General features: G+C 36.3%; 1 protein-coding gene and 1 pseudogene across 1 annotated transcript; both read left to right on the top strand.

Annotated features, from left to right (window-relative positions):
- The first annotated feature begins 4,908 nt into the window (after window positions 1-4,908).
- LOC111012062 (disease resistance protein Roq1-like) lies at window positions 4,909-23,852 on the top strand (annotated as a pseudogene).
- Window positions 23,853-65,546: 41,694 nt separating this feature from the next.
- Window positions 65,547-68,111, top strand: LOC111012087 (toll/interleukin-1 receptor-like protein). The gene is made up of 2 exons (XM_022286111.2): window positions 65,547-66,205; window positions 66,633-68,111. The coding sequence occupies exons 1-2, from the start codon at window positions 65,559-65,561 to the stop codon at window positions 66,697-66,699; spliced, it is 714 nt and encodes a 237-aa protein (XP_022141803.2). The 5' UTR covers window positions 65,547-65,558; the 3' UTR covers window positions 66,700-68,111.
- The last annotated feature ends 3,978 nt before the right edge of the window (window positions 68,112-72,089 follow it).

A 72,089-nucleotide genomic window follows, 5' to 3' on the forward strand; every position in this document is an offset into this window, starting at 1 on the left:
AGGTGTCTTAGGACATTGGTCCTTACACAGATGAATTCCATGCCTGAAGGGCAATAAGCCTTTCTTAGAATTCTGCATCGAATATTGAACAAACATCTTGTCGATATAAGTTGCTTGAGACAGGGCTAGCGTTTTGTTCTTGTTATCCCTTAGAATTTGGATGCCAAGAACATACCGAGCTTCTCCCAAATCCTTCATTTGGAACTCAGTAGCTAACCATTTCTTTATGTCAGTGAGGTATCCTACATCATTCCCAATGAGTAGGATATCATCCACATACAACACTAAGAAGGCTATAGTGTTGTTGACAATCTTCTTGTATACACAAGGCTCATCAACATTTTGGTCAAAACCATAAGTTTTGATCGTAGTATCAAACCTTATGTTCCAAGATCGAGATGCTTGTTTCAATCCATATATGGACCGTTTAAGCTTGCAAACCTTTTGCTCTTGACCTTGAGCTATGAATCCCTCGGGTTGAGACATATAAATACTTTCTTCAAAATTGTCATTCAGAAAGGCAGTCTTGATGACATTTTCCAAATCTCATAGTCATAATATGTGGTAATAGACAAAAGTATTCTTATGGACTTGAGCATAGCTACAAGGGAGAAGGTTTCTTTATAGTCGACCCATTCCCTTTGTGTGTAGCCTTTTGCCACAAGCCTCGCCTTGTAGGTCTGTACCTTCCCTTCGGCATCTCGTTTTCTCTTGTAGATCCATTTGCACCCTATGGGTCTTACCCTCTGAGGTTGGTCTACAAGTTCTCATACGGAATTGAAGTACATAGACTCCATTTCCAGGTCCATGGCTTTGACCCATTTGTCATTGTTGACATCTTCCATTGCCTGTTTGTAGGTCAATGGATTCTCGATGCCATCATCAAGTATGACAACTTCGGTTTTATTTAAACCCACATAACGGCCAGGTTGTGATATAATCCTCCCACTACGTCGAGGCACCATCAATTCTTGAGGTGGATGTGACTGACGTGATGTGCTGGCTTCATCAACAACTCTTGTTGAAGTACCAGCTTGATCAACAACTCTTGTTGACTTATTTGTAGCCTCTTCGAAAATCTCGTTTATCACTACCTTATTTTGTGGTTTATGATCTCGAACGTGGTCTTCTTCCAAGAAGGTGGTATTTGTCAATACAAACACTCTATTTTCTTGTGGATCGAAGAAAAGACCACCTCTCGTCTCTTTAAGGTAACCTACGAATAGGAATACTTTTGAACGAGGTTCCAGTTTCTTTGGGTTAGTCATGAGCACGTGTGCTGGGCATCCCAAAATGTGGAAGTGACGTAAACTAGCTTTACGACCCTTCCATAGCTCAAAGGGTGTTTCAGAAACACTATTCGATGGAACTACGTTCAAAACGTAAACTGCAGTCTCCACTGCGTAAGCCCAAAACAAGTTAGGCAACTGAGCATAGCTCATCATTGATCGAACCATGCCCAACAGAGTTCTGTTTCTCCTTTCTGATACACCGTTTTGTTGAGGTGTTCTGGGGGCTGAGAGTTGGGACGTAATTCTATGTTCTATCATATAGTCCTAGAATCTCAAGTCCATATACTCTCCACCCCGATCAGATCAAAGTGTTTCAACGGTTTTACCTAATTGATTTTCAACTTTAGTCTTGTATTCCTTGAACTTTTCAAAGGCTTCAGACTTATGTTTCATTAGATATAAATAACCATACTTTGAATAATTATCTATAAAATAGATGAAGTATTTATACCCTCATTGAGCTTTAACATTCATCAGACCACAAAGTTCTGAATGTATAAGTTCTAAGAGCTCTATGGCTCCCTAACCTTTTCCAATAAAAGGTCTTTTAGTCATCTTGCCTTCAAGACAAGATTCACATGGTGGTAAAGAATCGTCTTCTAACTCACTTAGAATGTCATTCTTAACAAACCTCTCAATCCTATTGAGATTAATGTGACCTAATCTTAAGTGCAAAAGATAGGTATTTTCTTTGTGAGAAACTTTTTGCCTTTTATTTTGAGTTTTAGCATTTTAAAACAACTCGGTATTTAAAACTGTTTTAGTTATGGTTGGTTTTAGCACATAGAAATTGTTTTCAAGCAAAACAGAACAAATATTGACACCATTTCTTGAAATGAACGCTTCATTTAAATTAAAAGAAATGGAATATAAATGTTCTAACAAACAAGAAACTGAAATTAAGTTCCTTTTAATTTTAGGAACTACGTACACATTATCTAATAATATATACATATTCTTGTTTGTAAACAACTTGAGCTCCCCTACTGCCACAGTTGAGACGACCTCCCCCGTTCCGACCTTGAGAGTCATCTCTTCGGCGTGAAGCTGTCTCCAGGAACTAATTCCCTGAATAATAAACGTGATTAGTGGCTCCTGAATCCAATATCCAAGCGGAGTCATCGTTCTCCACTAAACATGTTTCCAAAACAAGCAAATCATATTTACCTTCGTTGGCTTTCTTCTTTTCGACCAAGTATTTCGAGCAGTTGCACTTCCAATGCCCGTCCATGTTGGAGTGGAAACACTTTCCTTTCTCTGCAACCTTAGCCTTGCCTTTCTTGGCAGTGGGAGCAGTAGGGTCAGGTCTAAGCCCCTTACCGGTGGCCTTCTTCTTCTTGAAAGTCTTACTTCTAGAAGAAGATGACACAAACTTGGCTCAAGAGGTCGGACCTCAATGGAACTTTTTCAAGGTGACAATGTTTGCCTCCCCTTCACGTCCCTTATTTTTCATAAGAGACTGGTAAGTCTGTGGCTCATTGAAGAGCGTGGTAAGAGTGTATTCCAGCTTATTCATAATCGCATTGCTGCGGAATTGCAAGAAACTCTACGAAAGAGATTCCAGAATAAAGCTGACCTGAGTCTGCTCGTCTATAACGGCCTCGTTCGACTCCGCCACATTGAAATGGACCATCAGGTTGAGAACGTGTTCTCACACTGATGAGCCCTCCTTCATGCGGGAGTTGTAGATGAATTTTAGGGCTTCATGTCGAGCCTGTGAGGACGGTTGTCCAAACACGCTCTGCAGCGAGTCCATGATCTCCTTAGGGATGACCGTGTCCTCGTGCTTCTTAGCAAGCACATCAGATATGCTCGCCAAGATGTAGACCTTAGCCTTGTCATTGACCTCGATCCATCTGTCATAGACGTTGCGCACGGCCACAGTGGCGTTAGGCGCAGAAGCATGAGGACAATCCTCTTACAAGACGAACCTAAGATCATCTATCACGAGTATAGTGTTTAGGTTCGATTTCCATTGTTTGTAATTCTCGCTGTTAAGTTTTTCTGCGGCTAGTGCAATAATAGAAGTAGACATGCTGAGAGTAAAAACAATCCTATATTACTTTCATGCATTATCCTTTAAACCTAATTATATTTTGGCAAAAGTAATTAAGCACCCTAACCAAATTGTTTTGCAACGACGCTTCAATGATTTAGAGCAACAGCTACCGTAGGGCAGACAACTACTCCTTCACTAAATTAAGTTGTTCTCAACTAAATTTTACACCAGAATAACTCTTATTCCTATAAACTTTAATCATTGTTTATTTGGTCAGGAAATTGCTAACTAACTTAACAACTCCTCGTAAGCGTGACCCACTACTTTCAAACCTCAGAGGTCCGCCCCAATAATCTCGTCATAGGGAAGGAAAATATTGGAGCAAAACCTAAGAGACCCTTATCCATTTCTAGAGTTTTCCTTGGTTTTGATTCCATACAATGAACCCTCCGTAGGGATGGTCGCACAAGGACGACACGCAAGTCATGTATGAAATCTCACGGTGCAAACCAATGGCCGAGACCGCAGGATGTGTTGTCACACGTCCTTCTCCTACTTACTATGAATACTATCTCCATTCACGTCAATATTGAACCATGCAAACACCTTCTGAAGGGAGGCCGCGCCCAAGGTGACACGAGGCCGAGCATAGAACTCACAGTGTGAATATAAAGGAGAACGTGAGAAAGAGAGAAAAAAATGTTATATATACCTTGTATATCAAACATATACGTGGTATATTACATATTCTCTTTTGCTCCCACTTAGTATTCTAAGACTAGGGTATATTACTTAGATAAATCCCGGCTAAATGAAATTAACTAAGTGAATTTTTAGTCGGCCCAATATAACTATTTATATTGGTAGTTGTACATTAATGTCTTAGTTTATTAAAGATTTTAATAAACTAACGATATTATTGCATGTATATAAAATATTGACTAATTCATAGGTCGATTCCCAAGTAGAGATGTTCCCTTACAGTCAGCTTAAGTACCTCAACCTTAGACAGAACCTTGCTTAGATAGGGTTCCTTATAGGAAATATTTTATATTTAGTCTTTTATCAATTCATTTGAAACCTATTTAAAACAAAATAAAAGACTACCCTCTAATCATATTAGAAGATATAACATAAGGTCCTATGTTAGCATGCAACTCTTTATTATAGATTTTAATTTCTATTTACTAAATTTTATAACTCTTATAAAATTGAAGAAATTAAAACTATAAACATGCATTGACGACATACATTAATATAACGATTATATTAACTAAAGTAATGTCATGCTCAATGAACCTTTATTTTCAACTAATTAAGAGAACACTTATGTAAATCATGAAAATAAAACATGCATTCATACATTATAACATTTATAACTATATGATGCATGATTATACATACATACTATATATCAAACATACATATTATGCATGTAACCTATGGTGGGATTTTAAAACTATATGGCATACAATATGCACTATACATTTAATTAAAATACACATTCATAATGCATAAAATAATTAAATAGCAAAGTTGGATCGGATTTCGGCACCCTAAGAAAAATAAGAAAACGCCCGCAATCGCCCTTGAACCGCGAACCGGAGCAACGAAATCATGTCCAAAAACACCCGGGACAGCACCTCGGCGCCTAAGGGCAGCGCCACGGCGCTAAGGCACGGCGCCATGGTGCTGCACAGTGCCGCGGCACTACAATGCAGTGCCGTGGCACTGTTCGCTGTCCCCGCAGCACCATGGCGCTACTGCATGGCGCCATGGTGCTGTCTGCGTGGTCTGCTTCATCTTTTTCGCTGTTTTCTGCAACTTTTCGCCCGATCCGACATCACGAACAGCTTTCGAGCAACCTGAATTTACAGACTCGATACAGAAACTCAATGCCCAAAACACCGGGCTCTTACATGATCAAATCAAGAAGGAAATTGCTATTTACGTGCCAAAAACCAGAAAATTTCCAACCCGCAAACCCATATTTCGAAAATAAGGAAACACCTACCAAGAACACCGATTTTGTTCCCAAAAAATCATAACATCAACACCGCTCTGATACCAATTGATGGCATGTGAATCCCGCAGCGGAAGCGATGATCATCGTTCATCAATTTTGAGAAACAAAACCAAATATGCAAAAATAAAATACAGGGGAAAACTTACGTTTGAAGAACTGTTCCTCAACGATTTCCCGAACACCACCAATAAACCTCTAGAGAGATCTCTTCTAGAGAAATTGCCTTGGGGTCACACTATGTTTCATATATCTCATGCCTTCTCTGTTTTTTTGTGTTTCAACAATAACCCCGCATTCCCCTAAAATTAAGCAAGGGAGTGATTTATTAATTTCATTTAATATTAATGAACAACCCGGTTATGGTCCGACCAATAACCGGAAGTCCCTCTCAGACCAATGAGAGGGTAAAGCCCCTTGTTCAAGTCCCGGGGTCAGCATTTAAGTGAACACTCATCTACTCCCCTAAGATTGGGGAGGAGTGAATTCCATCTTGTGAAGTTATGTTCCCAACTCCCCACTCGGTCTCGTCCCTAAAATAGTAGGAATGTTAATTCGGTGACTTGGGCCACTCTTACCCATACAGATGAAAGGACGAGCCCTCACGGGCAGGAGTCCATAACTCACTCAGGATTGATAATGAGTTGTCTGGTCATCCTAAGAAATAGCAATCTGTTAGTTAACGGTGTTACATCTAAAGATTCGCTATTTTGCGGTCCGGTCTTATACAGACTCATTATATAGGATACCCCCACTCGCATGTCTCCACACGAACGACCTGGATCAAGTCATCTGTAACATTTACAAAGTGGGCCGTATCCATAGTGTTGCCAGGATAAGGTACCCAGCCTTATCCATATACTATAGACCCTTTCAGTTATTCACGGGACATTATCCACTCGTATATCAGGAGTATATCAAATATATACATCGTATATCAGGGATATATCAAATATATACCTAGTATATATACTGTCTCGGTTATATGATAATAACCCTGGATGTTTAGTTTATTGGATTTTGGACAATGCAATGCTATGAATTCAACAACATATTTATTGAATAAAACCTTATTGAATATAAATTTGTTTCTACATAAATACAAACTACGAGTTTAGGGCAACACACCCAGCAAATTCCCACTTGAACTAAACTCGAGTGGGGTGTACATTATCATAAGGCAAAGGGAAAATACAGTAAACTAGGGCATACACTATACCCATTACATTTCTCCCCCTTGCCCTAAACTAATCGTAAAAAACTCGTAGACCTAAACTTTCTAGATGGCCCTCAAACACTTTAGCCGTAAGCACCTTCGTAAAAGGATCAGTGCTCCGAAGCGATCTTTGTGACGATCACATCTCCTCGTTTCACTATCTCCCGTATAAGGTGGTACTTCCTTTCGATGTATCTGCCTCTCTTGTGGCTTTGAGGTTCTTTAGAATTTGCCACAGCACCACTGTTATCACAATAAAATGTGTGGGCAAGTTCATGTTTGGAACGACTTCCAAATCTGTCAAGAACTTTCTAAGCTAAACTGCCTCTTTTGCTGCTTCACAAGCTGCAACATACTCAGCCTCCATGGTGGAGTCAATAATGCATCCTTGTTTGATGCTTCGCCAAACTACCGCTCCTCCATTAAGAGTCAATACTGACACCGACGTGGATTTCCTTGAATCCTTGTCTGTTTGGAAGTCATAATCAGTGCATCCTGTAAGGATCAAATCCTTAGCGCCATACACGAGCTTGTAGTCCCTCGTTCTCCTTAGATATTTGAGGATGCCCTTAACAGCAGTCCAATGATTCCTACGTTGGATTGATCCCTACAGACCATTCCTACTACATAGCAAATGTCATGCCTAGTGCACAACATAGCGTACATCAGACTGCCCACTGTTGAAGCATAGGGTATACGTCTCATATCCTTAACTTTTTGAGATGTCTTAGAACATTGTTCCTTAGACAGATGAATTCCATGCCTGAAGGACAATAAGCCTTGTTGAGCGCCCCAGGTGGGATGAAACTTAAGTACGCACTACGCTTCAATTTTCGAGCTTCCAATAATGAGGCAGAGTATGAAGCACTCCTTACCGGCCTGCAGATGGCGAGGAGCCTGGGAGTTTGCCATCTACTTATTTATAGTGATTCGCAGCTCATTGTGAACAAAATCACTAAGGAGTATCAAGCAAAAGATCCCAAAATGGAGAAATATTTGAGCAAAGTCAAGACGCTGCTTGCCGAGCTAACAAGTATTCAAGAACACCAATGCAGATGCACTAGCAAAGTTGGCCCCTACATATGAAATAGACCTCGCCAGGTTAGTACCAGTTGACATCCTTAATTCACCTTCGATATTGTAGCTCGACCTAATGGACGTTGTGTTGGGTTTCATGCCCTAAACTCGTGGTTTGTAAACATAAAACAAATATTTATTCAATAAAGTTGTTATTGGTGTTTCATTTAGAATTGCATTAACCCAAATCCAATAAACTAACATCCGAGGTTATGTCATGTAAGTGGAACAGTATATAACAGATATACAGTATATAATTAATATACATCGTATATATTTGATATACATTATATATTCGATATAGAGGTGGATAATGTTCCAGTAATAACCTAAAGGGTCTATAGTATATGGGTAACGTTGGGTACCTTATTCTGGTAACACTATGGATACGACCACTGTGTAATAGTTACAAATGTCTTGATCCAGGTCATTCGTGTGGAGGTATCCTATACAACGAGTTTGTACAAGACCAGACCGCGAAATAATTAATTTTTAACTATAACACCATTAGCTAATAGATTAATATTTCAATGGGATGACCAAGTAACTTGATCTCAATCCTGAGTGAGGTATGGACTCTTGCCTGTTAGGGCTCGAGTGGTCCGAGTCGCCAACTCAATATTCCTAAAATTTTGGGAACGAGACTGAGTGGGGAGTTGGGAACATAACTTCACAAGATGAAATTCACTTCTCACCCTTTCACTAGCTCGAGAGGGACCTCCGGTTATTGGTCGGACCATAAATCGGTTGTTCATTAGAGGATCAGCGGTACTTAAGGTCCAAGATGTAACACAAAGATAAAACGGTAATTTGACCCAGTTGTGGTTACGAACACTCATAAAGGATTGACTTATTAATAATGGTCAAAATCCATGGACGCAAAATATTCTACAGTGAAAAGAGTGTAGTTGTGGGTCTTTAATAGAGTGACTACAGTTAACGAATGTTAATTAATATGGTTAATGAGTTTAACCAATTAATCTCATATCATTGAAACTTTCGATCTGTAGGTCATTAGGTTTCCTTGCTAACTCGTAAAGGATAGTTAAGAACATTTAGTCTTGAAAAGAATTTGAATGGTTCAAATTTGTCAAAGGGAATTAAAGTTAATTGTATGAGATGCAATTAACATAATGTATGTTGATACATTGTAATATAAAGTTAATTTGGAATTGGATTCAAAATTATGAGAGAGATAGATATTAGAATTTGATTATAATATGGTTGATTAATTTAAATTTAAATTAATTAAATATGATTTAATTAAATAATGGGATACGTTAATTTGGTTAAATTAAATTAGATTAAATTAAATTAAATTAAATTAAATAAAAATAAAATAAATGGAGGAAAAACCTGTAGGGAAGTGGGAGGTTTTTCCTTCATTTTTTTTTGTGGAGCTGGGAGAGGCTTTCCTACTAATGGTGGGGGAGGTGGTGAGTGGGGAAGTGGTGACTTCCCCTTCACTCTTCCTTCCTTATAAAAGGGAGGATCTCCCTCCAGTGGCGGATATAGGATTCTGTGTCATGGGGACACAAATACATATAACTTAAGCGACGTGTGCTGCAAATTTTACCCTTCGATAAATTTCCATTTGAAAAATTTTTGGAAAAAAATTCTTATGCGTGTCAAATGAGTTACAAAATATGGAAGCATTTAAACAAAAACAAATATAGAGTTTCATTTTTAACTTAAATTTATAAGTTCTAGAAGAGTTATTAAATAGTAGATTTTGTGCATTAATCAAAATTACTTGAGAAACTTGATTTTTACTAAGTTAGTGAGTTTTTTGTTTCGTAATTTGTTTTGCTTAAAATTTTTCCTTTTGTTTTTTTAGTATAACTAATGTGGAAATCGATTGAACCTCCAACCTCTCGGCAATGAGCAACATGTCTTTTACAGTTGAATTATATTTATGTTAGAAATTTTTTAAAAATTACTATAACTAATGTAGAAATTGAATACAAAATAAAAATTATAACACTTTAGGATTGTGATATTAAATTTATTAAAACTTCACGGATGAAAGCCAGCAAACCAAGGTGACTTTTAATTAAAATGGTGTACTATTATTACCTATATTAAAAATCTGGGGGGACGGCATGTGTCCCCCTTGTCCCTTCGTGGATCCATCGGTGCTACCCTTGTTTTTTATGGTTGAATGAGTTTCCCAAAACTCTAAACGAGAAACCACTCTTTCAATCTCTAGATATCCCTCTCAGTTTTAAGACGGCTCCCAAAAACTGAGTTCTTAATATCCAGAGGATAGCAAGGAAGACTTTTTGGTGGCATTGGTGTCTACATTGAAGAAGTGTCTTCGAAGGTATGTTTCACTACTTCCTTTTAATAATGCTTATGTCTTTTCTTTATTGTATTTCCAGAGCAAGATCGAAGCACATGCATTCACGCGCTTTCTCTGCGAGATTCGATCCTTTTACGTTGAAGCTCATCAACCTACTTGGATGGATCTCATAGTGGAATCTCTAAAAGACAAGGTACCTCAAAACCAAGCTAGGGCGAGGAAGCTTGGTCATAAGGCAGTTCACTACATTTTGAGAGATGGAAAGCTCTAGAAGCGAGGGTTTTCCCTACCTCTTCTCAGATGCCTCAACTTACAAGAAGCTGATTATGTTATGCGAGAGGTCCATGTAGGCGTGTGTGGTAATTACTCTAGGGACCAGTCTATGGCAGTAAAAATTGTCCGACAAGGGTACTCCTAACTCAGCTCGACATCAAACCCAAGAGACTTAGTGAGGAAGATCAATAGGTTGTCTCTATACCGATTTAGAAAGAGTTCTTCAAAGGTAAGAAAAATTCATTTCCCAATATTTACTTTTCTGTGTTTTTAATTCAAATGGAAAATCTAAGAACACGTTTTACCGCTTCGCTCGGGATTCACATCCTTTCAATTGGTATCAGAGCACGACTTAAATTCTGATTTTTTTCCTTTTGAAATTACATAGATTTATAATGGGTTTCTGCATTTTGAATGTATGAGTTTTGCTTAATTGGATGTTTTCGAATTTTGGCATCGTAGTTGCAATTTTACTTGTTTTGATCATGTAAGGGCCAATTGTTTTGGGCATTTAATGTTGCTATCAAGTCTGTAAGTTCTTGTCGATCGATTGTCATTCGTGGGAGCATATTTGGGTGACTTTTCTACGATTTTTTGAAGAAGAAGTTGCAGACTCGAGGTGGAGTGTTGAGATGCGGAGGAGCAGCTGGAAAAATCTCGTTGGGACGTCACAACGTTGAGGCTGTCCCCAGCGTACGCGCATGCATCAGGCACTGTAGTGTTGGGACGCTGTCACAAGCGTCTCAACATTGTCCTGTTGTTCCTGAAGGTCTTGGGTTTGAGGCTCCTTCACTGAATCAAACCCAAGACTTTCGGTGATTTAGAATAATAGCCACCGAAGGGTAGTCAGTTACTCCTTCATTGAATTGAGACAATCTCAACTAAACACTACACCAGAATAACTCTTATTCTTATAATGATTTAGTTACCATTTATTTATTCCAGAAATAATTGATTACCTTAATAATTTCTTATAAGTGTGGCAACTTTCATTTTAGATCCTAAAATTCCGCCCGAACACGCCCATTGAAAGGTAGGACAATATTAATGCAAAAATTGAAGAATCATATCCATCTCTGGAGTTTGCCTTGACAACGATTTCATGCAAACATCTTCCGAAGGGAGGATGCTCCTAGGGCACCACAAGGCCGAGCATGAAACCTACCGTTGCAAACTAATGAAGAAGACCATAGGATATATTGTCATACGTCCTTCTCCCACTTACTTTAAATACTTTCTACATTCACGATGATATTGTCCCATGCAATTACCTTCCGAAGGGAGGATGCTCCCAACGCACCACGAGGTCGAGCATGGATCTCTAATAAGTTTTTCTACTTAACATCGTTCTATTGATTTTCTATCTTTTCCATCCCAGTATGAACTTTACGGAGAACGTGAGAGAAAATGACATGTCATATATATCTTGTATATCAAAAATATACCTAGTATATTACATATTCTCTTTTTCTCCCACTAAGTATTTTATAACCTAGGGTTTATTATTTAGGACAATTTGGCTAAGTTAATTTTCTTAAATCTATTGGCCCAATATAACTTTTATACTGGTTAGTTTTACCATACTGTTTTAGCACATTATCGCATGCTTAACAAATTAAATACATTATCGCATGCTTTATAAAATATTGACTAATTCAAACCCCAAGTTGGTTCTCAGGTAGAAGTGTTCCCTTACGATCAGCTTAAATACCTTAACCAAGACAAAACCTTCTTAAGACCTTCCCTTATGGGCAATATTTTATATTAAGTTTTTTCTTTTAAAGAAAAACTATAATCTTATTAGGAAAAAAAACTTAACGTAAAGTTTAATTAATTAATTTTAAAACCTCTTTTAAAACTAATTAATTAACCTTATGCATGCAATACTAACTTTTACTAAACATATATATAACAATTATGTACACATAATTAAAACTTGTCCGCTTGCATCAAATGACATTTAATAAATATAATAATTATATTTACTAAAGAAATGTCAGGCCGGCTTATTTTTCAATGTAATTCACAGGACATTTACATTAATTATAAATGAAATATGTCATGTTTCATATAATATGACACTTATATTAATAAAATGCATGATCATACTTTAACCTATGATCGGATTTTAATCTATATGGCATGCTTTATGCAACATATATATTTAAATAAACATACATTTAAAAATGCATAATAGTTAAATAGCAAAAACTGGACCGAATTTTGGCATCCTATGAAACAATTAAATTAATTTATATTAATTTAATTTTAAAAAATTACAGGAAAAAAAAGGTCTCTGGAACCTTGAACCCAAGACTTTCAGGGGCAGCACCAAGACACCATTGAGACGCTTATGACAATGTCTCAACGCTATGATGCCTGATGGACGCGTATGTACTGGGGACAGTATCGAGATGCTAGTGACAACGTTTCAACACTCTGCCTCGTGTCTGCAACTTATTTTTCTAAAAGCTGAAGAAAAGTCACCCAAATCTGTTCTCACGAACGACAATCGATTGACACGGAATTACAGACTTGATAGCAACATTAAATACCCAAAATAACGGGCCCTTACATGATCAGATCAAGTAAAATTGCAACTACGATGCCAAAATTCGAAAACATCCAATTAAGCAAAATCTATACATTCAAAATGCAGAAACTGACCATAAAATGTGTAATTTCAAGAGGAAATAATCAGAACGTAAACTGTGCTCAGGTACAAATTGAAGGGATGTGGATCTCGAGTGAAAGCGACCGATAACATGTGATTTTGGATTTTCCTTTTGAAATTAAAAACATAGAAAAGTAAAAACACGGGAATGAGTTTTTCTTACCTTCGAAAAACTAATTTTAAGTCAATATAGACACCACCAATTGATCTTCCTTGCTAAGTCTTTTGGTGGGGATCGGTTTGTGGGAACCAATAACAGGGAATTGAGAAAATGATAGAATTTGAGAGAGTTCTGTAACTTTCTTTTGCAGGTGAAGTAGTAGAGCATGTTCTAAATTTTAACGAAGAGTGACGTGGGGTAATTCCCCATGTTACCACCTCACCACTGCCGTGCAATTTTGCTGGGGATTTGGTTTTAATGTAATTAATAAATTAATTAATAATTTAATTAAATTTAATTATTAATTATTAATCTATTAATTTAATAAATTTAATTAAATAATTATTAATCTAATTAATAATTATTTCATTAAATCAAAATATTAATTAAATAAATAATTAACAATTAATTATTTAACCTTTAATTAAATATCATATATTTAATTAAAACTATATATTTGAATCGTATTCAAATGCATCTCTCTGGTATAATCTACAGTTTTGATATAAATCCAGTTCATATTATTATTTGAATCATTATATACATCATATACATTCTCTGATATGTAATTTGAACATTTTAATTTTTCATGAATCTTGATCCTCATTTTATTCGTTGTGAGCTAGGAATGAGACTTAATGGACCTACAGATTAGAAGCTTAAACGATACGAGCTTAATGGATTGAACTCACTAACCAAATTAACCAACATTCATTAACTGCAGATCATCTCACTAAAGATTCGCAGCTGCACTCTCTCAGTACAGAATATTTCGTGTCCACAAAAATTTACCATTGACAGCAAGTCAATCCTTCACGAGTGTTCGTAACGTCAGTAGGGTTAAATTACCGTTTTACCTTTGAGTTACATCTTGAATCTTAAATACCACTGCTCCTCCAATGAACAACCTGTTTTTGGTCCAACCATTAAATAGAAGTCTATCTCGGGCTAGTGAGAGGGTTGGGCCCCTTGTTCAAGTCTCAGAGTTAGCATTTGAGGGAACATTCATCTACTTACCCTAAAGTCGAGAATGAGTGAATTCCATCTTGCGTAGTTATGTTCCCAACTGGGTCGGTATCGTCCCCAAAATGGTAGGATTATTCAGTCGGCTATCCAGACCACTCTCACCCATACAAATCAAAGGACGATCTCTTATAGCCAGTAGTCGATAACTCACTAGGATTAAGATCGAGTTACGTGGTCATCCTATGAAATATTTATTGTTAGTTTACAGTGTTATAACTAAAGATTAATAATTTCGTAGTCTGATCTTATAGAAACTCATTGTATATGATACCCCCACTCACATGCCTCCACATAAATGACCTGGATAAAGTCGTTTGTAACTATTACAAAGCAGGTCGTATCCATAGTGTTACCAGGATAAGATACCTAACTTTATCTTTATAGACCATTTAGGTTGTTATTGGAACATTATCTACTTGTACATCTAATATATCGACTTATTGGTTGAAGAATAATCCAACATAATGCGGTCATAGTGAATATTGAGCAAATTGTCATTGATGCATACTTCATGGAAAACTCTACAGCCATTGGAGGAAAATCTACTAGTTTATAGTCTAATTCAACATACTTCCTTAAAATGTACTTAATCTCCTATGCTTCTAGTTTGCTTCTAATCCCAATATCCCTCAATACATCAGTCTCGACTCGGATCAAACCATCATTTAAGCTCCTTGGAGCGCACTTTAAATAGTATTTCTTGTTAATATGTCAGCACCTTGTCGTGGGGATGACATATATTTTGTAATTAGATGTCCAAGTTTAACTTTTTCTTAGCAAAGTGGTAGTATATTTCTCTTTGTTTCGTTCTTCAATGAAAGACAGGGTTCTTGGTCATTTGTAAAGTGCTTTTGTTATCACTAAGGAGTTAGGAGGATTGATCATGGTAATCCCAATGTCTTTAAGAAGAAACATAATCCATGTGAGGCTTGCATTGGTTGCGACCATGACAAAATAATCCATTTCAGAGCTTCATCTTCCCATCGTGGTTCGTTTATTTGAGTTATGAGATATACAATTTGAGCCTAAAGAGAAGCATGAACCCGAGATACTATTTCTAATGTCGCAACATCCAGCCCAATCTGCATAACTTAATGCATATAGATTTAGAGAGCAGGTATTGTGAAAAATTATTCTATACCTTAGTGTATCTTGATGTATTAATGGGATCAATGTTGTCATAGTTGCTTGGTGCTTCAGAGGTTGTGGCACATATGAGTGGTAAGATGAGCTGGTTACAACATTTTGGTCTTGATGAGGATATCATTAGCATATTTCTCATGAGATAGAGTGATCATTGAAGGTGTGGTTATAACTTCTATCTCAATGACATAGTGTGGTGATCCAAGATCTTTTAAAGCAAATTTAAGGTAACCATGAAGGAAGGCATTATTGACGTCAACTTATCTCAAATTCCATCTAAAAGTGATAACACGTGCAATAATTAGTCATAATTGTAGGTGGCTTAACTACTGGACTAAAGGTCTTATCATATAGTCCATCCCTTCTACGGTGGAATATTCTTTAGTAACTAAGTCATCATATGCACTGACCAGTGTGTAAAATGTTTAGATCCTTGCCATCTTCTACATTAATTTTCCGGACCATAATAAGGGTTGACATAGGAAGCTTATCAAGATTGTTTACTACATGTACTAGAATCAGCAAAAATAGTGAGGTATGCAGTAGTCACTTCATTAAACTATAGATTAGCCAAGTCGTTTTGGAATTTCCTCGACTTCATAAGTGTGTTCAAATCTCTTCCAGCATTATAGAGTAGAGTGGTTGAACTTGTCACCAATTTGGCATTGAAGAGTTGACTCCTTGAGAATATAACCGTAGCTGGCTTTAATGCTTTATGTTTCTTTGATGTTGAGATTCCTTTGTGAAAATTGATTTAGAGAAAGGATTGATTATAGTGAGGATGTCCTTGACAATTACCTTTTTCTCTTGGACTATAGTTCCTCACTCTTCCACTAAATTTTCCTCTTTGAGTATTAAAGGTTTGGTTTGATCCAAGGTTTGAAATGTAGATGTTGATCGAAATGGATCCCAATTTTATGGACATGTCGATGTTGACGGAAATTTTGGGAAAAATCACGGAAATTGTGGATATTGATTCAAATTTTTCGATTTCGTAAATAAGACTTAATTGTACCTTAATTAGCCCATAATTGATCACTTTGACCATCATATCTAAATATATTGGTAATATAATTATAGAAATGTGGAAGCAACGATAACGTTGAAACAAAATCATGTATAGTAAATTAAATCTATTGTTACTTTTTATTGATAGTTTCTAATTCAATCTAATATTTATTATATAATTAAACAATATATGTGAAATATCAATAGATATAAAGGATGAAATAATTGTATAAAATTTGAAAAATAAAATTTATTATATACAAATGGTAGTGATATAACTTAACTAATACCAAAGACGATCTTTTCTTTTAATTAAAATAAACATACATAACCTTAAGAAGAAATAATCCCAAATTTGAATAGGCAAACCTCCTTAAAAGTCGGTTTCAAATTATTTAGAAAAAAAAATCAATTCATAGTATCTCACCCAAACAAGCTGGACTTATCTTTTTAAATTATTTAACTGAAATATCTGTGGACATCACTAGTAAGCAAATCTTTACAAATTATTTAAAAAAAAAATCAATTTTTAGATTATAAGTAAAAGGAACGACATTTTAGTCGACATTTCCTCGACATGTCCACGACTTTTTCCCCCCTATGTCAATGTTGACCCTCTCGACACGTCGCGCTAGTGACATGTTGACGTGTTGATCGACATTTAGTTCTCTAGTTTGATCTAGGCTGTGAGTTTTCTTATTCTGTTGACTCTGATGTGAGGATTAGATCATGATTCTAAGGCCATCACAAATCGATTATAGGATGGGTAAGAAGCTTTAGACACCATAACCACTCTAAAGTTCTCATATTTGTTTCCTAGTCCTTGGCTGAGTGAACAACGTGGTCGTGTCATCTAAGAGTTTCTTCAGAGTAACCAATTTGTCGAAAAAGCCTTTAACTTCCTTAGAAATTCCTCAAGATTGAGATTTCGTTTTCTCATGTTGACTAGAGCTTCTTTAAGGTGAAGTTTGTTTTGTTTCTTTATAGAAAGAAGTTGTTCTTCCAAACATTTTCATACTTTATGTGAGGTATCTGAGTTTTCAAGAATGCTAAGTACTTCTTCAGTGATGATTTCGAGTAGCCATATGATGTGAGTAAGCCAGCGTTATTGTTCCGAGTACTGCATTTTGGATTGATTATTTTTTCTCCCTTGCTATTTAAACATATTCTCCTAGTGGTTGATCTTAATAACAATGTTGTTCCACACCCATAGTTCGAATGAGGGGCAACAATTGAGACCTTCCTATAAGATATTTTTTTGAGTTGAGTTTGAAGAATATTAGGCTAGAACACTAGTGAAAAGTTTGGATTGTGACCTTGTCTCAATTTTGGTTGTTGGGAGCAAAAATATGACCTAGCACATGGCGAGATCATCCACGGTCGACCTCATCAGCTTATCTATGGCCGAGCTCTTAAGTCCATCTAGGAAGAACTCTTAAGCTCATCCACGGTCGAGCTCTTAAGTCCATTTAGGAAGAGCTCTTAAGCTCATCCACGGAAGATATTCTAAGTCCATCTAGGAAGAGCTCCTAAGCTTGTCTATGGAAAAGCTTTTAAGCTCATCTACAGAAGATATCCTAAGTTCATTTAGGAAGAGTTCTTAAGCTTATCTACGAACAGCTCCTAAGCTCGTCTACAGAAGATATCCTAAGTCCATCTAGAAAGAGCTACTAAGCTCATCTATACAAGAGCTTCTAAGCTCATCCATGGCCGAGATCCTAAAGGACAAGCTTTGACGTCATGCGGTTCCATCGTTAGTTCAATATTGGAGGGCAAGTTGTCCTAGGCCGAGCTATTCTCGAAGGATCATAGGTCGACCTCAGAGGTCCGCCCCAGTTACTTAGACGCGGATGAGAACCTTCCAAGTTTTATGCTCCAAGGCAAGGATAAATCCAAAGACCAACACGGACCAACGTTCCATAGCAGGTCACTTGACCCCAAAGCAGTGAAATACCTCGATGGGATGGGTAACTACTCCTCAAATCCCTATAAATACACCTCCACTCCACCCATTAAGGTATGAAAATCTGTCTGACGCTGATCTGTTAAGCTTAGATTACTACTAAATCGGGCGTCAGAGTGGCCTACATGTTTTGCAAGTACCTTTGAAGAATACTCCAAGTGTTGCTAGCCGACCTCCCAGGTCGTCCTCTTTGCCTTGGCAGATTTTTGCATCAACAGTTGGCGTCGTCTGTGGGAACGACATTTTAAGTCATTCCTACCGAGATCAAGCTATGACTCACACAGTTTCTCGAAGTTGTAGTATTCCCGACAACTGGGTGGACCTTCAAATCTCTTCAAGGTCTTCCACTGCCACAAGATCTTCCTTTTCAAGTCTTCTCCGAATGATGACCTTCCCCTCGAGGAAGATATGCTCCTCATAACAATCTTCGCTCAAGGAAGATCTACTTCAAGAGGAAGAGCTCATAATCGAGGATGACCTTCCCCTCGACAACGACTCTTTCAAGGGAAACCTACTGCAAGAGGAATACCTCCTAGTCGAGGATGACCTTCCCCTCGACGACAAATCTCCCAAGGGAGACCTATTGTAAGACGAAGACCTCATAGTCAAGGATGACTTTCCCTTCGACAACCTCTCCCAAGGGAGACCTACTCCAAAAGGAATACCTCGTAGTCGAGGATGACCTTCCTCTCGACGACAAGTCTCTCAAAGGAGACCTATTGTAAGAGGAAGACCTCATAGTCAAGGATGACTTTCCCTTCGACGACCTCTCCCAAGGGAGACCTACTCCAAGAGGAATACCTCCAATCGAGGATGACCTTCCTCTTGACGACAAGTCTCTCAAAGGAGACCTACTGCAAGAGGAAGAACTTCCCCTCAACGAAAACTCTCTCAAGGGAGACCTATTGTAAGAGGAATACCTCATAGTCGAGGATGACTTTACCTTCGACGATGACTCTCCCAAAGGAGACCTACTCCAAAAGGAAGACCTCATAATCGAGAATGATCTTCCCCTCGATAACGACAAGTCTCTCAAGGGAGACTTACTCCAAGAGAATTACCTCATGACGATGATTTTCTCTCAAAGAAGACAACTCCAAGAGGAAGACCTCATAATCGAGGATGACCTTCCCCTCGTTGATGACTCTCTTAAGCATGAGCTCCCAACAACCTTAATGACGAGCTCCCAAGAATGAGCTTTCGCCAAACAACTCACAACAACTTCAATGATGAGTTCCCAATGGATAGCTCACGATGATCTCAATCAAGAGCTCCCACCATATAGCTCACTTCGATCGCAACGATGAGCTCCCACCAGACAGCTCAAAATGACGTCAATCACGACTTCCTACCAAATAGCTCACGTCAGCCTCACTACCTTGGTCTTGGTGGTGAGCTCCCACAAAATAGGTTATCAAAGCCCAAAGAAAAAGACCCCATTAGTAGGCTAAGCCCTACCTCAAGGATGAGCTGCCAACTTAAAAAGGTAAACATCCATGAAGTGACCTTCGTGAATCACTGTTTAAGGAGCCGATCTACATAAATAATGAGCTGTGGAAACCTATGAACTTGACCAAACATATTCAAATTGGCACAGCTCCCGACGGTCAGACCTTAGAACGAAAATGACCTACACCAAGGTCAAAGATAGCTTCTCAAAGTAATACCTTCACCAAGGTTCAAGGTCAAGCTCCTCAAAGAGATCTTCATCAAGGTTCGATATCTTCTAAAAAGATGACCTCCACAAGGGCGTAAGGGAGAACTTTCAGAACGACATTCACAATGATCCAAATAAGGGCATATTGAAGCATAAACTAAACACCTATCTCGCAACGTGTCGGCATGACCTACAAAACAGTCCTTTGACAAGTTAGATTCCAAACTTATCAAAGTGGGGGCAAATGTTGGGGCGACCTACCACGTGGCGAGATCATCTACGGCCAACCTCATCAGCTCATCTACGGTCGAGCTCTTAAGTCCATCTAAGAAGAGCTCTTAAGCTCATCCACGACCGAGCTCTTAAGTCCATTTAGGAAGATCTCTTAAGCTCATCCACGGAAGATATCTTAAGTCCATCTAGGAAGAGCTCCTAAGCTCGTCTATGGAAGAGCTCCTAAGCTCATCTACAGAAGATATCTTAAGTCCATATAGGAAGAGTTCTTAAGCTTATCTACAGAAGAGCTCATAAGCTCGTCTACAGGAGATATCCTAAGTCTATCTAGGAAGAGCTCCTAAGCTCATCCGCGGAAGATATCCTAAATCAATATAGGAAGAGCTATTAAGCTCATCTATAGAAGAGCTCCTAAGCTCATCCATGGTCGAGATCCTAAAGGACAAGCTTTGACGTCATGCGGTTCCATCGTTAGTTCAATATTGGAGGGCAAGTTGTCCTAGGTCGAGCTGTTCTCGAAGGATCATAGGTCGACCTCAGAGGTCCGCCCCAGTTACTTAGACGCGGATGAGAACCTTCCAAGTTTTATGCTCCAAGGCAAGGATAAATCCAGAGACCAACACGGACCAACGGTCCATAGCAGGTCACCTGACCCTAAAGCAGTGAAATACCTCGATGGGATGGGTAACTACTCCTCAAATCCCTATAAATACACCTCCACTCCACCCACTAAGGTATTAAAATCTGTCTGATGCTGATCTGTTGAGCTCGGATTACTACTAACTTGGGCGTCGGAGTCGCTTACCTGTTTTGCAAGTATCTCTGAAGAATACTCCAAGTGTTGCCAGCCGACCTCCCAGGTCGTCCTCCGTGCCTTTGCAGATTTTGCATCAACATTGGTATGAGTGATTCAGACTTAGCTTGATTAGAAAAATGTTCATTCAATTGAAGGCTTTGGTACCATGAAAAATGAAAAATACTACAAATTTCTTGATCTAACAACTGGAAGAAAATCCTCCTCACATGGCACAAAAAGGAACCAAAAAAAAAAAGGAAATATCACCCATTACTAGCAATCTTGGACAATTATAATAACTTCTTAATATAATAAGCTATTAGTACATGCCTATATATTAAACAAAGAAAAGAGGTAATCAAGCATCAAAAGTCGTAACTATAAGTCTGCTCTCAATGAAGTTGAATGCTCCAATCTTGTGATTTATGAGAGTCTAAGAAATATTAAGGGGTTAGCAAGGTTAGATGGTCTCAATTTTAGGGACTCATTATTGGTTAAAGAATAATCTAGCACAATGAAGGGCAAACTGTCATTAACAATCGGTTCATGGAAGACAAGTCTGCTCTCATTAGAGGCAAGATCTGTTGGTCTAAAGTCTGTTTCAACGATATTTTTCTTAAAAATGCCACATTAATCATTTCTAGAAACATATAGGAAGTAGTGAATAAATATCCCAAAAAGCTCTAGGAATATATTGACCATTCAATATGTTTCTTAAACGTCAAGTAATTATAAAATTCCTTTAGATTTGGTTAGTTTTACAAAAGTCATATTTAGAACATGTAAGGTTCAAGGGGCTAGAAAAGTACATTTTAATTAGGCCTCATCTATAAATAGGAGGCATGTCCCATATATTAGGCAAGTGCGGGGAATGAGAAGTTAGAAAAAGTGAGAAAACTGAAATGAAGTTAGAGAGAAAGTGAGAAAACCTTCTTTCACAAGGTTCTATCTGTCTATTCTCTTATAGAAGTCTTTTCAAGTGTTTCTCTCTTCTAATAATTTACTGTTTATTTCTTCTACATGTAATAACCATTGAATATGTCTATAAAAACACATAGAATACCATCAATTTTGCACATTTCAATTTTGACAATTAACTTTGATACTATTGGATATGCAATGTTGAAGTAGCTAGCATCGACAAAATCACAAAGCAAGTATTTGATATGTTGCATTATCCATTAGTAGCTCCTAACAAACTCAACAACTTAGTTGATATTGAGCGTCGTTTGTGCTCCATGGATATGCTCATTAGTTTTGAATCGAACAACGTACAGTTTGTAGGGATAATAGGGATGGGTGGTATGGGTAAAACGACCATCGCTGAAGTTTATTATGACAAGGTTGCACGTAAATTTGGGAAAAATCGTTGCTTTCTTCGCATTCATGAACAAAGTTTAAGTTTGGTATCGTTGCAACGTCACCTTCTTTCTCAACTTCTTCAAAAGGAGGACATTAAAATAGTGGATGAGAATGAAGGAGCAAACAAGATCAAATATCATTTGAGCAGTAAAAAGGTTCTTATTGTTCTTGATGGGATTTATGAGAAAAGACAATTAGAAAAATTAGCCGGAAATTTTGACTGGTTTGGTTCAAAGAGCCAAATCATTATTACAACTAGAAATAGGGATGTTCTTCGTCAACCCAATTATCAAGGTAAAATATACTAGAATACAATGTAGAGTTACTTGATCGTGAGAGTGCATTCTCACTCTTTTGCAAACATGCATTTGGAGATAACTACCCAGACAACAATTTTATATATCTAATTACCGAGGAGATTGTTGAAAAGGTCAAAGGACATCCACTAGCTTTGGAACAAATTGGGTCATTTTTGTATGGTCAAGGTATAGATGTATGGAAAGAAGAATTGAAGAGTCTCATTGACATTGAGAATAAACGTTTATTTAATATATTAAAGATAAATTTTGATAAATTAGAAACAAGTCAACAAACTTTTCTTGATTTAGCATGTTTCTTCAATGGAAAGAGGAGACATAAAGTGATTGAAATACTTGGGAGTTTAGGTTATAGTCCCCACAGTGAATTACAATATTGTTGTGTGATAGATGTCTTATTGAAATTAAGTGTGACGACATAGTATTTATACCCAACTTCATTCGAGTGAATTACAATATTGTTGTGTGATAGATGTCTTATTGAAATTAAGTGTGACGACATAGTATTTATACCCAACTTCATTCGAGCTATGGGTCAACAAATTGAACGTGAAGCTCCCCAACGAAGCAGGATTTGGCTTCAAGAAGATGCCTTCAATGTATTGGCTGAACAACATATATGTTAGAAATATATGTTTTGAATTACACTATATATATTTTCTCTACTTTCTTGACATTATTGTAGTTTATTTTCGCTATAATTTTTTCAGGGAGTAAAACACATTAAAGGCATAGTCTTGGACACGAAAGAGGAGCAACATGAACTAGTGTTGGATGCTAGCCTTCTTAAAGAAATGACATGTTTAAGAATATTGGAAATGGACAATAATGTGAAGCTTAGTGTGGAAAGTTAAATTATCTCTCACACCATTTGCGATCACTCCGATGGCATGGCTATCCTTCGTATTATTTGCCACAAAATTTTAAATCACCATATTTATTTGAGCTACTTTTGCTCGTTGGTCAAACTACACAATTTTGGAAAGGATCAAAGGTACTTAGTCCATTCAATTTTGTTTCTCTATCTTTCACATAAAGTACTAATGTGTGTCAAAAGATTAAATTATTTATTTTGTTATAGGAGTTTAAGAAACTGAAGGTAATCGATGTTAGAGATTCAAAAAATTTACGCCAGACCCCTAATTTCAATGGGGTCACGAACCTTGAAAGTTTGGTTCTACGTAATTGCACAAGATTGTGGAGGATTGATGATTCAATCAACAGTCTCAATCATTTAGCTTTACTGGATCTAAGATGTTGTATCAGTCTCAAAAGCTTATCATCAATTAAAAGTTGCAAGGGTCGCACAACTTTAAAACTTGCTGGCTGAGGTCTTGAAGGTATCCTAAAATTGGAAGGTATTTGGAACATTTTATTGAAGTTCACCAATATGACATTGTGATATAAATTAATTTCGAGCCAGAGGAGTAAGCATGATTTAATTACCTTAGATATGTGATACATATACACGAATTAATGACACATAACACTAACGAGAAATTAATTAAGTACATTCATGCATTTATGTTTTTAAGATATATTAATGGTGGATTCATAGTATAGAGTTATATATTGCACGATCTAGTTCTTTATATGAAGTCATAAATATGATTTCTTTGATGTGTTTGAAGCAAGTATGTGAAGAAAAAATCAGAGAGTTTGAAAGAGTTGGTGAACCAAGTTTGAGTTTAGGGAAAAGTTTTCATTACAAGTGAATTGATTTATTTTTTAAATAAGTATTTTTTAGTTCTTTTATTTGTGAGTGTTTATCAAACGCATCCAACAAATTAGTGTCAGACTTGAGTTTCGAAAGAGAGAGAGTTATTTTTAGAAATAGAAAACATAATTTGGTTTCTTTCCAAGTGTCTCGACTTATCAAAGCAAATTATAATAACTAACGTATTTGTATGATAATGCTTTAATTTGTTCACAAGATCATGAAAAATGTTGATAAAAGCTATGGAGAACCACAACGTGATGTGGTTTTATAAGCTCGGGAAGAAACTTTGTATAATACTAGGAAAAAAAGAACAGAAAATTCTCACCATTATTTATTAGGCCATTGATGATATAAACTCTGAAAAGTGTTTTGGAGTGTAATGACTATGAGGCAAGCATGAAAACTTTTGGAAAATACGTATAAATAAGTTAATCGAGTCAAAAAGTCTTGAACTCAAAAAATTGAGAGGTGATCATGAAGCATTACATATGAAGGAGTTTGAATCAATCTCATATTATACTTAGATTGCTAGGTGTGGTAAATGAAGTGAAGAGGTATCATGAGACAATAAACGATGAGCAAGTAGTTGGATAGTTCGCTCATGGGGCAAAAAAAATTCAACTTCATAATTATAGCTATTGAAGGATTAAAGGATTTGAGTACAAAGTTTCCGTTGAGATAATAAAGAAGATAATCAAGGAAAAATTATCGTGGTAAAAGTCGTGAAATGTGATGACTTCGAAGGTTGTAGTGGAGGAAACTTTGGTCCATTTAAATTTAATGGGAGTAATTCCAAATTCAATCCATCAGAAGGTCGTGGAAGACAAAATTATCTGAGACTATATGAAAGAAGATCAATTGATGGTAGAAGGTATGACAAAAGTGATTTTAAATGTTATAATTGTCATAAATTTGGTCATGACACAGGGTGTAATCAATTGATTCCATAAGGTATGACAAAAGTGAGATTAAATGCTCTAGTTCTTGCAGTGGGAAGTACTCATAACACATGGTGGCTATTGTAGATCATTCGAGTCAGACCCAGTTATGGCACAGTTGATTGGGACACATGAGTGAAAAATGTATGAAAATTCTTCACTCTACTGGGAAGCTACGGGGACTTAAGGCAGTTGAACACAAGTTATATGAAGGGTGTGTGTATTTGGGAAGCACAGTCGAGTCAGTTTCTTAAAGACAGGATCAACACCGAAGTCTACAAAATTGTTACTAGTTCACACCAATGTTTGAAGGCCTTCTAAAATTTCTTTCATTGGAGGTTCTAGATACCAGTAACTTTCATAGACAATTCAAGCAAGAAGGTACATACTTATTTTCTTAAACATAAGTCTGATGTATTTTCTGTCTTCAAAATATGGAAGACAACGACAGTGAGTACATATGTGAAATTTAAGAAATATTGTACAGATAGTGGAATAATGATGGTAAAGACTATTGTAGAGGCACCACAATTGAACAATGTGGCTGAGAGAATGAACAAGATATTGATTGAGCATGAGAATACATGTAGAATTGCGTAAGATGTTCTGGGCAGAGGCAATCGACTATGCGACCTATCTGATCAATAGGAGCCCCACCACATCACAAGACTTCAAATTGCCTGAAAAAGTCTTGATCGGTAAACATATAGACCTTTTCCATCTAAAGATTTTTTGCTATGTCTCTTACCTTTACATTGATGCTTCAGATAAGAGTAAACTGGATGTCAAATCCAATAAGTGTTTCTTTCTTGGGTATGGTGGAGCTAAGAAAGATTGTAGATTTTGGGACGACCAAAATTATAGAAGATTATCAGAAGTAATAACGTGATCTTCAATGAGGAAGTTTTGTACCAAAGACATAACTAAAGTTGATTCAGGAAAGACAGAGTCAGATGGAAGTAAAGGAGAGAAGACTCAGTTCATAAGTCCTCTTGAGGTTGGGACTAAGACAACAAGGATTGAAGATCAGAATGCAGCTACTCATAAAGAAACAGTTGTGGTATCTGAGGAATAGGTTGTGAAATATAAGGAACCAGTTGTGCAAACTGATGAGGTTCAGAAAACACCACCAACAGTAGTTAGAAGATCTGGTAGAACGGTCTGAGACCACCATAGAGGTATTCCTCTACTTTGGACTATATTTTACTGACTGACAGAGGTGAACCCAAATTTATGAAGAGGCAGTTAAGTTGGAAGACTCTGTCAAGTGGGAGTTGGTCATGAAAAACTAAATGAATTCCCTAATGACTAGATATGACAACTTGTTGAGTTACCAATAAGAAAGAAAGCTTTGCAGAATAAATGGGTATATAGAATCAAACAAGAGCCCAATGACAGCAAAAGATACAAGGCAAGACTTGTAGTCAAAGACTTTCAACAAAAGGAAGGTATTTACTTTAATAAGATTTTCTCTTTCATAATTAAACTAACAACCATTAGAATTGTTTTATCGACAGTGGCAAAAGAAGATTTGTTCCTAGAGCAAATGGATGTAAAAATAGCTTTTCTTTATGATGATATGGAGGAAGATATTTACATAGTGCAGCCACAGGAATTCATAATACAAGGGCAAAAGAAAATGATATGCAAACTTCAGAGAAGTCATATAGTCTCAAACAAGCACCCAGACAATGGTACAAAAAGTTTGACAATTTTATGTGCTGCAATGGATTTCAAAGGTGTCAAGCAGATCATTGCTGCTAGGTAACTCATTTATCATTCTATTGTTATATGTTGATGACATGTTGATAGCAGGACTAAACAAAGAGGAAATTTTGAAGATAAAGGCTTAATGATCTAAAGAATTTGCCACGAATTCCTGTGGCAAATATGATATTTTGACATTGTAATAGAAAGAGTATGTGCATAAAGTAAACATGAGAAATGCAAAACCTCTGAGTACTCATTACATTTAGTTAGTCACTTCAGATTATGTAAAGAGTACTCATCTACTACTGAGCAGGAAAAAGATCATGTGGCTAGAGTGTCATATGCTTCACCTATAGGCAGCCTGATATATGTCATGGTTCGACAATACTTGATGTTGCACATGTAGTGGGAGTTGTAAGTAGGTATATGAATAACCTAGAAAAATAATATTGGGAGGTTGTGAAGTGAATCTTTTCAGATACTTGAGAAAGACGACTGGTTATGCTCTACACTTTAAAATGTCAGACTTTAAATTACAGGGATATGTAGATGCAGATATGGTAGGGGATATAGATGGTGGAGAGAGTACCAACGAGTATGTTTTTACTTTGGGTAATACTGCGATTAGTTGGGTCTCCAGGCTGTATAAGATAGTAACATTTTCTACTACTGAACCTAATACGTTGCAATTACTTAAGCAAGCAATGAAATAATATGGCTTCAGTATTTCTTGGAAGAATTTGGCTTGAGAATGAGAAAGTGGATTTTGCATTGTGACAGTCAGAGCGCTATTTATTTAGCAAAGAATCTAGTCTTTCGTTTGAATGAAACACACTCAAGTGAGATACCATTTTATTAGATCATCTTTGGAAGATGGGTGCTGATGCTTTAAAAGATTCCAAGTTATCAGAGTCCAACTGATATATTTACCAAGGCTGACTTTGTTAATAAGAACTTCAGTTTAGACTTCTCCACGAGTAAAGAAGAAACCACTACCGTTGCAGAGGAGACTTATTGCTTATTTTATCTCCAAGTGGGAGATTGTTGAGGATATGGAGCCAAACCAAGAACGAAATTTTATTTATTCATTTTCGTATAGGGAATATGATTTTTAATTATTCTCTTCGTATTTAGCTTGAGCCTTTTTATTTTTCTTTTCTCCTCTAGTTTTTGTCATATCATTTATTATAAATAGAAATACATGGGTCATTTTATTGGTGTGCACAACTAGAAAGTCCTGATAAATTCTTCAAGAGAGAGAGTTTGAAAGCTTAATACTTGTGGATCGATTAGAGAGTTTGAAAGACTTCTAGAGTGATTCATTAGCATATTCTGTGTCAGTGAAAACTGACAGAAATCACAGTAAAGGACTTGTAAACTCTTGGAAGATTCTTCAGACACTTTAGTAGAATCTGCAACGATAGTAGATAATGAGATGTAGCTCACATTGGGTGAACCAGTATAAATTTAGCATTTAATTTTTCTTCTCCCTAATCTTAATTTATTGTTCTTGTTACTTAAAAGTTTTAGATTGATTTATCCTTTTAAGTTGTAAGTTCCCAATTTTAAATTTGAATTCCGCATTAATTGGAACAAGAACTTGATCTGGGATTAACTAACAAATATTGTCTGCATTTGTGATTGAGATAATTATTAGTTGGCTGCATTATTTTCCCTAACAGAACATTGCTAGAGTTTGTAGGAAAACATGTTTGTGAGAGGTGTCTTAAAGTAAAACATGTTTTAATTATGCTAGATACATGATAGATATACATGTATAATTAATTAAGTATATTCATGTATTTAGTTTTTAAAGATAAATTAATGGTTGAACCATATATGTACCCATTCATAGTATTAGGAGTCATTGCATTACCTTGGATCTATCAGACATATAAATAGGATTCTTTTGGTGTATTTAAAGCAAGTACGTAGAGAAGGAAACAAAGATAGTATGAAAAGTATATGAATCAAATTTCTTTTGTCTTAAATAAGTATTTTTTTATTTTCAATTTATGATTGTTCATCACACGACTTCCAATAATCTACCTTTATATTTTTTGTACCTTTGAAGTTTGTCCATGGTCTATTGTGGTCTATTTGAGATAATTTTAAATTTTTAAATAAAATAATATGTTGGAAATGTTGATGGCGTATCGACTTAAAATTTCAGAATCTTGAAAAAAAAAATTTATTCTCTTCCAAACTTAAGAACACACACAAAAACAAAATTGTTCTCTCGAATAACTCTTTTTTAGTTGATATGCTTTCTTGTTATGAATTGCTTGGTTACAAATGAGGGAGATGATTCTCTTTATATGCTATCCGAAAAGACACTAATTAAATATGAATGCATGTTCTACTAATATATACATGCATATGTATGTATATATATACACACACATACATATATATATGACTGCAGGTATATAAACTATTAATGTATCTTACATTAATGTACATGTACTTAAACTTTTATAAATTCACGAATCTACAAAATAGAAATTCATATATGTAGATATGAATCCATGCATCTAGCTTTGATTGTATTCTGACAATATCATATCTAAATCATATAGTAGAAAATATTTTAAAAATTTCTAAGTGCTTAGGAAAGGAAGTACTTCTAACTTATATATACTCTCCTATCCTAAGTAGGGATGTATATTTATCACCGAAAAATCGATCTGACCGAAAAAACCAACCAACCAAACGTCGGTTGATTGGGTTCTATTATAATTCAGTCGGTGTCGGTTTTGCATTTTGCAAAACGGATTGGTGGATCGATGAGAGAAACTAACATAGGGAAAACTGACTGAACCAAGTTAATATCGATAATTAAAAAAAGCGTAAAAATACGAACCTTCCAACCCCGTCGTTAATTGAGGTGCTTTTGAGAAAGCGAGGGCCACCTTGTTTTTTTCTTAAAACCACCCAAAATTCTTTTATTTTTTAATTATCTATTATTCCTCTTTCTCTCACATCTCTCCTTCCCCTAGGTACTTTTCCCATTTTCTCATCAAATTTCATACTCTTCCCTTCACATTTATCTATCTTTTTCCACTCCTCTTTGTTTTTCATACCGCTTCGATCTCCATTGTGTTGTGTTCTTCTTCGTTCTTCCATTCTTCCTGCATGTTTTTCATTTCATCTTCTTCAAGTTTGTGTTCTTGTGCTACTTCTTCAAATTTTCATCTTCTTCCACCTCTTCTACATCATCTTGTGCATCTTCATCTTCTTTTTTTAGAAAAAGTCGGTTTGATGAAAATCGATCAACCGAACCGATTGTTTCGTTGGTCGGTGGAAAATTATATATTTTGATCAGTCGATTTATATTTCTTAAAACCGATTGTGTGTCGGTCAGCGTAGGTTTGGGTGTGAAAACAGACCCGATTGACCAATGTACACCTTTACTCCTAAGTTAGTATATGAAGTCTATTAATACATTTTGTTCTACAATAAAAACCAGACTTTGGGAAAACATAGTTTCAAAAGATGACCCATAAATAAAAAAATGAGAAAGTAAACTAGACAAGGAATTAAATGGCTTGTTTGGTAACGTTCCTGTTTTTTTGTTTCTCGTTTCCAAATTTTATTTTGAAACTTAAGCATTTGACAAATATTTATGTTTCTTATTTCTCATTTTTTAGAAACATTTTCGAAATATTATAGACATTTTGGAAACAACAAAAACAAATTTCTGGTTTCTTGTTCCATTTTCAATTTGTTCCAAAACACAAATAAAAATATTTTTATAATTATAAAATCTATGGTGTTGGGGTCATAAAATTATGTTTTTTCTTTATTAAAAAGAATGAAATAGAAACGTGAAACGAGAACGTTATTAAACACGTCTTAAATGTTTAAAAATAGTAGCCTAGGTCTACTATTACAATAGTAAAGCCTTTTGTTTTATTCAATGCTTTTGAAGAGGAACTACAACAAATTAAACAACTTTTCTAATTTTAACCGTGCTAATTATATTTTTGTAACCACTAGTTAGCTATATAACAATTTGGCAAAAGAAATTAATAAGTAGTGGTTCAACTATCTTCAAACTAACAAATATCCACCTTTGAACTAGCAAAAGGAAAACAAAGGTCTAGCTACTTCACAATTTTTTGTCTCATTTTTAAGCACCAACTCTCACCCAAATAAGCTCTTGAAACTTGTTTGTAGAACTGATTTCGTAAGAACAATTGCTGCATTCCCTTAAGTATGAACTCATTTACTTTTGTAGCCCCCACAACATTTTGTCTTGTAAAATATAACTTCATATCTATGAAGTTCATGAAATTAGGACTTAGTGAAGAGAAGGGGCATTCGCCTCATTTTACTTTTTTTTCTTCTTTTTTTTTTTGACAGAAAACAGACTAAACAATTTTAATTTAACATGATAGAAGTTTTAATATCCTAGTGTTAGGGGAGAATATTTATGTAGTATTTGTTTAGAAGTTTAGATTTTTATGTCACACAACTTTTTTTAGTACAACATGTGGGGGTGGGGTATCGAACTCACAACCTCTTCGTTGGAAATATATGTCGATTATCGCTAAGCAATGCTCGCTTTTGACATGTTTGCACGAATTAATTCTTTGGTTTATGATCTAAAAAATTAATATATATGTAGTCTATCAGGATGATTATCTCATATTATAAATTTCAACTTATTATAATAAGTTCTAACTTTGTAATTGCTTTTGCTTTGGTAACCACAGGTATGGAACCCACCCCATCCCAAAATATCCTCCCACGCGCGGTAGACATCCTCCCACTTGTAAGCACCGAATTACTTTTGCCCTTTAGCTATTGATTAAAATTAATTAATAATTTTTTTTGTGGTAATTGGTATATGATGGTAGTGTTGACTAATCATAGTGTTAGTGAAAATATATATACCTACACACACAAGGCAATATATCTCTATCGAATATGGCATCAAGGTCATCCTTAAACAAAAATATTCGTGAAAGTTGGAGAACAACATTGAGAGATGCTTTCTTTTCAAGTTGCAGACTCCTATAGTTAATTGGACGCACAAATTTCATGTTTTTAAAGTTTTTAGGTTCACTTTTACCGTACTCAACAATCTCTCACTTAGAGAGAAAACAAGTAACACCCTTCCTTTGAAACGACATCAACTCCTCAATTTTATTCATGGAGAAGCCCAAATAAAATTGTTCACAACCTCAATTTCCTTACAGGAATGCACTTGATAAATATATAAGTTGGATTCTAACTCCCATACTGTTTTCAAGCACCAATACTCATCTTCCGAAATTGATATGATAAAATGGTACCTCACTTCAACGTAGTTTGTTCTCCAATGAAACACAATATATTTTTTAAGTGAATAGCATCGATTGTCACAATACAATGTACCTTATTAAAAAATTTTGAGCTAAGTTTTTTTCAAAAAGATTGAAGTCACATATCATCTCTTTGTTGGCTTCAGTCATTGGCATCATACTCAACTTCTGCAGTAGAGGGAGCTACTATATTTTGTAGTTTAAAGATCCAATTGATTGTAGTATTACCCAAAATAAATACATACCTAACTAGCGGTGTACACTCTTTCTACCGTTAGTATCATCTGTCATATTTTGCACTTACATAACCCATGTAGATCATAATAAGTTGTCCCCCTCAAGTATCTAAAATTACACTTCCTAGCCTCAGTGCAGTGCTACTATCCTTAGATTATTAATATAAACATGCTAAAGTACAACTGTCACTGCATGTACATTATCTTTTTGTGCAAAACATAACATACATCAGATTATGTAGTATAGAAGCATACATCACTCTAGTCATTTGATATTTTTCCTACTTACTACTAAATGAATGCACTTTAGATAATTTAAAGTGACAATATAACTTAAAGCAACAATTTAAAGCAGTACTAGCAGATTTTGACATCTTCTATATGCGAAATATCTTCACATTTTTGTTTGTACATACTCTTCTTGGACTCTGGTAGTGTACCTCTCTTAATTCTCATTGCAATGATTTATTTGACAACACCCAAATCTTTCCTATCAAAATTTTTAATTAATTTAACATTTATCCTTAACATTTCCTCTTTCCATTCCCTTATATCATCAAGTCATCCACATATAAAACTAAAATAATGAGTTACCTCGAGCTTTTATGTGCAGCAATAATCTTTTGATAACTGAAAAATACATTGTTACATATAAAGCTATCAAACCTTGTATCGATATTTGTGTGCCTACATGATACTATATAAGCTTTTCTAAAGTTTTTAAATAATCTTTTCCTACTATTAAGTAATAAATTTGTATGATTGCATGATGTAAATCTCTTCCTTCAAATCACTATGAATAAAAGTTGTTTTTACGTCTAATTGTTCCAAGGACAGGTCTTCTTCAGCCACTATCAATAATATAACTCTAATAGAAGTTAGTTTAACTACGGGAGAAAAATATTTCATTAAAGTCAATACCTTTATTTTGTTGAAAGCCCTTGATGATAAGTACATAGATCCACTTATTCTACAAAATTTCCTATCCCGTAGGGTATGTTTGGGAGTGATGGTAGAATTAGTGATTTTGAAAAAAGAGATTTAAATATAATTGATTTCTAAAATCATCATACCATTGATGCCTCAAAAATAAGTTTAAAGTGATTTTAGTTAATTTTAAACTTTCCAAAAATCAATTTTTTAGTTTGCCAAACATGATCATTGGGAGCGAAGTGATTTTGATAATGGCAAAAGTGATTTTTGCATATCCAAAATCACTCGCAAACACACCCTAGTAACTTCACTAATTGTCAGGTCTAGTTTATGGTAAGATAATTCATCTCCTATTTCATGGTCAACTACCACTCGGTAGAGTATTATTTGAGTTGAACTACCTTGTCATACTATTCAAGTTCAATTATGTTAGTAAATAATGGAAATAACTCTATGATTGTTTGTTAGTCTTACTCGATCTCTTAACAAATGTAGAAGGCGTTCAATAAACTTCTTTAAATCCCATAATTTCATGAGCTTTGAGGCAATAACAAATTGGTTGAACATTGTATAAAGAGCTTTGGTTAGCACTGTTGTTTTAAAAGTCCTTGTATTTGGATCCTAATCCGCAAGCTAAGATGAATACCTTGCTTAGATCATCTAGGTTCTTCATAGCTGTAAGTTTATTGCATAGAAACAAATTTTTTTGACATACTCTTCAATGGACATATTATTTTTCTTTAGGCTATATAAAGATTCACTTGTGTGAATTCCGTTATCCCTCGTGATGGCTAGGAGATTATCTTTTAATGACTTTTAGATTGGTGAGCTGTTTCTAGTCCTTCAATCATTGCCAATACTTTCGTTGTGACGATTCTAAAAAATCATGAAGTTAGCAAGCCATCATTTTCTAGCAGAGTACTGTAGAAGGGATTGATAATGACTTTCCATTCTTAATCTTTTCCTATAAATCTGGTGGTATATCATCAACTAGGTGATGCTTGGTTCCTAGACTTCAGACATTTTTGATTTATCTCTCATGTGCAGTGCTCTGATACCATTAAATAGATTGAGAGAAAGAAGCTGACGAAGAGAATTGTATAATTGACTCAATAATCAAGATGATTGCATACTACCTAGCTTCCTTGGACAAAATACATAAACAATAATCAACTATAAAAGGAAACAATAATTAGTTGTTAAAGATGATTTGTATAAATGAAAATGAAGGAACGAGATCAATGGATTATCACTCAATCAGTGGTAGAATTAGACCTAAATATAAATTGGAAAGACAACTCACACTTTCAGATTGTGAGCTATTTGATTCACTGTTACTTAGTTGTTCACTGCTATCTTGTGAGCTATATTTGAGCTTCATATATTTTTATCTTTGTTTACAAAAACAAAAATATCTTAATTAGGAATCCCGCATGTGGTCTCATGTTTTTTGCATGCCTATTTAGTGTTTTGTTCATTCTTTTGGCCACACCATTATGTTACGATATCACTGAAATAGTCCCTACCATCACAATGTCATTGTTTACACAATACTTTTCAAGTTTCCCTACCATCACAATGACCTTGAGCATTTCGTTGGACAAATCTCATTCTCAATCGTAGCCTTTCATAGCCTTCCATGTTTTGAAAACAGAAGATTATTGTTTAACTCCTTACCTTCCCGCTCGAATCGTCTATGAATGTTACATAATAATAAAATCGCATAACAAAATAACTTTAGAAGGCATCCACGCATCAATAAAAATTAGCTTCAACTTCATAAGTTGTGGTGCTATTTCCATTTTCGGAAAGCTAACACTCAACTTATATATGCAATTGTCTTTAGATCTTTTAGTTTTTCTGTAGGATAAAAATCTTCGTACCTTTTTCACTCAGACGTGTCCAAATCTATCGTATCATATTTCAATTGACTTCAACAATCTACAAAAGCTACCATTGTCCTTGTCATTGATCCTATTGGCATATAAAGGTTTCCAGATTGTTTTCTCAAGCAATCACTATGATATACAGCTTCTACAATCTTCTAATTATTTTTTTTTTGTTTAGCAATTAGATGATCTCTATTGTCTACTTTAATATCGGTTTGTTTTTTCAATTCTTCCTAGCTAGGATTTTGCTTTAAGTTGTGTTGCATATGGCTGCAACTTTTAGCATCTCAAGGCCATCATTGTTTATGTAGTGTGTTCCACCGTCCAGAATAATTCTAATATAGTTTCACATGATCCACTAAATATCAATTCAGTATTTCCTCTAACTTAGGTTTCTAGCTCACTTGAGTACTATATTTATACAATCATTCCATCAAGATTAATTCCATTGCTACGTCAATCTCTAAGACAAAAAATTTATCAAAAAAAAAAAAGCATAAAATGAATTTTCAAAACAAAAATGGAAAAATAAAGGGAAAGGGGAAAACTATGTTACATTGATGGATCATCTCGAGCCAATCTCCACAATTGGAAATCCCTTCTCTAAGCTCCTTGTTGTTCAATTTCCCTCTCTTTCGAAGTTATGAAATAAAATAAAATAAAATAATTTGTCAATTATGATAATAAAATTAACAAAATAATTTCCAAATGAATTAATAAACTTAGAAGTTTTCTTTAAAAAAAAAAAAAAACTTTTGCTACAATTTTTTTTCGCATTATTATTATCTAAATTCATGGTTGTTAGTATATTTAAGTTTTATCTTAGTTTTAGGGAAAAAAAAAACATCTTTCATCTTTTAGCTATAATTTTCTTTTAATTTATGCTTTATTTCCACTCATCAAGCTTATAAGCTTATTATTTAGTTCATTTTTCGTTACAGATACAACCCAAGTTTGAATTGGATGAGCCGAAAAAGAATGTGTCATCTGGCACCAGTTTTCGTTGGTGGTTGTGTGGCTGTTTTTTGTACATATAGTTTGGGTAACTACTTTTTTTTTTTTTTTAATTGGATGGGCTAACACACTTTTACGGGGCGTTTTTTATTAATATTATTGTAAATGAAACTTATTTTAAAAATATTGTAGTTTAATTAAAAATATTAAAAGTATTGTAGGTTTTGAAACTTTTTTTTAAAAATATTGTTGTTTTAAAAAACTGAAAACATGGTCGTCTCTCGAACAGACGACCATGCCACGTGGAGCCCTAATTTTTTTTTAAATTTTGAACATGACCATCTCTTCAAGATATGACCACCTCTTCTTTTTTCTTTTTTAATTTTAAACATCCATCAAACGCTCCTAGGCCAACCAGCGCCGCCACCTCGATAGCTTCCACCTCCACCATATTCACACCCACCACCAAACCCCTTCCATTCTCAAAGTCGAGCTCAAGTATTTCATCATCTCCATTCTCGATGATCCGATTGTCAGCAGGGTTTTCGCCGAGGCCGGATTTGGGAGCTGCCATATAAAATTGGCCATAATGCACCCTCCTCTCTCCCACTAGCCCTCACGATTCTGTCGCTCCCGCTGCCCCTCGATTTTCCTCTGCAACCTCGCCGATTCCGACCCCTCTCACCGCAATTTCACTTTCCCCTTCTCCAGCGGCGGCGACGACGACGCCAATTCCAGGCGAATCTCCGAGGTTTTAACCAAGAAAACTGCGAGAAACCCTTTGCTAATCAGCGTCTACGCGGCCGATGCGCTCCGGAGCTTTACCGATTGTGTGGAGGGATGCAAATCGAACATGCTTCCGACGAAGATTACTGGGTTGCCTGTAATCTGCATCGGGAAGGAGATTTCTGAATTTGTAACCGGGAATGGGAGCAGGGAGAAGATGGAGTTGAAATTTGAGGAGGTATTTGGGATGGTTCAGAGCTGCTCCGGGCCTGGTATGGTTGTGAATTATGGGGAATTGAGTGGTTTGGTCAGTGAAGAAGAAGATGAAGTTAGTAATGGTCTGAGTTTTGTGGTATCTCAACTGACGGATTAAAAAAAAAAAAGAAGAGGTGGTCGTCTCTTGAAGAGACGATCACGTTCAAAATTTTAAAAAAATTTACGTTGGCGCCACGTGGCATGGTCGTCTCTTGACGACCATGTTTTTAGATTATTTAAAAGTTCCTATAAATACCACTCATACACACACTCAAAATACAACAAATACATGTAAAATATTTTCTCTATATTCTATACTCTAGGGCAAAATACGTTTTTGGTCCCTGGGGTTTGAAATAGGTATCTACTTAGTCCCTGAAGTTTCAAAATGAATACTTTTGGTCCTTGAGTTTTACAGTAGGTGTCAACTTGGTTCCTGAAGTTTTAAAATGAACATTTTTTGTCCCTGAAGTTTGATAAATAGTTCTAAATGGACCTTGATTTTTGTTTTACTATTAATTAACTAATATTAAAATGACATGGCAATTTGTAATTAAATTGTTTATAGTAGTTGCTAATGTGGCAAATTATATTAATTAAATGATATATGTTCGCTATGAATAGCGAATGGCGACGAGAAAGACGTGGTGACTGCCGGAAAAGGGTAGAAGAAAGAGGGTGGAAGAGACGAGGAGAGGAGAGAGAAAGTATCATCACCTACACATATATTATTTAATTAATATAATTTTCCACATCAGCAACTACAATAAACAATTTAATTGTAATTTGGCATGTCATTTTAATATTAATTAATTAACAGTAAAAAAAATCAATGACCATTTAGAACTATTTCTCAAATTTCAAGGACAAAAAATGTTCATTTTAAAACTTCAAGGACCAAGTTAACACCTACTTTAAACCTCAAAGAACAAACATGTTCATTTTGAAACTTCAAGGATAAAGTAGACACCTACCTCAAACATGAGGGACCAAAAGTGATCGTTTTGAAACTTCAGAGACCAAGTAAACACCTACCTCAAACCTCAGGGACCAAAAATGTATTTTGCCCTATATTTTATTTACTATTCTCTCTTTTGCTCTTCTAAAAGCAATTGACCAAAAGATAGGTGTTCTTTGTTGCAGAGCTTTTAATTGGGTTGTTGTAAATATCCTAGATGGGACAGGCTAGAGAAAACCAATTATACCCATGCTTTGATAAGAAATCCACATCACAGAAGACTTAAATCTACTTAAAGATAGTGATATATCCGCGCTTCAACTTAAATTGTCCCACATCGGAAATGTATAAGGGCAGGTTGTGCTCAAAGTTCTATAAAAGGAACTCATTGCTTTAGGTTTTATCCATCCCAATTGAAACACTTTAAGCCTGGTATACTAGCTCTAGTTAACTGGGTGATATTTGCTTTGAGAGAGTGTTTGTGTGATTGAGGTCGGTGAAAGAATTATGTGTGATTGTAATAATTTTTTACATAGTGGTTTTCTTTTGTGAGCTGTTGTTTTTCTTTGATTTGGAGTTCTCCACGTAAATTATTGTATTTTCATAGTTATTTTTCTGCTTATTTCTGCCGTAGAAGTAGGGAGTTTTTCCCATTAATGAAATAATATCTCAATAGAATAGAATGTGTTTTGTGTTTCGATAAATATATATTACTGGATTATATATACACTGAAATATAAGTATACTAACATGAATACAACTGATAAAAACTAATTAGCCTACTAATGCATAACGAATGAAATTTATTTAATATCTATAACTAATACATAACCAATATAGTAACTAATATTAGTTAATATCTATAACTAATACATAACCAATACACTAACTAATATTAGTTAATATCCCCCTCAAACAAATGCACAATAATGCATGAGTTTGGATCGAAGAGAGTGTAACCTGAAGGGATCAAATCCCCAGCGGAAGCGATTTATCCCTTGTGATTCAACTCGAATTAGAAATTAAACGTTACCGATTTTTGAAAAACAGAACTGTTCTATTTAAGTGTAGAGGTTAAGCCTCTTGGGGAAGAAAATGACTTACATTTGAAGACCGTTGGCAAAAGTTCTTCCCCAAGCACGGATCTTGTGATAGCACGAACTAACGAACACGAATGAACTAACCCAAAGGATGGACGCTACCACCACCTTACCTTGCTATCCTCTTTAGGATCAAGAACAGGATTGTGGGATCTTTCTCGAAAAGAAAACAAAAGAGGAATCAAAATGAGATGGTGAGAGAGAGAATTTTTGTTCTAATTAGATGAACAACCAAGAATCGTGCAACCAGGAGAGGATCTCTGTGTTTTGAAGGCTTGAGGGAAGAGAGAGGGGGAACAAGTTCCCACTCTCCACCTCACCACTCCCCAGTAAAAAAGCTGGGAAACGATGAATGTTAGTTATGTTATTTAATATATATATATATATATACATTAATTTAAAAAATAAATTAAATAATTAATTAAATTAAAACTAATTTAATTTAATTAATAATTAATTAAATCTTATTTAATTAATTAATTAAATAAATATAATTTAATTAAACCAGTAAATTTTTAATCATATTCAAATATAAATCTCCCTCATAACTTATAGTATTTAATATGAATCCAATTCACATTAAACTTTAACCTATAGTATTTAATATGAATCTAACTCACATTAAATTTTAACCTATAGTCTTAATATGAATCCAATTCATATTATTCTCTTATAGTATATAGTTTTATAATGTATCATCATACATTATATTAAATTGTGTCATACACAATTAACTCAAATTCTTCTTAATGAAATTTGAACAATTCAAAATTCTTCCAGGACTTAATGTTCTTAATTACCCTTTACGAGTTAGCAAGGGGACCTAATGGACGTATAAATCAGAAGCTCCAATGTTACGAGATTAATTGGTTAAACTCATTAACCATATTAATCAACATACGTTAACTACAGGTTACTCCACTAAAACCTCGCAGCTGCACTCTTCTCACTATAGAATATTTCTATGTCCACGGATATCGACCATTAATGGCAAGTCAATCCTTCACGTGTGTTCGTAAGCACAGATGGGTCAAATTGTCGTTTTACCCTTATGTTACATCTTGTACCTTAACTGCTGATCCTCTAATGAACAACCCAGTTATGGTCCTACCAATAACCGGAAGTCCCTCTCGGGCCAGTGAGAGGGTGTGGCCCCTTGTTCAAGTCTCGGGGTCAGCACTAAAGGGAACACTCATCTACTCCTCTAAAATCGGTGAGGAGTGAATTCTATCTTGTAAAGTTATGTTCCCAGCTCCCCACTCGGTATCGTCCTCAAAATGGTAGGAATGTTGAGTTGGCGACTCAGGACACTCTCACCTATACAGATTAAAGGACGAACCCTTACAGACAGGAATCCATAACTCACCCAGGATTGAGAATGAGTTGCCTGATCATCCTATGAAATAACAATCTGTTAGTTAACAGCGTTACATCTAAAAATTGGCTGTTTCGTGGTCCGGTCTTATACAAACTCATTGTATAGATACCCCCACTCGCATGTCTCCACACGAATGACCTGGATCGAGTTGTCTGTAACATTTACAAAGTGGGTCGTAACCATAGTGTTGTCAGGATAAGGTACCCTATCCATATACTATAGACCCTTTAGGTTATTTCCGTGACATTATCCACTTGTATATCGAGGGTATATCAAATATATACCCAGTATATATACTATCCCAGTTACATAATAATAACCTTGGATGTTTAGTTTATTGGATTAGATAATTGCAATGTTATGAATTCAACAACAAATTGATTTAATATAACTTTATGGAGTATAAATTTGTTTTTACAAAAGTACAAACTACGAGTTTAGGGCAACACACCTAACACAACCGAGGAGAAGGCAGAGACTTAGTAAAACGTTCAGCAACTTGCTGGGCGGTGGGAATATACTAAAGCACAAGATCTTTTCGAGTGACACGCTCCCAGTGAAAATCAATCTTGACATGCTTAGTTCGGGCATGGAAAGCTGGGTTGCGGAATAATTGTATAACAAAAACGTTATCGCACCATAATATAGGTGGCTTGTCACTAAAAATATGAAGGTCCTTAAGAAGCTGACCGATCCAAGAAAACTCAACCGCTGTGGAGGCAAGTGCTCGGCACTCAGCTTCCGTGGAAATGCGAGAAACAGTTGTTTGTTTCTTAGCCCTCCCAAGAAATTGGATTCGGACCTAAGAACACAACAAAACCCGAAGTAGAACGACGATTTGTGGGATCCCCAACCTTGTCTGAATCAGAATGGGCTTGAAGTCAAAAGGAATCAGAGAAACCTCTATGAAATAATAAACCACAATTAAACGTCCTTGCAAGATACCAGAGCACCCTCTTGGCAGCCGTCAAATGAGATTCGGAGGGATGATGCATAAATTGAGAGAGCTTGCTGACCGAAAATGAGATATCAGGTCTACTAAAAGTGAGGTAATGAAGAGCCTCAATTAGAGCTCTGTAATTTTTAGCATCATCAATAGAACAAGATGGGTCAATATTGTCAACAGCAGTCAAGGCAAGAGGGGTAGCACAAGATTTAGCACCAAGTATGTCAAACCGTTGGAGAATATCTCTAGAATATTTGGTTTGATGAACGCAAAAAGCAAGATATCTCAAGGCCCGAAAATATTTTAAAGCTCTCAGGTCGGTCATTTCAAAAACGAAGCTTCAGCTGAGAGATAAGTGTTGTGACATAAGAAGGATTATTACTAGTTACAATGATATCATCAACGTAATAAAAGAAGATAAGTAATAGAGTCACCAATATGCCTCAAAAACAGAGAGGAATCATAAACTAAAGCTTCAAAATCGAGTGTAAGCAAGTGAGATGTAAAGCAATCAAACCAAGCCCAAGGCACCTGTTTAAGACCATAGAGGGATTTGAATAGCTTACAAATATGGTGTGGATAAAGAGGATCGACAAATCCTTGAGGTTGATGCATATAAACCTCCTCTTGAAGCTCTCCATGAAGAAAAGCATTTTTAACATTCAACTGATGGAACTTCCAACCATATTGCGCAGCCAAAGAAAGAATTATATAAACTATTGGCTTCTTTAGAACCGGGCTGAAAGTCTCATCATAATCAATACCCTCCTCTTGATGATAGCACTTGGCAACAAGGCGTACCTTATAACGGGCGACACTTCCATCAGGATGACTTTTAATCTAGTACACCCAGTTGCATCCAATAACATGTTTGTCATGAGGTAAGGGGGTTAAAACCCATGTATGCTACTGAACTAATGCATTAAATTCTTTTTTCATGGCTTGTTGCCAAACTAAATTTTTGAAGCTTTAGTAAAGGATGAAGGTTCGTCTTGAGTCGAGGGTACAGTGACAAGGAACAACCTTTTCTTAGAAATCCTAGACTTACTCTTAAGGAACCACAAGTGTATGAGAAGAAGCTATATCAAAAATAGTAACAGTAGTACCCTTAGCATGACCCTCATGACCCTCAATATGAGAAACAACATGTGATATGAGAATCAATAGTACCCTCAGTATTGTTATTAGGAAGACTAGCACCCAATGGAAAATACAGAAGAACCCAAAAACATCAGTGGACAAAGAGTCCATGCCAACCAAGCGAAAAGATTGAGAAGAAGAAGTAGCAGCAGTAGTACTAATAGGTGCAATAGATTGTGGTGTAGAAGATGAATAAAGAGAACACAATAGAAATAGAGAGATAAAGGTAGATGTGAGGACTTAGATATGAATGATGCAGAGGAAGAAGAATGTAAAGTGGGAGAGGAGAAAGGAAAGGAGGATTCATAAAAAATAACATGGCGAGAAGTATAGAGTGAGCCATTGCTCATGTTGTAACAATAATATCATTTATAATCCAACAAATAGCCCAAAAAAACACATTTTGCATATTTGGGTTCCAATTTGTGAGTGATATGGTTTTAGAAGTGGATAGCAGGCACACCCGAAAATCTTAAGAAAGGTAGTCAGGTGGTTTATGAAAGAGTAATTTGAAAGGTGATTTTTTGTTTAGATGAGAAGATGGCAGCCGGTTTATAAGAAATACAGTAGTACTAAATGCGAAAGGCCAAAATTTAATGGGTAAGGAAGCACGAGACATTAAGGTTAAGGCAGTTTCGAAAATATGACTGTGTTTGTGCTCAGCAACACCATTTTGTTTAGGCATATAGGCATAAGACTTTTGATGAAAGATGTCATGATCTTGAAGATAAGAGCCTAGGGTTTGGTTAATTAATTTCCCACCCCCAACAGATGACGGTGTTTGCGTTCAGCAACACCACTTTGTTGAGGCATATAGGCACATGACTTTTGATGAAAGATGCCCTGATCTTGAAAAGTAAAAGCCTAGGGTTTGGTTAATAAATTCCCCACCCCCATCAGTACAAAAGATTTTAATACGAGTGTTAAGCATATTCTCAACAAGTGGCTTAAAGGTTTTAAACACAGAGGACACAACAGATTTTAAAGACATAGGAAACCAAGTGTTTGGAGAAATCATCAACAAACGAGACATAGTAATTGAAACCGTTTATTGAAGTTTCAGGAGCAGGACCCCATACATCAGAATGGACTAACTCTAAATGATACATGGAAGCAGACAAAGAAACAGAAAAAAGGCAATCTATGTAATTTGCCATACAAACAGTGTTCACAAGTACATGAAATTTTAAATGATGGTAAATGTAAAGATCGAAGAACATAATTAAGAGTAGAGTCACATGGATGGTCTAACCAGTTTTGCCAAATGGATGAAGAAATCTTGTTACCAATATGAGCAACCTTAGAAGCAAGAACAGAGGAAGATGGAATAGGATCAGCGAAAGATATAGGGTAAAAGCCATTAATACTAGGGAGGGTACAAGCCATTAATACTAGGGCCTCGAAAAAGAATCTTGCCCGAAGATTTGTCCTGAATAGAAAATTGATTAGAATCAAAGATAATGAGACAATTATTATCTACACAAAGCTGGTGCACAGAAAGAAGGTTGGAGGAAATTGAGGGAACATGTAAGATATTACGAAGATGTAAAGGAGAACGAGAAGTGTGAAGTACACCACAACCTATGTGAGCTATCGGCAAAGACTGACCGCTACTAACCCTAACTTGATCATCACCCGAATATTAAAAGGCAGCAGATAATTAGAGGTAACATGAGCGTTGCACCGATAATCAGCTAGCCAATTAGTATTAGGAGTAGCAAAATTGGCATAGTTGTGGTTAGCAACCATAGCGGCGAACTGAGCTGGAGGATGGCAACCTTGATAACTATAATTCATCTGATTAAGGCAATTGAGTGCAGTGTCCAACACGGTGACAGATTTGACATATGAGACGTTGGCAAGAGTTATCAAAGGGACTTTACTAGCAGAATTGCTGAGTAGAAGAATACTAGGACTATCGCGACCACAACTGAAATTTCTAGAAGACATACTGAAATTTGAAGACCTGTTTCGATTTGAAACTTTATGCTTGCTAGAAAAGCCTTGTCCACGTCCCATGTTAGCATTATAATTATGATTTCGTGAGGAATTTGGCGTATTAGTAAGAAGAGCAGTCGAAGCAGCAAAATATTCATCGCGCTTCACCTGCTTGTCAATGGCAGCTTCCTCAGATAAGCAGAACATGTAACTCTTTAAACGTTACAATTTGAGAATGCGTACGCATCGAGGTGCGAAAAGTATTGTAATCTGTATGAAGACCATTTTGGGTGTAGATAACAAAATCCTCATGATCAATTACAACAGAAACGTTTGTCAATCTATCCTTCAAATCTTTGATACACTGAATGTATTAATCGATAGTCTCACAAGGCTTCTTGATAATGGTTTGTAAATCAGACTTGAGATTTACAACATTTGCTTGGGAATTAGAAGAATAACTTTTGACTAATGTATCCCAAACCTGCTTAGAGGTCTCGCATCCAACTACATAAGCAAGTTTGACTGATGATAAAGTGGCATTGATGACAGCCATCAGCGCATGGTCTTTAACAATCCAATCCTCAAATGCATGATTTGGCACAAAGATTACTGAAGTTGAAGAATCGGTACAAGGCGATTCCAGACGAGGTGCAGGTTGCACAACATATCCATCGATAAACTCGAACAATTTGTGCACTTTCTAAATGGATGTCAATTGAAATTTCCACAAAACGAATTTGTAGCATCCAAAATCGAATGGAAACAAGATTACAAATGTTAGAAAGAAGAAATATTTGTGAATTCGGATCTTTCAGAGAATGTGATACAGTCGAGAGAGACGACTCTACCATTGAGGTCAAGTGTGAAAGGTAGATAAGAATAAAGCGTGTATAACAATAAAGAAAAACACATGGTAAGAGGATCGAAAAGGCGTGGGTCAAGAAGCTCTGATACTATGAAATAATATTTCAATAGAATAGAATGTATTATGTGTTTCAATAAATGAATATTATAGGATTATATATACACTGAAATATAACTGTACTAACAAGAATACAACACATAAAAACTAATTAGCCCATAACTAATGCATAACCAATGGAAATTAGTTAATATCTATAACTAATACATAACCAATACAGTAGCTAATATTAATTAATATCTATAACTAATACATAACCAATACAGTAACTAATATTAGTTAATGATTAAGTGCTATCAGAGGTTTAGGTTTGTAGTTTCTTGAATTTCTGAGTATGCTATATGGTTGCAACATTGTTTGAATTCCACGTCAGAAAATATTTCTTGAAACGAGCTTCGATCCTATGAATAGTGTGGCTTGTTCACTATATCTAGATTCGTTAGAAGTGTGAAGCGGATATGTGAATCTTTATCAGTCCAGTGTAGATTTACGTGGAGAAATTTGACAGAAAAATCAACTTTAGCTTGTGGCAAGTGTAAGTTAAGGATGTGCTAATATACAATCTGGGTACACAAGGCCATGAAGGGAAGACCAAACGATGGTGCGGTGCTCTGGTGGAGTCTAGGCGATGGTTTTAGCAAAGGTTACAAGATGTTTAACAAGCAATGAAGATCTACAGAAAATAGATTTGAGGGCTACAACCTTATAAGAGTAAGTTTGGCTCAGAATGTCATTGCAAACATGCATGAAATTTCGTCAGCCAAAGAACTTTGGGAGAAGCTAGAAGCATTGTATCAAGCAAATGTCATCTCAAATCAGCTTTACCTAAAGGAATAGTTTCAAACACGGCAAATGGAGAAAGGTAAAAAAATCTTGATCCTTTAAGCATTCTCAATAGCATCGTATTTTAGGTGGAGGCAATTGTAATGAAGATAGAGGATGAAGATATAACACTCAAACTCATCTTGTCACTTCCACTTTCTTATGAACATATGAAGTCAATCTTGATGTACGGGAATGAGACTTTTAATTTTCCTGATGTTATTAGTAAACTTTTGTTAGAAGAAAGAATGGTGGAGAGTGAAAGGAGTACTTTAAGGGAAGATTCAAACACTAGTACCTAGCAACTAAAAGAAGAAGAAAGAAATTGTGTAATAGAAATGTTGTTGAGGAGGTGGACAGTGTAATAGAAATGTGTAATAGAGTCAGTTCGTCAAAGGCCTCTAGGTTTGATGCTAATAGTGTTTTTCTCATTAAGGAAGGTGATGTGTTATTTTGAAGAGAGATATTTCATCCTCATGGTATGTCCACTTTACAATGATAGAAGATATGATGTTAGCAGTTTTACAAGTTTACACATAGGCATTGGTTTGGTAGTTATTGGAGGTGCGTGTAGTGGAAGTCATATCGATGGCTAAAGAACTTCGAACTGAGTCAAGTAGGTGGAAGTTGCACCATAAATTTCAGCAGAATTTACAACAGCGTCAAATAAGAAAAATCATGGAAGAACATTACAAGTGGTCTTTGAATTAAGAATTATGATTACCATTAAAAACAATGAGTGCAGTAGAAAATGTGAATTCTTTAAATATCTTGCCAAGGTGGAATGTGTAGGTGATAACTCTAAAATAGAGAGTTATTGTGGCAATATATTGGGCTAATTTGAGTGTAATTGGAAGACTCCTAGTCATAAAAGCTTACTAAATGAGAAATTGTGTGAAAATTAGTAAAATAGTATATAAAATCCTTGTTTTATTAATTATGGATAAATTCTAGCGTAGTCCTGCTGTTTTTGGGTTATTTGTGCAGAACCTTGAATTATTTGAAGCAGAGTAGCTGAATAGGATAATTTTCTAGGACTTTGAGAGGATAGAGTACTTAATGCTGGAGCATTGCATGCTGCAAACATTTTTGGGCAGCACAGTAACTTTTGATTTCACGCGGAAATTACCCATGTCCGTACAATTACTACGTGTGCCCTAAAATCAATAAGCAATATAGCAACTCTTTAGGTCCCAGCCTTCACGACAGATCCCAAGGGGGGTATGCAGCCCAAGAAGCCGAATCAAGACAGAAGAGAGAACCTTCCATTTTTAGAGCTGAAGCAAGCGGAGGAGACATCTTTGCTTGATGGTTTTCAAGTCCAACTGGCGTTTCCTGCGTGAGTTTTAGTATTCTTTATCGAAATGGGTTGTTTCTCTTTTTTACCCATTGTGTATTTCCCTTTTCCCATGAACTAAACCCCATTCCAGGGGGATTTCTTGCTATATTGTGTGAACAGTAGCATTGTAGTTTGGATTTTTGTTGATAAATAGACTTGTTCTCTTCTTTCATCTTTTTTAATTTGTTGGCCACCATTTTCAGACTACTTTGTCTTGTATGACTCGAAATGGTATATAAGATGCGTGTTGAACTCTATTTATGGTTAGTCAACTATTTTATAGTAGGTCATGAATGCTTAGGAATGAGATTCACCCAACTATGCTTAATAAACTATTTTAAGGTTCGATCAAAGCAACAGAAGTTGAAACGATTGTGTCTGGGTATCTCAGAAGATAACGAAGCCTATTTTAGCGCAAGCTAAAATTGTTTTGCTAGAGTGTCTACTATTAGCAGAGAATCGTAGTTTGAAATTCCTCTTGTTCCCATTTACGGCTAGCATATCTCTTCTATAGTCACATCTTTTGTCCCAACATTTCTTTTTCGCTTGCTAATCATTTTAACTGTTACTTATGCTTTATTATTGATTTTTTCATTATTTTGTAGTTTGTTTATGCAAGAAATTGTACAACCTCAGTTTAGCTCGAACCCGGTCCTTGCTCCGACCTGAAGCTCTAAGGGAAGACCTGCACAAGAGGGCAAAATCTCTGATGCTCAAGTTAGTAAGCAACTTGGACTCAATATTAAGTTCGAGGAGAAATTCGATACATGATGGTGACATGAGACCTTCTATTTATAGGTTTAGGTTCCGACAGGGGTTGCGACAGGGGGTTACCTTGGTCGGTTTTGAGGTCGGACCTGTCGGGCTTTAGCAGATCGAGCTCGGACACTTTTCCTTGTATAAGACAAGTTGATCCTCGATGGGAAATGTCAAATCTTACATCTCGGAAGGTTCCAAGATGGAGCTCCATAGGTTTGTTCTTTCGGATCTTCCTTTAGTGGAGAATCCCTGTCCTCCACGTGGCAGTAGGATTTTTTCACCCCCAAATAATTTTATAGTTAAACGGTTCAAATATATTTAGTTTGGTCCAATTGGTGTTCTTGGACATATTTCTTAGTATTCACCAAGTCGCTATGGAATTCGACCTTGTTTGTTCAACAATTCGACAGGATAGTGTACATGTACACTTGGTTTAATGTGATTGTGTGAGCCTGTAACAGTAGCCCAAGTTTTTTAAAAGGAGCCCATGTATTTGGGTTTTATTCATCCCAATCGAAATATTTTAAGCTTGATATACTAGCTCTAATTAACTAAGTGACATCAAGCTTTGAGATAGTGTTTTGTGTTATTGGGGTTGGAGAGAAAATTGTGTGATTGTAATAATTATTCACATAGTGTATTTTCTTTTATGGGTCTTGAACTTTTTCCAGTTCCGAGTTGTTTAGGTAAGTTATTGTGTTTGTTTATTATTATAATTTAATTTCTCAATTTTTTCCCATCGCAATTTTAAGGAAATTCGATAAGGAGTATACTATTGAGAGACGTCGAGACTGGGATTTGTGTTCTTTAGATCGATGGCTTGCATTGGCCGACCTTTACCTTGGATAGGATATTGGGTTATCAAGGATTCAGGTTGGTCAGTGCAGCCTCCTACATCTTGGGAATTTTCATCATCCATTATCTACCTGAACTGAGCTATATGACTTCAACTACTACATTATCACAAGCGACGCGAAATGTTACTGTTAATTTTTTTGGAAAAAAATATAGACTAATCGATAATTCTGTAAGTTATTCAAATAGGACCTATTTGATTTTCTCCTTCCAAAGGTTGAAATTAGAAAAGTAAATAACAATAGGAGTGTGTTTGAAAGTGATTTTGGCGTGATTAAAATCAGTTTTGCCATAATCAAAATCACTTCACTTTCCATGATCATGTTTGCCAAATTAAAAAATTGATTTTAGAAAAGTTTAAAATCACTTTAAATTGATTTCTAAGGCATCACTTTGATGGTAATTTTTGGAAAATCAATTATGCTTAAATCTTTTTTTTTTTCAAAATCACTTATTTTACCATCACTCTCAAATACACCATAAAGTAATAAGAGACAGGGGTAGAAAAAACTTAATACAACAGTGGTTATACTGTTCGCCCTAATGTTGGGACTACGCCCAATCTTCTACAATAGTAGGTTTTACTATGTTTGACAAGATTACAATGGAGATATCACTCAAGATATCAAAAATGACTATTTTGCTTATAAGTACCATAACAATGGCTACGTAGGAATACATAATTTAAAATTCCCTTACTAAATGTACGAGATACAAAGACTCCTTTTCACATACGGCCTACAAATACTCAAGTCTTTTTTGTTGGATTCTATATGAATAAAACTTTAATAAAATAACTATATTTGTAGGAATCAATATCCTAATTCTTATAAGAAATAATATCATAATTCTTGTAAGAATTCGCAGTAGTATTGAAAATCATTTCCCTCATAGAACACAAGTCTTTTGTTTTAGCTTCATTATCCGAGTAATCTCCCACCTGGAGACAAAATACCGATCTTACCTCCCATTGCAACAACAGTCTATAATCATCTTGAAATAACTCAAAGTCTCCTACTGAAACAATTTTCTCATCTTCTTGAAAACTTCAAGGCTCTTCCTACAAGTTCAAACAACTTGTAAAAAAAATATAAGAAAAACTTGTTTTCATCTATTTTTGCCATGAGATTAGGCAATCTACATGGACTTGTCTCAGAAGTTGCATGAGATACAGTCACGTGGTCCCACTAAAACTAAGTGGCTTTATCTGAAGCTTCCTTTTTCATTCTAAACGATTGAAGGAAGAACTTCCCATTAATGACTTGTTCACTCTATTTAAGCCTCCTACCATAATTGAAACTATACCTGTCACCTCAACACCTATTGGGTTTATCTTATATAAAGCAAATGTTTGCTTATGCGACTTCATCAATTCCCAATTTGTCTAACAAGGAGGGTAATCCCTAACAACCTAAAGAACATGTTTTTGTTATTTATCTTCCCAATTGTTGTTCCTGAGTTATGGCAGATTCACTTGATTTGTTTGGGTTGTCTTTGCTGTTAGCTTTGTCCTACTTCTTTAGACATCATCTGTAGCTTGCATCCACCATCTCAATGATCCTCTATCAACATTTAATCTCGATGTGTAGATTGTAGATCTTTTTTAGCAAATTGGCACCAAAGTGGACCCTCTAGTGAGAATCCAATGGTTTCCACAAAACTCACTCTAATAACCATCATCGTCCAACTTACTTGTACAGATAAAATGCATTCTGATACTGGTACATACATGACGTCTTGCAGTAAATATGAGTCCCACTTTCGGCCTTCAAACGGATGCATGATGTCTTGCATACATACATTGCCTCATTTGAAAGATGTGAACAATCTCTTATTTGAAGATATGTGTACTAAAGTTGCACTGTCTATTACCCACTTCAATTATTAGTTTTCTATTTCTGTGTTGCTCTCAATACAAACAAGTGCAGACCCACAATTGCATTTGCCTCCACCAAATGCCTTTTCAGATCCCCTTTTGATATTTTACTGTGTTTCTAGATGTGGTATTTTTTGTGACAGTGAAAACATTCGATCTACGTCTTCAAATTTTTTCTGCTATGCTTCTATTGCCTGTTCTCGTACAAAATCTTGTATTTACCTTCTTGGACATTGAATGATGAGTCTTGTTTGAAAGTAGATTTTTTCCACTCTCCTTTCTATGAATTATTTAGTAATTGCTGCATCACAAATTTCTGAAAATTTTAGACATTTGTCCCGTAACGATTTGGACGCTATTGTCTTCATCTTTCACCACTTTTATGTAAAGATGTTAACAAAAAAATAGCAGCGTTACTAAAATTAATCGTAACTAATGTTAACGGATTGATTAAATTTGTGACCTTGTTTTATGGGAATTTACAAAAGCATTCCCTTCCATACGAATATTCGAAATATACCTTATTAGCATATGGGTTTTTGTACATATTCATCAATGCATTCATCAAACCTACTATCAGTGTTTCATTTACCACGAGACTAGACACATTCATCTATAAACACAATCTAATGATGACAAGTTCTTGTTCATCCATCTCTTTCCAATCTTCATCCTTCATCCTTGCTTGTCTATCTTTTAAGCTTTATTCAACTTCTTGCAAACCAAGAAAACCTTAATTTGAATCTTCCAGTATCTGAAATTTGTCCCCATCGAACTTCATAATTCCTTCAAAATGTGATTTCTCTATTGATCATATGACTCTGAATCAATCGATTTGATATCATCCTGTAAGTTCTTCAAATAGGACCTATTTGATTTTCCTTCCATAAGTTGAAATCAAACAAGTAACAATATAAAAGAATAGAAGATAGGGATAGAAAAAGCATAACACCATAGTAATTATACTGGTTCGTCCCAATCTCGGGATTATGTCCAGTATTCTGCAAAAGTAAGTTTTACTACTACGTTTGGGAAGATTACAATGGATATCTCACTAAACTGACTATCTTGCTTCCAAGTACCATAACAATGACTATCTAGGATTACACAATTTAGAACACCCTCACTAATCCTATGAGATACAGACTTCTTTTTCACATACTGCTCACAACCACTCTAGTCTCTTTTGTTTAGATTATGAATGAATAAAACTTTAACAAAATAGCTATATTTATACGAGTCAATATATTAATACTTATAAGAATTATATCATAATCCTTGTAGGAATTAGCAGTAGTATTGAAAATCATTTTCCTTGTAGGACACAAGTCTTCTGTTCTGGCTCAATTATCTCAACAAAATTTTGTTGGCCTTGAGAAAAGAGAAAAGGCTCGACGCTCAATTAGTAATATTATGATTTCTGGCTCTCTATACAATGGATCAAAATTTCAGACCTGCTCACAAAAGTGATTTTTGTATTCTTAGGTGGAATTTAGTGGGTCCTACCTTCTGGTTTGTTATGACCGTTTTGGAATCTACAGCAGAATCATCGAGTTATGTTTAAACACGGTTACAAATTGTTACATGGGGTACCTCGGTGTTGGGATAATATCCAGAATCTGCAATATACCCAGTCCTCCAACACGAGCTACCCAACAGTCTAACAAGGATTTTTCCCCTTCTACAGTTATGAGCAAGTCGCAGTTAAACAACACAATAAAGGAGTACAAGTAAACAGAAACGACACATGAATTTATATTGGTTCACCCCAAGCATATGCCACATCCATCTTTGCAATGTGCAGGTTCTAATATGATAGGAAATAATATAATGAGTCTCATGAACGCTCTACAATCACTCTCTAGATGCCTCAACAATGGCCACCTAGCTTCTAAGCACACAATAATATGTACTTAGAAATACAAGAATGAAAAAACTCACCAATAGACTCGAGAACTGTCAATGACACACTACAACTTGGGATCTCGATTTTCTCACTCTACTGGTAATACACATTGCCACCACCTCAAATAAATTTGCCACATCAAAAGCTTACAATGAAGAGAGAAGGTTTAAAGAAATACGTTTTAGTATCTCAACGCCCCAAACATTTCAGCGTCACAATTATCCGCGTGCGCCCCTTTGTTTTCTTCATATTTGCGACAGCTCTACGACGCTATGAAGCAGCTCTACAACACTGTTCGCTCAGCCAGGGAGCCCCTGCAACATTCCTGTTCATTCTTGGTTCATTCTTCCACTGTTTTGGCTCCACGTTCCCAACACTCGATTCAGACCTTTAGGAGGACTTAAGGTAGACAATAACTAGATGAGCTATTTTTGTTTATCATAAAGGGAGTTATAGCTCGGTTACTGTTTGTATCCAAGGCATCATCAATCCATCACACATAATGATTTATTTTTCTTTTGTCACGTGATGGGTCTATTTTGTTCCTTAACAGATTTAAATGATTCTTAAAAATATGTATTTTTAAAATATTTGGAGAATTGCATTGGGTAGGAAATTAGTTTTATATATTTAACAATAGAACACCTCTTTTTTCATTCTCAAATATAGCAAATTTTTTAGATTATGATTTTGAATATTTCAGTATTCTCAAATTAGTCTTTCTAGACATACATATTGCAAATATATCAGACACTCATATCAGTAGTATATCAAATGTATATCATACATTTATATTTCAAATATATCAAACACTCATATCAGTAGTATATCACATACATATCCAGGTATATCACATACATATCCAGGTATATTAGAATACCATATCAGTAGTATATCGGATGTATATCAGACATATATTACATAGAAACTCACATAAGGTATATCAGAATATCGTATCAATAGTATATCAGGCATATATCAGACATATACCATATCTAATAGGTTTTTTGTGATGAGATGTGAATCCCGCAACGGAAGCGATGATCGTTGTTCATCAATTTTGAGAAACAAAATCCATACCATGAAATGGAAATACAAAGGAAAAAGTTGTTTACGTTAGAAGAACTTTTCTTCAATGAAAACACCAATGAACACCTTCAAATGGTCTTCCGTGCTATCCTCTAAGTACCGAGAACACACTTGTGGGAACGATCGAGTTGGAACGAAAGGGAGAATTGAGAGAGATTCTTTTTTTGCTTGAGAGAGATGTAGGGGGAAAGCTCTCATTGATCTGGGTTGTTTTTCAGAACTATTCTGCATAACCCAAAAGTATGACGTGGGGTACCCCACTCCCTTACAATTTCCTGCAATTAAGCAGGGGAATGTTAATATTAAAATTAATATTAAATTAATATATAATATATATATATATAATAATTAATTAATTAATTAATCTAATTAATAATCAATTAATATATATATGTGTATATATAAATCAAATAAATAATTAACAGTTAATTATTTATCATAATAATAGAATCATATTCTATAGCATTTCTCTCGTATAACTTATAGTCGTAATTAATGTACATCTTATGCACATTATTTTTTACCTATAGTTTTAATATGAATCTTATTCATATTAATTTTATTTGAATCTCATTCAAATAATATCTCTAATAATATATAGTTTTAATTTAGAATTAACTATATATTATAATGTATCAATATACATATAATCCCTTGAGCAATTTGAACATTTCAAAATTTTCCAAAAACTTGATCCTCGTTTTACTCGTTTGAGCTAGTAAGGAGACCTAATGGATCTACAGATCAGAAGCTCCAACGATACGAGATTAATCAGTCAAACTCATTGATCGAGTTAATCAACATTCGTTAACTATGTGTTACTCCACTAAAGACTCACAATTGCACTAATCTCACTGCATAATGTTTTCGTGTCCATGGATATACGACATTAATGACAAGTCAATCCTTCACGAGTGCTCGTAACTCAAGCTGGGTCAAATTACTGCTTTACCCCTGAGTTACATCTTACTCCTTCAATACCACTGCTTCTCTAATGAACAACCCGGTTATGATCCGACCAATAACCGGAAGTCCCTCTCGGGCCAGTGAGAGGGGTGAGGCCTCTTGTTCAAGTCACGGAGTAAGCATTTAAGAGAAAACTCATCTATTTAAGAGAACACTCATTTACTCCCTAAAGTCGGGGAGGAGTGAATTCAATATTGTAAAGTTATGTTCTCAACTCCCCACTCAATCTCGTCCCCAAAATGGTAGGAATATTGAGTCAGCGACTCGGGCCACTCTCACCCATACAGATCAAAGGACGAGCCTTCACGGCCAGGAGTCCATAACTCACTCAAGATTGAAAATGAGTTGCATGGTCATCCTAAAAAATATCAATCTGTTAGTTAACGGTGTTAGATCTAAAGATTGGCTATTTCACAGTCCGGTCTTATACAAACTCATTGTATAGGATGCCCCCACTCGCATGTCTCAACACGAAAGACCTGGATCGAGTTGTCTGTAACATTTACAAAATGGGTCGTATCCATAATGTTGCCAAGATAAGGTACCCAGCCTTATCCATATACTATAGACCCTTTAGGTTATTCCCGGGACATTATCCACTTGTATATCAGGGGTATATCAAATATATACCCAGTATATCAGGGGTATATCAAATATATACCGAGTATATATACTGTCCCAGTTACATGATAATAATCTTAGATGTTTAGTTTATTGGATTTTGGACAATGTAATGCTATGAATTTAACAACAAATTGATTGAATAAAACTTTATTGAATAAATATTTGTTTTTACATAAATACAAACTACGAGTTTAGGCAACACACCCAACATTTTGTTCATTAGTGAGATTCTTCTTCACAATCTAGGGTTCAATTTTTTAGAATTTCAAAAAGTTCATACTGTATTTAATAGCTTTTTTGTTCATCTTGTTCTTCATTCTATTTTAAATTAGTGAAGTGTTCCTGTTCTTATTCTATTCTAATAGGAAGTATATCAGTTGAGTATATCACACTTATATACTTAATATAAGATATATTTTAGGTACATCAATGTCATATCTGACATATATCATGACTGTATAAGTGATAAATCATTAAATTGTAAATCATATAACCATATAAGAAGTTATATAAGTGGTATATTAGTTGTATATACCAACAATTCCAACATGCAGTCAATTGTTATATATACCAACAACATGTAATCACATCAATTGTTCATTTTGAACCAAATTTTGATCTTAAAAACAAATTTTTTCGTGGAGCATCATACAATTATATCGGAAGTATATATATCAATACATATATATCATACTTATATCAGAAGTATGTCACTGGTGAATTGGAAGTATATCAAGTACATATCAAACATATATATTAGTGGTAAATCAATGATAAATCATATATCAGTACTATATCAGTGGTAAATCTCATATCAGAAGTTATTGATGGGACGTTAATCCCGCAGCGGAAATGACGATCTTGTTCTTGAATTTTAAGGAACAGAGACCACAAAAGAAAAAAGGAAAATACAGGGGAAAAATCACTTACATTTGAATACCTTCTTCAAATTCTCCGGTAATCAATCCGTTTCACTACCACCAATCTTCTCGCTATCCTCTGGGAACGAAGAACTTGCTTGTGGGAGCAATTGAAGGGAAATTGAGAGAACCTTTCTCTGTTTCTTTTGCAGGTTGAATGAGAGGTCAAACCAATGCAGAACTATTCTGTAGTTAAAAGGAAAATTAGGTGGGGAGTTACCCCACGTCACCACTCCTCTATATTTGTGTACGAGAGTTGGTTTTACTTTTTATTTATTTAATTAAAAAATAATATAATTAATTAAATTAACAAATTTATTTATTTAATTAATTATAATTAAATTAAATTAATTAACATTTAACTAATTTAATTAATTTTTAATCTAATTAATAATTAATAAATTTGATTAATAATTATTAATCTAATTAATAATTAATTAATCAAATTCAAAAATTAATTAAATAAATACATAAATAATTAACAACTAATTATTTATCTTTTATTAATTAAAATTATATATTTGAATCATATTAAAAAACATCTCTCTTGTATAACCTATAGTTTTCATATGAATCCAATTCATATTAATTATTTTTTTTAGTACAACATGTGGGGTGGGGGATCAAACTCATGGTTTGAGGTATATGCCAATTATCGTTGAGCTATGCTTATTTTGGCCAATTCATTTTAATTATTTGAATTCTATTCAGATATTTCTCTCCTAATATATAGTATAAATTTTGAATCTTTATCCAAAATTAATATACGCTTATATATAATGTATTAATATACATTATATATATTCCCTTATATAATTTGAACATTTCAAATTATTTCATAATTCTTGATCCTCGTTTTACCGTTGTGAGCTAGCAAGAGAATCTATTGGACTTACAGATCAGAAGCTACAACGATACGAGATTAATCGGTCAAACTCATTGACCTAGTTAATTAACATTGGTTAACTATGGGTCACTCCACTAAAGACCCACAGTTGGACTCTTCTCACTGCAAAATATTTTCGTGTCCACGGATATACGACCACTAATGGCAAGTCAATCCTTCACGAGTGCTCGTAACTCTAGCTGGGTCAAACTACCGTTTTACCCCTGAGTTACATCTTAGTTTTACATACCACTACTCCTCTAATGAACAACCCGGTTATGGTCCGACCAATAACCGGAAGTCCCTCTCGGGCCAGTAAGAGGGTGGGGCCCCTTGTTCAAGTCTCGGAGTCAGCATTTAAGAGAACACTTATCTACTCTCCTAAAGTCGGGGAGAAGTGAATCCCATCTTGTGAAGTTATATTCCCAGCTCCCCACTCAGTCTCGTCCCTAAAATGGTAGGAATGTTGAGTTGACGACTCAGGCTACTCTCGCCCATATAGATCAAAGGGCGAGCCTTCACGAGCAGGAGTTCATAACTCACTTGGGATTGAGAATGAGTTGCATGGTCATCGTATGAAATAATAATCCACTAGTCAACGACGTTATATCTAAAGATTGACTATTTCGCAGTCCAGTCTTATACAAACTCATTGTATAGGATACTCCCACTCACATATCTCCACACGAATTACCTGGATTGAGTCGTCTGTAACAATTACAAAGCGGACTGTATTGTGTTGTCAGAATAAAGTACCCAACCTTATAGACCCTTTAGGTTATGGACTCTGCATGGTAAAGTTGTCACTTAATATGTGGGCCTCCGTTTTTTTTAGACTGCTGTATTTGAAAAATCAAAACATGTTTGCTATTTTGCTTATTTTGTTAGTTGTCCCAAAATATTTTTAGTTATGTGACGGAACACTAAATAAAAGTTAAAAATAAACCTTTTTTTTTTTTTTTACTTCAAGACACAAGAGGACTCGAACCGGTAGTTAAAAAAAACTTCTAAATAGTTAAAAAAACACTTTTGATTCTTCTAAACTTCATATAAAATGAACTAGCAACCCACCCTAAATCGTTCTTCTTTGGTTGATTTTGAAAATCAGTACAGCTACTCTACAGGGAAAAAGAATCTCTGGAATTAACTATTCTTTAAATTATTTTTAAAATCTGGCTTAGATTGAATTGTGCTTCGAAGTTGGGTATGGGACCATTTTTGTTTTCTTTATGTGCGAAGACTAATGGACAGCGATGTAAGAGTTGAATATATGGATTTTGGCTATTTTAAAAGTTTAAATGTGATTTGAGATGAGTTTTGAAAACAGTAATTTTTAGTGAAATACCATTTTTATAAGAACTTTGATAAGAAAAAAAAAAGGGCATTTAGAAGTGATTTTAGAATAAGTGTTCTTAAACAATGAACAGATTTTTGCTATTTTAAAATTCTAAATCTTTCTTTTAAAATCATTTTAAAGTATCATTTATATTTTCAAATAATTATCTAATTTAATGCAATTGAATCTTATAGGCCAAAAAAATCCAAAAACAATACCAAATTTGCTCGAATTATTTTTAATTTTGAAAAGAAATAGTTTTTTAAAACTCCATAAGTTTGTTTACCAGTCATTTTTGTTGTCATATGGTTAGTTGTATTTGTACAGGCATGTGTTGATGCATGCATTTTGACCATCCGGCTCTTCTTCTCGCACACACCTAACTCGATGATAAGGGAACCGATACCTGCAAAATCAAACCGATCTAAACCAGTGTGACCTTAGTCACATGAGCTCCGATGCTTAAGTTAGCGAGGGAGAGTTGAGAAAATAGTTAGCTAGGGATAAGTCACTTGCCTCCTCAGGGTTGGATCTCATTGCTACTTATAGCCGTGAAGATGATTCCAGAACCTCCGTAGCCAAACCCTAATTCAGCGTTGCCGGGCCCGAGAGATCGTTGATCACAGGCAGGAGATTCACGGGCTGGGTCGTGGGCCGACCAGGGGTCGGGACCGAGCCCTCTCGACCCGGTTGGTTCTCCGCCGCTCACTTTCCTCGTTCTCTACCTTGGTGCTAGGTCGTTATTTGGGCCGACCTGTTACGTCGCGGGCCGGTCTCCCCCAATCGATGATCTCAGGCTTCAACTCCTTGTCCCGTTTCGGGTCGTTTTTGTTCTCTATAAAAATGACCCCCACTCTCAAAACAGAAGACGAATAATTGTGTCAATATCTTGTTTTGAGAGTACTTGTCGCTTGTCGTGACCACGAGATCATTGTATATCAGTGGCTAATAATGTCAAGGTTTCTAACGCACAGAGCTTCTACCAAAAGCTTTTGACCCAATTTTGGATTTTAGTGCTTGGTTCTCGCCACTGGTTTTGTGCCTTGAGCTTGTTGATATTATTCATGAATTGGAAGTTTTTTCCAATTTTCGTTGACCACAATCAAGTCTTCTGAGCCTGGTTTTATTCTCATCTGAGTTTAAACCATTTAGTTTTGGCCTTGGGATCTAACTTTAACAGAACTAATGTCGATACTTTGAGTTTCTAACCTATTTGGCTTTTGCCCATGTTTATACCTCAGGGTTTACTCTCGAGTTTCTAACTTTTGCCAATGGCTTTTATACCCTTAGTTTAGTCGGCACCCTTAGGTTTCTAACATATTTGGCTTCTGCCGGTTTTTTACCCCAAGTTAAATCAGCACCATCGGGTTTTTAACCTATTTTGGCTTTTGACATATGGTTTTCTACCCGTGGGTTTCATTGATTGATTAGGCTTTCCTATTTTCTATTTTAACCTTGCTAGGCTTGTACGCATGTCTTTTTCAGCACCTCGGGATTCATTTCCCTGGTTTCACTGATTGGCTTTTAGCTTATCGGCCTGCTTCTAGGTCCGTCCCAATTTTGAGTTTCTTGATTGGTCGTAGATAGGTAGATATTCAGGTCGTAGATATGTAGATATTCATATGATGCCCCCTGCTTGAGAAATTTATTTCAGAATGAACATAAAAACTCAAGTATCACGTCGAATGTCGAAGACTTTATTAGTAGGAAGATTGTCCTGTCGAAGATTTAGTTACAATAACCTTCGAGTAGTATCGAGCTATTCGATTTTTGTATTCAGCCGTTCGTAGTCATGCTGTTTCTCGATGTTCTTCTAATAGGTCGAGGTTGAGCTGTACGGATTCCTTGTTGTCAAGTAGACTGAACTGCTCTACCCTTGGGGAGGGGAGTTCAATTTTGACTGGCACTACCGTTTCAGAGCCAAATGATAGTGAAAATGACGTTTCTCCTGTCGGAGTACAAGGTGTTGTTCTGTAGGCCCATAATGCGTTGGGAAGTTCCTCTGCCCATAACCCTTGGAGCTTTTCTAATCTGGTCTTCAGAGTTCTTTTGATGATTTTGTTGATTGCTTCAACCTGTCCATTAGCCTGCGGATGTGCTGGCGAGGAACAAATGTGCTTAATGCTCAACTCCCTGCAAAATTCTCGAAAGGCAGCATTGTCGAACTGCTTCCCATTATCATTGATAATGGTGTAGGGTATTCCGAAGCGGCAAATTATGTTATTCCAGATGAATTTGGTGACCTTTTTCTCAGAAATTGTCGCTAGGGCTTTGACATCGGCCCATTTAATAAAATAGTCGACTGGCAAATTTGGTCTGGTCTTTTCCTAGTGGGAGAAGCCCTATAAGGTCTATTCCCTACTAAGCAAAGGGCCAAGGACTCATTATGCTTGTTAGAGGCTCTGGCGGTTGTCTAGGTACTATTGCAAGCCGTTGGCATTTGTCGCATTTTTTGATGAATCGCTTCGTGCCGTTCAGCATGGTCGGCCAGTAGTACCCTTGTCGAACTATTTTGTGACTTAGGGATCGTGCTCCAGAATGGCTCCTACAAACACCCTCATGTATCTCTCTCATGACGTAGTCAGCTTCGTCGGGCGTTAGACATTTTAAAAGCGGCAACGAGTAGCCTCTTTTGTACAGATTGTCGTCTTTAAGCACATATCTGGCTGCTCGCCGTTGTAGCTACTGGGCCTCTATCTTTTCAGTAGGCAGGATCCCCTCTCAAATATTGATCAAAGGGCTCTTCCAGTTTTCTTCTGGTTGCCCTTGCTCGTCGATATTCATTGCTTCCTGAGCTTCTATGCTTGGCTCGGGTAGAATCTCGATCGGTACAGTTCTGCCTAGGTCGGTTTCATAAGTTGCAGCTAGTCGAGCTAACGCATCGGCGTTGACGTTTTGAGCACGTAGAATTTGTCGAATCTCATATTTTGAGAACTGGTCGAGCTGGTTTTTTACCTGTGAAAGGTATTTCGCCATTCGCGGTTCTCTAGCCTGGAACTCCTGTTTCACCTGACCTACAACCAGTTGTGAATCACTTAGTATCAATATGTTCCTGACCCCAACGTACCTGGCCACTTTTAGTCCTGCTAGTAGAGCTTCATATTCGGCTTCGTTGATGGAGTTGACTTTGTTGCTTTCATTTTCATAGGTTTCTAATCCTTTGACTATAGCCACTGGTTTTATACCCACTGTCGTTTTTACTCCATCTCATGTTTTAACTGTGCTAGGTCAATCGACCCGTTTCTGGTTTGGCCGTGTTGAGATTGTTTAATTGTTCTTTCCAAATTTGTCCATTAATGTAGATTCTGCTTTCAAAATATGTCTTTAATGTAGATTTATGCCTCATTGCACCTGGTCGGTGCCGAGCAGTGGTCGGATCCGAGCAGAGATGTGCTCGGCTGGGTGGGACCCGAGCCCTGCTCGACCTGCTCTGCTCGGGCTGGTTTTACCAGGCTTGCGCGCTGAGTCGGTCATGACCTATTGCCCCTACTCTCAAGGTATTGTATTGTCGATATCCTTTGAGAGTATGTTTGTAGACGAGGCAAAGTGTTTTATCAAAGTCGCCTGGCATCCAGTTTTGGATTTAGAAAACAGAGTTGGTAGGGAACCAAGCTAATAGATATTGAAGGGAGTTGGGCATCCATGAAACTCAATCTTTCATGTCCTATAGTGGCATCAACCAGTTGATCTATTCGAGGCAAAGGAAAAGAATCCTTTGGACATGCCTTATTTAGGTCCGTGAAGTCGATGCACATTCTCCATTTGTCGTTTGGCTTCTTTACCAGCACTACGTTGGATATCCACTGGGGATAATGTACTTCCCGAATGAAGTCTGCTTTTAGTAGCTCCTCCACCTGTTCAGCTACAATCTCGTTCCTTTCTTGGTTGAACGCGTGACGCTTATGTTTCACTAGCTTACAGCTCTCGTCGACATTGAGTCGACGTACCATGACTCCTCGCTCGATTCCCGACACGTCTTCCGGCGACCATGCGAACACCGTCGGTGTTGCTTCTGAGGAAGTTTATAAGGCTTTCTCTTTCCTCATCCCCCAACCTGGTTCCAATGTTGACCCGTCGATCTTCGGCTGTCAGAGGGACAGATTCTACCTCCTTAGCCGGTTCTCCCCTGTCGAGGGTGGTCGAATTAAGTCGATGACCAGGGTTCGGCGTTACCTCACCCGAGAGGTCGTTCGCTTCATTCAGGCTCGTCACTGGTTCTCCCCTATCTAGGGTGGTTGGATTAAGTCGATGACCAGGGCTCGACCTTGCCTCACCCGAGAGGTCTGTCACTTTATTCAGGCTCGTCACTGGTTCTCCCTTGTTAAGGGTGGTCAGATTAAGTCAATGACCAGGGCTCGGCCTTGCCTCACCCGAGAGGTCTGTCGCTTCATTCAAGCCCTACGCTGATTCTCCCCTGTCAAGGGTGGTCGGATTAAGGCGATGATCAGGGCTCGGTCTTGCCTCATCCGAGTGATCGGCCGCTTCTTTCAGGCTCTTCTTTTCGAAGCATTGATGGCTCTCATCAGGATTCATGTCGCTTTCAGATCAAGTCGATGATCAGGGCTCAGTCCTACCTCTCCCGAATGGTCGGCCGTTTCACTCTACACGCCTCGGATCCGAATTTCACTCGGATCGGGATTTCGCTTCAACGAAGCTTGCTTTACTGTATCGTCCCCATAGACGGCGCCAATTGTTGATGCATGGATTTTGACCATCCGGCTCTTCTTCTCGCATACACCTAACTCGATGATAAAGGAACCGATACCTGCAAAATCAAACCGATCTAAACCGGTGTGACCTTAGTCACACGGGCTCTGATGCTTAAGTTATTGAGGGAGAGTTGAGAAAATAGTTAGCTAGGGATAAGTCACTTGCCTCCTCAGGGTTGGATCTCATTGCTACTTATAGCCGTGAAGATGATTCCAGAACCTTCGTAGCCAAACCATAATTCAGCGTTGTCGGGCCCGAGGGATCGTTGATTGCAGGCGGGAGATTCACGGGCTGGGTAGTGGGCCGACCAGGGGTCGGGATCGAGCAGAGGTCGGGACCGAGCAGACGTCAGGACCGAGCCCTCTCGCCCCGGTTGGTTCTCCACCAGTCACTTTCCTCGTTCTCTGCCTTGGCGCTAGGTCGTTCTTTGGGCCTACCCGTTACGTCGCGGGCCGGCCTCCCCCAATCGATGATCTCAGGCTTCAACTCCTTGTCCCATTTCAGGTCGTTTTTGTTCTCTATAACAGTATGTATCTATATATACGTATATATTTAGTTCAACAATTTCAGACTTGAAGATAGTAATACTTATCTACTTGAGTTATATCCGGATGGTTCCACAATTTCGACTAGAAAATTGAACGATCAATCTTGAAGACAATAATGAATACTTTAACTAATTGAGTTATATTTGAATTGGAATAGATGGTACCTGCCAACTTGAGCATAGCTCAGACAGATTAAGGCACCTATTTCCGATCAAATGATCGTGAGCTTCGAATATACACCTTAACGTATTATACTAAAAAAAAGATATTTTATCTACTAAAGTTATGCTCTAGTTAGGTTTTCCATTATCTTGTACAAAAGGATGAAAAAGAGAATCAGCCAAGAAATAATAAAATAAAATCCAATCTCAAGCGTTTACTTTTCAAAAGTTGAATGATTCAGACCAGGGATGGAATAAAAATGAATAATATTATTTTAAAGTGTCATAACTTTTACAAACTTTGGGAGGGGTACAGCTTAAATTAAATGGTCAGCTATAAAAATATGAGTGAATGTCAATTCATTTCCCATACATTTATAATATAATACTAGAAACAAAAGGTGAGGGAGGAGAGGGATATATATTAATCCTTCAAGCAATTAGGTGTGTTGATTTGTAAATTGTACAATTTTTCCTATAAAAAAAATAAATAGGAGATCGAATCTTTTTCGAGGCTTAATAATTAGCGACTGAGAAAAGCTACATTGAGCATAGTTCAGTGGTAATTGATATCTACTATTTTTTCAAGTCGGAGGTTTGAACTCCATCTCCCAATTTTATAATTGAAAAAGCGATGAGATCGGATGCAATGATTGAGCTTAGATGTGGCAAGGTGGCATATATACTCTGCTGTCTTGAGTTCCTACTTTTCCAACACAAACACACTATCTTTTGTATGTTTTCATTCTTCTTCTCACTTGATTGTTTCAGTACCGTTACTTTGAGAGATAAGTAGAAAGCCTTCTCTTGATTGACGGGAGGAGACCAACTATCATTTAAGAGACCAACTATCATTTAAGGAAGCAGACTGTTGCATAATCTGGACTAATAATTAATAATCGAAAGGGTACCAAAATTCCTCGAAGAGTTAAGAGGGTGAATGAGAATGAATCATTATATTACATAATATTTTGGAATGAGATTTACAAGCTTAGGAACGAGAATAATAACCCATTGTATTTTATAGAATTGAAAAATTTAGGTTAAATTGTAATAAAGTTTGAGGTTTGATGGTATGAGTTCTAAAAAAATATAACGTGTAGAACAAGTTGTACATATATATATATATGCTATCTTGCAAATCCTTGCAAACATAGTGGTGGTGAGAAAGATCAGAAAGTAAAATGGATCAGGATGATATTGAGGATCGTCATCGAATTTCAAGGCGTTTTCCAAGAAGAAGAATGAGGGCCATGGAGTCCTTGGATCTTGCTTTGTTTTCAAGCCCTTTAAGAAGCATGAGGGAATCTTCTTCTGTTTTGATGTCAAGGCGCACGGAGGCATCTTCTGCGTCTGAGTTATCAACTTGGCCGCAGGATCCTCCGATGAACAATTGTGATGTGTTCATAAGTTTCAGCAAAAGGGACAGCCAGGGAGATTTCGCTTCTTATTTGGATAAGGCCCTGACTAATGTTGGCCTCATAACTACGATTGACCATAGCTTTGGAGATGAACTCCATCAAACGCTAGAGAATATAATCCAAAATTCAAGGTGTTGGATCGTCGTTCTATCAAAAGACTACGCCGCTGAGCGGCGGCTGAGAGTGTTGGCCAAGATTATGGATTGTGTGGCTGAGACGACGCGACAAGTCATTCCCGTGTTTTATCGCGTGGATCGTTCTCATGTTCGAGATCAGTCGGGGGTTTTCGAGAAAAGTTTTGATCGATATGAAGCACGTGCTTTGGTAGCTGAAGAAAAGCAGATCCAACCATGGAGAGCTGCTCTGACAAAAATCAGTAATTTGCCTGGAGTAATTGTGACCAAAGGAAGGTGAAGTTCAAAAATCCTTTTTATCTCTTTCTTGCAACTGTCAACTTGAATTAGGTTATTATGCATTCAGTTCAAAATGCATCTTTTGGGTTATGTGATTAAACCTACTACTCTTACACTTAATTCAAGACATCTTTTGGTTTTGGTTTCGTAACGATTTAAGGATGACTAAAATGACTTTTGTCGTTATTAAAATCAATTTCATTTAAAAGGATCATGTTTGGCAAGAAATAAAAATAAAATTGAGAAAATCTAAAATCTTATTAAAGTGATTTTTGAAGTATTAGTTGGTAGATAATTTTTCTTAATGTGATTAATAGGGAATCATCTCTTAAAAAAAAAGTCATTATTTTCAGTGCTGAGACTTTCATGGGTCTTTCACCCCTTTCTCTGCGCCTTATTTCGAGATTCTTTTTTCTATCATCAGGAGCTGTAAGATACTTTTCGGGCAGATCAAACTAGGCGACCGACTCGAGTCGACTAACGCAGGTTGAAAAAACCTAGGCCAATTAAGTGAAGACCAAGCCAGCTAGGCCAATCAATCTGACAAGTGAAAAGCATGGGCCCGACAACCATCTTAAGGCATCACAGGCCTGACAACCTTGAGACGACCATCCTAATTACCAACTTTGGCTGACCAACTCGGTGTCAACCATCCAATGCCATCCGATTTGGTCGACCAACTTGGACCGACCACCTCTAGTCGACTAATTCGAGTTGACCAACCTAGGCGACCAACTCGGGTCGACCACCATAGGTTGACTAGTCCAAGCCAACAAACCCTAGTTGACAACTTCAAGCTGACAAGCCTAGAACAACCATCTTAGACGCAACCATTCCAAGCCTAACCACCCCAAATCGACGAGTTCGAGCCAACCAGCCTAGGCTAACCACCTCGGGTGACCAACACGGGTCGACCACCACGGGTGACTAGTCCAAGCCGACGAATCCTATTTGACAACCTCAAGCCGATAAGCCTAGAACGACCATCTTAGCTGCAACCATTCCAAGCCTAACCACCCCAAATCGATGAGTCTGAGCCGACTAACGCTGGCCAACCACATCCGAACGACCATCGTGAGGTCGACCAACCCTATTCAACTAACCCACCCTAACTAGATTATGGGCCCGACCACCCCATGACGATCATCACAAGCCTCACCACCAAATGTAGATCAACCTGGTCGACCAGCATATGCCGACTAACTAGTGTTAATAGATTAGAGCCTGACCACCCGAAGCCAAAGAGCACGAGCCAACTGACTTGGGTCAATCAACCTGGGATTGACCATCTTGAGCCCAACCAGCTCGATCCAACTACCCCAAGCTGATCAGCACATTTAATCTTGGCCGACCCACCGTGTGGGACGATTATCTAACGCTCGACTAGCCTTGAGCTACCAACCTAAACTAACTCATGTTGACAAGCACCCTAGGCAACTAGGCTAGGCCGATCACCAAAGACACAACCAGCTCTTCCCAAGCAACCTAGGTCTTGACCAAGCAAGCCATCCATGATATCAAGCAAAACTTAAATAATTGGCAATCCTCAGCAACGACGCTAAAAACTTGAAGTAGAAATTGCTTATTGCAAGTGTGTACAGGTCAAGTTTTAATGAAAGTGGTAAGTCAATACCAATATGGTCCTATGGATTGAGTTTGTAGCTCACTCACATATCCCATATACAATCGCTCAATTTTATTTAGAGAATAAAAATCAAATAAGAGAATAGAATCAATACAAATAAACATGCAATAATAACAGAAAATCAAAAGAGCAATGCGGCCCTGTTCCACTTTTGGGCATGTTTGGGTTGAAAGAAAAAATTGCACCTTGTTGGCAAGTCATTGGCTTTCATATTCATTTGGGAGGATATCAAAATTACTGCTTCTATATGGATATCAAAATCCCACATCTTTGTAATTATGATATAGCTATAATTTCTCTAAATTGGAGAGCTTTTCTATACATCTCATTCTTTTGTATGTTCCTCACATTCCTTAATGAAGTGGTAGGGGAAGAAATGTGCTAGGGAATTGATTTCACCCATTGAATCTATGAACCAATTGTTTAATTACTAAGGATTGAATGAGTTATTAATTCTATAGGTCAATAACTCTCAAATCTCAATTGTCTTTAAAGAATACGTATTTTAACGATCTCTGAATGACATCTAAATCTTCTAATCTCGAAACCCCTAAGATATGCATCCTAGTTTTAGCTTTAAACCATGTCTTCCGAACGTAAGATTTCAAGTGTAATATCAATCAATCTATAGCCAGTAGATTAAATGCATTAAGCAAAGAGAAACATAAATAGTACGTTCATAATAATTCAATCAAGAGAATTAAATAATTAAGCTATAAAGTTCCATGGCTACATCAATACCTAATACAAAGGAACTTAGCCACTCATATTCAATATAAAACAATAAAGTCCCAGAGAGAGTTTTGTAACGAACTACAAAATCAAGGAAATGATAAAAACTAAGTTTCTTGTGTCGATTGATTGTCCTGAGCCAATTTCCACGATTTTGAGCCTTTAAAATCCTTACTCTATGCTCATTTTCCACTTATTTTCGAGTTATCTCGTGTCTCTCTCCCAAAGGTTTCAAAGAATGATTCTAAAATTCGATGTAATTAAAGATATGAATAACTGGTTGTGTCTAAGATCATTCTTGGCGGTTGAAAAAACTAGTTTTATAAAGAAAACCGTCACGACAGCACCATAAGGAAGCATCATGGTGCTGCAGAAGAGAAAGGCAAGTGGAAATTTGTTCATAGTGCCATGGTGCCATAAAGTTGTGGTGCCACCTAGGCACCATGAGGTAGCGCCTAGGTGCTCGCCTCTTGGGCAAAAATATAAACTTTATATTTTCTCTATACTATTTGGGCTCCAATGCATGTTGTGTACTTTTCCTTATTCGCTAAAGCTATGATTTTTCTCTCAATTTGATCCATTTATGTCTCATTTCCTCTCGATGATTTATTCGTGCAAAATATGTAGCTCATTAAATCTCATTAAATGTAGCTCATAGAGTGTGTTATCAGACAACCATCCCGAGTCGACCACGCTAGGTCTATCCATCCTAGGCCGATAGACTCGAGCTGGTGGAGCAGAAAAAGCCTTAGGCTACAAGTTGTTTTATTAATGATAAAAAAAAGTCAATAAATACGGGAAGTCTAGGCTTTATATATACGCTTAGCTTATGAGCCAATGGACTATAATTACAATAATGGTTAACTTAAAGTTAACCACAGTAACTAACTAATAACTTAACTAATTCTAAACAATAATAACAAACAAAATACTTAATCTAATTACAAAAAGAGCCTAACATCTAAACACCTAATAAACTACTACATCAATTCTCCCATAAAAAAAAAAACTCGTCCTCGAGTTTAAACACTAAGTTCATTAGGAGGATAATATGTAGATAAATTCGAAACATTGAAGGTGTTAGTATCTCATATCGCGCGCGCATCTTCAAGAAAGGTGCCGAGTACAGAGATGAAGATGGAGTGAAATACTTACAGTGTAGGAGTATCACGTTTAAGGATCATACAAGGTCCGATTTTCTTCTTTTGTAACTTATTGTAGGTTCCTATTGGAAATCTCTCTTTTCGAAGATGCACAAGAACCAAATCTCCTTCAACAAACTCTTTGTACCTTCATTTCTTGTTAGCAACTTGGGCGTACTTAGCATTTGATTCCTCGAGATGTTCCTTTAACTTCTTTATGAATTCTTTGAACCCGATCAGCCATTAACTCAGCTTCCGAACTCAAATTTGCAACACTTGGCAAACTTATTAGATCAAGAGTTAAGCGAGGAGGGTTAGTATATACTACCTCAAAAGTAGTTTTGCCTGTGGACCGATTCTTCAGGTTGTTAAAATCAAAATTTGCTTACGGTAAACAAAGATCTCATTGCTTTGGCTTATACCCACTTAAACATCTAATCAAATTACCCAAGGTTCTATTTGTAACCTAGATTCGGCCATCCGTTTGTGGGTGGCAAGTTGTACTATACTTTAATTGAGTATCGAACTTCCGTCAAAGGCATTTCCAAAAATTACTTATGAACTTTGTATCCCTATCACTTGTGATAGATTTGGGTATTACATGTAGTCTAACCACTTCTTTAAAAAATATATTGGCAATAAGAATAGCATCATTAGTCTTCCTACACGGTATGGAATGAGCCATTTTGCTAAAATGGTCAACCACTACAAAAGTAGAATTGTTACCTCGTTGGGTTCGTGGCAAACCCAATACAAAATTCATAGTGAGATCTTCTCAATTTGTTTTAATAGGGTGAGGAGTGTACAAACATTTATTTTGTCCATTTTGCAACTTGGCATACAAGACATCTTCTCATATAATTTTCAACATCCGGCCGAAAAAACTGCTAAGCACTTGTTCAATTGTCTTATCTCAGCCAAAATGGCCTCCTAGCCCACCGGAATGAGTATCCCCAATAATTTGCAGCTGTAATGATATGCGTCGAATACAAAGTGCATTGTCTTTAAAGATAAAATCATTAGTTATGCTAAAGTCTTTATAAGCATGTCCATTTTTGCATTTTTGCCAAATATCATAAAAATCTTCATCATGCTCATATAAATCAGCAAGGTTATCAAAGGAAATTATTTCACCTCTCAATATGTTCAAAAGCGAGATCTTCTACTTAATGCATCAGCCACCTTGTAAGTTTGTCCAGATTTATGTTTGATGGAGAAATCAAAACGTTGAATAAAAGTAATCCATCTAGCATGCATCCTAGATAAGTGCTTTTAGGAGTTGATGTACTATACGGATTGGTGATCAGAATATAATATGAATTCCTTTCCTATTAGATAATGTTCTCATTATTTTAATGCTCTAATCAAGGCATAAAGTTCTTGCTCATAAGTACTCCACTTTTGTCTAGCTTCACTAAGTTTCTCACTAAAATAATCAATAGGCTTATTCTCTTGACTTAACAAACTACCTATTCCCTTGCCCAAAGCATCTACTTCAACTAAAAACAATTTATCAAAACTTGGCAGTGGTAGGATAGGTGTTGTAGTTAACCGTTGTTTTAGGGTCTCAAAGCTACGTTTTTTATCTTTACCCTATTGGAACCCCATTTTATTAAGCTATTCGGTCAAAGGAGCTGCTATAGTGCTAAAGTTTCTAATGAATTTCCGATAAAAAGATGCAAGCCCATGAAAACTTTGAACTTCTTTAACATTTGAAGGTTCAATTATGGCCTTATTCTTTATGGGATTGACTTCTATGCCTTGCTCACTTATTATAAATCCTAAAAAGACAAGTTTAGGCACTCCAAAAATGTATTTTTTCAAATTGATATATAAAGAGTTATCTTTAAGAATAGACAAAACATGCTTCAAGTGAATAAGATGTTCATCTAGATTTGTGCTATAGATTAAGATGTCATCAAAATAAACCACAACAAATTTTCCAAAAAAATGGTTGTAAGACTTTATTCATAAGGCGTGTGAATGTACTTGTTGCATTAGAAAATCCAAATGGCATTACAAGCCACTCAAATAACCCTTCACTAGTTTTAAAGGCGGTTTTCCACTCATCTCCCGGTCTGATACAAATTTGGTGATATCCAACTCTAAGATCAATTTTGGAGAAAAATTTTAATCCATATAATTGACCTAGAAGGTCTGGTAATCTTGGAATTGGAAATCTATATTTAATTGTGATTTCATTAATCGCATGACTATCAATACACATTCTCCAAGTTTCATCTTTCTTTGGGGTAAGTAAGGCAAGAACGGCACAAGGACTCATACTATGTCGAATCAAGTCTTTATTCAAGAGGTCATCAACTTGTTCATGCAAAATTTTATACTCAGATGGACTCATTCT

The sequence above is a fragment of the Momordica charantia genome, assembly GCF_013281855.1.
Source record: "Momordica charantia cultivar OHB3-1 chromosome 11 unlocalized genomic scaffold, Mcharantia_2.0 BLBB01000011.1, whole genome shotgun sequence".
In the NCBI taxonomy this organism is placed as follows: Eukaryota; Viridiplantae; Streptophyta; class Magnoliopsida; order Cucurbitales; family Cucurbitaceae; genus Momordica; species Momordica charantia.

What these genes read in the sequence shown, in the direction of transcription:
- LOC111012087 (XM_022286111.2), top strand. Translation starts at nt 65,559, where the DNA reads ATGGATCAGGATGATATTGAGGATCGTCATCGAATTTCAAGGCGTTTT. An exon ending in GTAATTGTGACCAAAGGAAG is followed by an intron (nt 66,206 to 66,632) that starts GTGAAGTTCAAA and finishes TTCTATCATCAG; the next exon opens with GAGCTGTAAGATACTTTTCG.